General features: G+C 44.1%; 1 protein-coding gene across 1 annotated transcript; it reads right to left on the minus strand.

Moving 5' to 3' along the window:
* Positions 1–464: 464 nt before the first annotated feature.
* LOC119931307 (elongin-A-like) lies at positions 465–35,102 on the minus strand. Its single transcript, XM_038749875.1, has 10 exons — positions 35,050–35,102; positions 14,628–14,740; positions 12,253–12,880; positions 11,099–11,201; positions 9,322–9,480; positions 8,400–8,497; positions 5,254–5,434; positions 4,189–4,297; positions 1,145–1,266; positions 465–869 (listed from the first exon to the last, which is right to left on the minus strand). Exons 1-10 carry the CDS (start codon positions 35,068–35,070, stop codon positions 808–810), a joined length of 1,596 nt encoding a protein of 531 aa, XP_038605803.1. The 5' UTR covers positions 35,071–35,102; the 3' UTR covers positions 465–807.
* Between the last annotated feature and the right edge of the window lie 36,987 nt (positions 35,103–72,089).

The raw sequence follows: 72,089 nt of genomic DNA on the forward strand, positions 1-72,089 counted from the left end.
AATCTCCAAATTCTATGTCCCTCAAGTTCTTCACCTGCCAAAATAGAGACAATGCTGAGCAAGCTCAGGCTGATTGAGACAGTAATAAGTGTGACTGAACTCAGGGCAACAGAGCTGTTTACTGTGGGCCTGGTTCAAACCTGTTCTGTTTGAAAAGCACCAAGTTTATCTTCACTTAAGTAGCAAAAATCATCAGGTCAAACATTCTGAACCTTAAAGCAAAGGAAATCTTTTTCTGGTGTCTTAAAGCAACCAGACTTTCTGGTAAACAAATCAAGAGGAAGTCCTCCTAAACAGATTCTTCACTAAGGAGTCCCCGATTCTGGAGCATTTGAGCTCCAGAAAGTGGAGTTGCTGTCAGTAATGAATGGACTGCTTATAATCATAGGGCTGATAGAGGTGTGTGATTGATTGATTCTGGTGGTGCTGGATGCCTCAGGAAAATAGACCCCATGTTAGGTTAGAGTCATGTTTTAATTTAAAAAGATGAAAATATAGAATGTTTTCAGTTGAAATAATTATTGTTAGTGCCAGGATGATCACATGAAGTACAGAACAATGTCAAAAAGTGTCCTAGAGCTGAGGGGTTATGGAGTCACAATAAATTGAATGGCAGTTCAAGGTAAGATGAGGAAGAACTTGAGAAATGATTAAATCATAATGCAACAAATCTTGATACCTAAGGAGGCTCAACAGAAATAAGGCTTTACACTCATCCTTTTCAATCCCCATGAGAGAAAGTCTAATGGAGTTTTCATGGGGGTACGCAGTTTCTCTGGACTGTCAAAATTCATTTTGGAGAATGCTTCACCGTGGCCCAACCCGGTTCTTGAAAGCCCTCAAGGACTTGGCCATCATTGGTGCCATTTCTGTGGAAGAAGCACAAACAGTTTTCTTGGCTGTCAACTTCTTTCCTCAGCAGAGTATGTGTCAATGTAAATGCTTTCATAAGTTATTCTTTTCCCAACTGAGGGAGAACGTTTGGCCCCCAAACACACAGTTATTGAAATGTCTATACTTAGGCTATGCCAGACCATTCTTTCAGGACAGCCAAAGCCCCAAACTCTACATCTGGGGCGGATGGGAGAGGAGAAGAGGGGTGGGAGGGAGGGGCTGCGGTCAGCCTTGGGCACGTTCTACTTACTTTTCCCAGCTCGTTTGACATCCTGGCAGGAACCACTAGAAAGAGGGCTCGAGCTCGTGGCTGCTACACTACTGCTTGCTGCTCGAGAGTGTTTTCTCTCTCTGCTCTCAGGAGTCCGTTTTCTGAAGAGAGAGGAAAACTTACAAAATATTAGACTTCCAAGTTCCCCTCTCCATTTCAAGAAGGCCCATATTCTGCCCATCGACATTGGAGGAAAAAGAAGGACTGTCATTTTCAACACTGCCCAAGGGGATGAGAGCCCAGCTGTGTCTACCTTTGAGATGGTCCAATAGACAGAATTTGATCCATAGCCATCATCATTGGTTTTTATTGAGCACCTACTGAAGGGAGAGCACTGTACTAAGAACTTGGGAGTGTACAGAGTTGGTAGACATATTCCCTGCCCACAGTGAGGATACAGTTTGGGGGGTGGGGGCAGATATTAATAGAAGTACATAGTTTACAATATAGTCATAATCTGTAGATTATATAATTTATAGACAGACACCAGCCAGCCATGCCTCAATGAAACTCTCTTCTTAGTCCAAAAGTGTGCACCACGGGCTCCGCTTCCTTCATTGGGTGGTTCCGCTGCTATTGCTGCATCTCCAGAGGGTCTTGCTTCCTCTTTCTTTTCCAGAGCCAGTTCTAACCCCAGCCCCTCCCTCTCTGCTAAACACCTGGTGCTGCAGGTTCTATTCTTCGCCACTGAGGGGAAGTCAATTCAGCATTTACAGATCTAAAATCCACAAGCATTTGCTGCACTGTTTTTTTTTCCACCTCTTCTACTGCAATTGGTATATCACATTTTCAAAGCCCATTAGTTTTATTGAATGGTTAATTCTGGCTTCATTTTGTGATAATGATGATGGTGGTATCTGTTAGGCTCTTACTATGTGTGAAGCACATAGTGTAGTGCTGGGGTAGATACAAGGTAATTCATTCATTCAATCATATTTACTGAGTGCTTACTGTGTGCAGAGCACTGTACTAAGCGCTTGGGAAGTACAGTCGGCAACATAAAGAGACGGTCCCTACCCAACAACGGGCTTACAGTCTAGAAGGGGGAGACAGACAACAAAACAAAACATGTGGACAGGTGTCAAGTCATCAGAGAAAAAAAGAATTAAAGCTATAAGCACATCATTAACAAAATAAATAGAACAGTAAATATGTACAAGTAAAATAGTGTAATAAATCTGTACAAATATATATAAGTGCTGTGGAGGGGGAAGGAGGTAGGGTGGGGGAGATGGGGAGGAGGAGAGGAAAAAGGGGGTTCAGTCTGCGAAGACCTCCTGGAGGAGGTGAGCTCTCAGTAGGGCTTTGAAGGGAGGAAGAGAGCGAGCTTTGCGGATGTGCGGGGGCGGGGGAGGGCATTTCAGGCCAGGGGGAGGACGTGGGCTGGGGGTCAATGGCGGGATAGGCGAGAACAAGGCACAGTGAGGATGTTAACAGCAGAGGAGCAGAGGGTGCGGGCTGGGCTGTAGAAGGAGAAAAGGGAGGTGACATAGGAGGGAGCGAGGTGTTGGAGAGCGGTAATCAGGTTGTTCCACATGGGGCTCACAGTCAATCCCCTTTTTACAGATGAGGTAACTGAGGCACAGAGAAGTTAAGTGACTTGCCCAAAGTCACACAGATGATAAGTGGTGGAGCCGGGATTAGAACCTATTACCTCTGACTCTCAAACCCAAGCTCTTTCCACTGAGCCACGCTGCTTCTCTTAAGCCAGTGGATACAGGCAGAGAAACATAACTTCTTAGGCAGTGACAGAATAATTAGCTTCAGCCTTTTGAAGACTAGGCCCAGGAATTTGACTGTTTGAGTTTGAAGATGAAGCAGTTGTTTGATAAAAGGGCCCAAATCATTAGTGCTTAGTATTCTTCAGCAAGATTCACTCAACAGAGTATTGATTGAGCTTCTGTGTGCAGATGAAGTAGTAACATTTGTTGAGTACCCACATGGTGTAATCCACCATACTAGATAAGCAGTGTGCCTGGGTGTCAGAGGACCTGGGTTCTAATCCCTGCTCAGGCACTTGCTTTCTGTGTGCCCTTGGGCAAGTCACTTAACTTTTGTGTTTGTTACCTCTTCTGTAAAACTTGGCATGAATCCCTCTTTCTCTGTGTCCAGCCTGATTACCTTGTATCTACCCCAGCACTTAGAAAAGTGGTTAAAACATAATAGTCATGTAACACAATATTATTATTAGTTGTTTGGGAAGGGCAGATTAACAAAGTGTCACATTCCCTGTAAACAAGGCCCTCACACGAACAGGGGAGACAAGACGACAATTTAAAACTAGACCTAAACACTTGGGAGAGCTCAACAGAATTAGTAGACATGATCCCTGCCCTCAAGTACTTTATTATAATAATAATGATGATGATGGCATTTGTTAAATGCTTACTATGTGCCAAGCACTGTTCTAAGCACTGGGGTAGATACAAGGTAATCAGGTTGTCCCACAGGAGGCTCACAGTCTTAATCCCAATTTTACAGGTGAGGTAACTGAGGCACAAAGAAATCAAGTGACTTGCCCAAAGTCACACAGCTGATCAGTGGTGGAGCTGAGATTAGAACCCATGACCTCTGACTCCCAAGCCCGTGCTCTTTCCACTGAGCCACGCTGTTTATGATCTAGCAGGGGAAACAGACATAAAATAAGTTACAGGTTGGAGGAAGAAACACAGAGAAGAAGTGTGGCCTAGTGGATAGAGCATGGGCCTGGGAATCAGAAGGATCTGGGTTCTAATCCCAGCTCCATCACTTGTCTGTTGTGTGAGTATGGACAAGTCACTTAATTTCCTGGGCCTCAGTTACCTCACCTGTAAAATGGGGATGAAGACTGTGAGCCCAATGTGGGACAGGGACTGTGTCCAACCTGCTTAGCTTGCCACCACCTAGTATAGTGCCTGGCACATAGTAAGCGCTTAAGAAATACGGTTTAAGAAATGGACATAAATGCTACAGATGGGGAGAGGGTGAGTATTCAAGACACTCAGCCAAGCACCAGTTACTACGAGATTCCTCCAAACACTCACTTGTACTTGTTAGAATGAAGTTCCGCTGTGCCATGGAGCTCTTGCTGCCGACGGATATCTCTAGGTGGTTTAGCCGTACTGTGCATGTAGGCCATTTTCACCTGACGCCCTAGCAGGAGCAGAGAAGAGAGTCAGCAGAGAGAGATGGGAATTAGTGTCAGCTACACTGCACATTTCAGGAGAGTGTCACTCTGCATACATGGGGCATATGGTCTCCAACAAGGCAAAGGAAAAGTTCATTTTTCTTAGAAACTCAAAAAACATCAGACCAAGTTTCCTAAAAGACTGAGTAGGTTTTCTTTTTAAGACATACAAGATGCATTGCATAAGATGTTTATAAATTGAGCAGGACCCTCTAGAGTCATTTTAAACTATAAATAAAGTCCCCAGACTGCTTCCTTCATCTCAAAAATGCTTTAAAACCAGGCTTGTCAGACTTCAGGTTTGAGAATACAGGACTCCAACTGTAATCACTTCACCCACTCTCCTACAGAGAAAGGGGGTTTATGTCATTTATATTCAGGTAAATTATCCATTCTCTCCTGACGGATCTTTCCAGGGAAGAAATGAGAAAGAAGCCCACAACTCTGTAAGAACTGTAGCCCTTTTGACACTTCCTATAATTATCTAGATTCTGTCCAGATAGCAATTGCAAGGAAACATGTATCTTGATGGTAATGGGCCAATAAGTGTTTCTATATCTGCCTCACCCCAAAGAATCAGATCAACAGGAAGTCTGTTAGACTGTAAGCTTCTTGAGGGCCAGTCTCAGATTTCTCAATCACTCAGTGGCATTTATTGAGTGTATTCTCTGGGCCAACTACTGTACTAGGCTCTTGGGAGAGAACAGTACAGTAGAGTTGATAGACATTCCCTGCCCACAAGATGTTAACAGTCTGATGAGGGAGACAGACAATAAATTACTGATAGGGGAATGGTACACACAGTAGGCAGAAAACAGTTGATAGCTATTTACCATTGAGTTTGAGCATTACTATAGCACCCATCCACTATAATCGAATTCCAAGTTTGAGGGGATAAAAGTTACCTGAAGGGGTTAGTTACCTCTGGGTTTTTCAGACTGAGCAGAAATAATGTTTTTCGTGAGGGTCTTCAGTTTTTGTTCCCTCTGATCAAAAAGCCTCAAGTACATCTCCCTCCATGATTCATACTCCAAAAGGCTCTCATTTTTAAATTCTCTCTGGCAATGCTTCATCCAGAGATGGTCATCCTCTTCCATGAAGGTCTTAGAACAAAAGGGAGAGACAGACAGCCTTATGTCATCAGGGTGTCTCCATTTAGCTTCACTCTAGCTCTGAGGAGAGGATGCTTCTACTCCACAACCATACCCCAGGCCCTGCAGCTGCTTATTGCTGTGAACCCTTCCCTAGAACCAATCTAGTCTCCAAACGCCAAAAACAAACTACTCACCCATGATTAAATTTAGAAAGTCAGAGATTTAAGTCATTTTCAGCACATATGAATATATGGCACTTAAGGACACAACTTTAAATTACAAATTATTAATGCATATTAATGTCAGTTTCACCCTCCAGACTGTAAATTATATATGGGCTTGGAACATCAGGATGTCTCCATTTAGCTTCACTCTAGCTCTGAGGAGAGGGCTGCTTCTACTCCACAACCATACCCCAGTACCTCCAGCTGCTTATTGCTGTGGACCCTTCCCTAGAACCAATCTAGTCTCCAAACACCAAAAACAAACTATTCACCCACGATTAAGTTGAGAAAGTTGGAGATTTGACTCATTTGCAGCATGTATGTATATATGGCACTTGAGTACACAATTTTAAATTACAAATTATTAATGCATATTAATGTCAGTCTCACCCTCCAGAACTGTAAACTACATATGGGCTTAGAACATCTCTGCTAATTCTGTTGTACTGTACTCTCCCAAGTGCTTAGTACAGTGCTCTGCACATAGTAAGCACCCAAATACCATTAATTGGACTAAAAAAAAGAAAAAAAAAGAATAAAAAGAAAAAGAAACATTCACCAGGCCAGTGGTTTCAAAAAGAAAATCCACAAGTGAGGCCCTTTTTTACCTATAAAGCCAAATGACAACTCTAGATTTTCACCTTTGCACAGAGAATGAGGCTTAGCATCCTCATTTGTTTTTCACTAAATTGATTTAACTGATGAAAAGGAACTTCGATTCATTTTTAGCACTCTTTGATGATGTTGATCTGAAGTCTCATTTTAGCAGTGGGAGGAACTCCAGAGAGGAAGACACATAGAAAAAGTATGTATGGAGGAAAAGAGGAGGCGAGGGGTGTGACTGTTTAGAAAGTTAAGAAGCAGTGGAAAGAGCATGAGCCTGAGAGTCAGAGGACTTTGGTTCTAATACATCTGTTACTTGTCTGCTGTATGACCTTGGGTAAATCACTTAGTTTCTCTGTGCCTCAGTTACCTCAAGTCTAAAATGGGGATTAAGACTGTGTGCCCTGTGTGGGACAGGGTCTGTGTCCAACCTAATTATCTTGTATCTACCCCAGTGATTAGCACAGTGCCTGGCACAATATAAGTGTTTCAATACCATTAAAAAAAAAAAAAAATCATTCAGAGACTTACTTTGTGATCCTTCCCTAAATTGCCCTTAGCTGGCCTCCTATTTCCTCAGAAGGGGAAAATGGAACGAGTCATTGGCAAGGGCGTGGCTAGAGAAGCAGCATGGCTTAGTGGAAAGAGCACGGGTTTGGTAGTCACAGGCTGTGGGTTGTAATCCCAGCTCTGCCACTTATCAGCTGTGTGACTTTGGGCAAGTCACTTCACTTCTCTGTGCCTATTACCTCATCTGAAAAGTGGGGATTAAAAAAACTGTGAGCCTCACGTGGGACAACCTGATTACCCTGTATCTACCCCAGCACTTAGAACAGTGCTTGGCACATAGTAAGAGCTTAACAAATACCATCATTATTAAGGGAAGGGTGAGTGGGCAGAAGCTACTCACTCCACTCCCTCCCAGGGAGGGCAAAGGCACCCAGTACTATCCTGTCATCCTCTCTGCTCTCTCCCAGGAGGCTGGGATGAGAGTAATGATGGAGTCCAAAACAGGGAACGAAGAGAGGCCCTGGATAGAGTCAGTGCTGGGCCCCTTCTGTGTCTCATCATATCTCCACAGTGCCTCAGAGCAGTGCTCTCCTCACAATCACATTCAGTCATCATTATCATCACTTTGTAGAGGGGTCAGGACGAGCAACAAAGCAGAGGAAGTGCTTTTCTACTCTTCCTCACAAGCAAGTGGTTTTCTTTCAGTGGCTGAAGTGGGGAAAAAGGGGAAAAGGACAGCTTTTCAACAGTAGTGTGTTAATGCCACACCCATTCTCAATGATGCTACTCACCAAGGTGCCGTTTTTCACCTTGCAAAATTGCCCCGCTCTTTTTAATTTTTGAAACCCCAAAACAGAGGAGGGGTGATTGCATGGGAAATTAAATGGAGCAACAAGGGGAGCAGGAGAAAGAGAGAAGACAAGAAGAGAGTTCTTGACTGTATGTGCTCTATGAATTATGGCAATCCCTCAGCTCCGCCCACTCTCCAGGGACCCCAACCTTCCTCCAAGAGGCCTTCCCAGACTGAGCCCCCTTTTTCCTCTCCTTCTCCCCATCCCCCCCACCCTACCTCCTTCCCCTCCCCACAGCACTTGTATATATATTTGTAGATTTATTAGTCTATTTATTTTACTTCTACATATTTACTATTCTATTTATTTTGTTAATGATGTGCATTTAGCTTTAATTCTATATTTGTTCTGACGACTTTAACACCTGTCTTCATGTTTTGTTTTGTTGTCTGTCTCCCCCTTCTAGACTGTGAGCCCGCTGTTGGGTAGGGACCGTCTCTGTATGTTGCCAACTTGTACTTCCCAAGTGCTTAGTACAGTGCTCCGCACACAGTAAGCACTCAATAAATGCAATTGAATGCCCCAGAGTTTGAATTTTTCCGTAAGCCTTTATCTGCAGCTTGAGTGCACTCTGAACCTGCTCCCTTTCTTATCCTGACATACACCACTACCACTGCTTACAAAAATAATCTTTTTATTTCCTTCCCATAAAACCTGGTTGAAGGGCTGGGGGGGTTGGGGTGGGTGTGGGTGTAATTATGCAGTTCAACATGGTATTTAAAAATAATAAGTGTGGTGGCAGATCTATCAGCTCTCACACACCTCCAGCATCACTTAAACACTTACCGGATTGCAATCCTCAATATGGATCAGTTGTTTGGGGGTGCAGCGTTCCAGGACAGGCTCAAGAAGCTCAAAGGGTACACCTCCCACTTCACGGAGGGCTACAAAGCAAGAGATGATTTCCAGTCTCCCAAGACAGCCCCTTAAGATCCGTTCGCCAAAAACAAGGACCACCTCTACTTTTTCTCCCTCCATGTGTGTACACATAGCTATAATTCTATTTATTCTGATAGTATTGACACCTGTCTACTTGTTTTGTTGTCACTGTGAGTCCATTGTTGGGTAGGGACCGTCTCTATATGTTGCCGATTTGTACTTCCCAAGCACTTAGTACAGTGCTCTGCACACAGTAAGTGCTCAATAAATATGATTGAATGAATAAATGCAGTGTTTTCTCACCTCTTGACACCATTTGTAAATCAGTTGTGTCTACCTGCCTTGCCTATTAGAATGTAAGCTCCTGAGAAGAGGAGGCATGTCATACTTCTCTCCCAAGCATTTCATAGCAGGTGCTCAATAATAAATGGCACTGATCGAGTGACTCGGGAAAATTTGAAGCAAGCCAGTGAACTGCCTTATCACTTTGTATATTCTAGGTAATCCTGGCTGTTAGCAAACCCAAGTTCATGACTGACAACTTTTCACCTCTCTCCTTTTCCTTCTTGGTTCGTATCACAAGCTTAAGGACCAGTTACCTACTCTTGTTTCCAAACAAATGATCAGAAGCGTAAAGAAGCAGTGAATGCCTTAGGCTGTTAAGTCCAAGTTGACTAAGATCTGTCAAACAGGGTTAGTAATTGCCACTTGTCCAATCCATCTAAGCTGTTTCCTCATCTTACAGTCAGAGAAATCAGCCCCATCCCAGCAGCCAAGGGGAAGCTCAGGCCAGGATGCTCACCACTCACAAGAGTTGTAAAGTACTCACAGTCCAGATTATTTTGAAGCACTCTGATGCACTGAACATATAAGGAAAGCATCTTTGGCAGGTGGGTGGTTTTGGATCCAGAGTACACCTGCATCTTGGAATTCAGCCTCCGACACGCGAAAGGATTCGGATCGCTACAAGGGATGCTGGCTGATGGTGCTGTCGAGGTGAACAGACAGAAAAGAGATCACAGCTGGAGAGCTTTCCAGTGAGGAGGAAGACTCTCCCCAACTAGTGTCCTTAGAGGCTAGAAGCTGCTAAGAATGGTGGCACCAAGAACTGCTTTCATGTACAACTCAGAACAAGCTTTTGCAGGACAGGATTGTTTTAAAAGCCTCTGATGGCCCCAGTGTACATGGCACAGAACTGAACCAGACCCTTCTCATGAAAACAATCCTTCCTGCAGCTGGGCTTTGGCGAGTCCTTAGGGAGACAGATTAAGGACACTTGGAATTTTCACCCAAAGAGGGAAAGTTAAGATCTCTTCCAGGGTGATGCCTGCTCTTTGGCCCCAAAGGAAAGGTCAATAAAGAGGCTCCTTGACACAGAGAGGCTGAGTCAGAGAGGAAAGTCTGAACCCCAAAACGAGTGGCATTTGGGGGCTTACTGTGTGCACAGCTCTATTCTAAGCACTTAGTAGAGTACAATAAAGTGGTCATGATCTCTACCCTTAAAGAGTTTGCGGTATCGAGGGGGAAGGCAGACACGAAAATAGGCCATACCAGGACTTCTTTTCCAGTTGCCTATGTACAAATCTTAGCAACTACTGACAAGTGTGCAAAATGTTGCAGGTAGGGGAAGCGATCAAGAAGAAAAATATCTACATAAGTTTGAGTGGGAGGAGTATCAAAGTCTTGAGGGGTACAAACTCACATTCATAGGTGTTGCAGTAGGGAGGGAGGTTGGGGTGCAGAGATAAGGGATTAGACAAGAAAGGCTTCCTGAAGGAGAGGAGAGTGTAGGAAGACTTTGACGATGGGGAGTGGTGGGCCATATGAGGGCAGGTATGTCTGTCTGCTGATCTTTTTGGATAATCAACAGCAGGCAGGGAGTGTCATCTTGACTGGCTCAGTGGAAAGAGCCCGGGCTTTGGAGTCAGAGGTCATGGGTTCGAATCCCGACTACACCACATGTCTGCTGTGTGGCCTTGGGCAAGTCACTTAACTTCTCAGAGCCTCAGTGACCTCATCTGTAAAATGGGGATGATGACTGTGAGCCCCACGCGGGACAACCTGATCACCTTGTATCCCCCCCCAGCGCTTAGAACAGTGCTTTGCACATAGTAAGTGCTTAACAAATGCCATCATTATTATTATTATTATTAAATATGGTCAATATTATTGAAACTCCAGACACAGGGGAGGCCTAGGATGCATGTTAGAGAGTGTAGGAGGGACAGCACGGAGGCTGGAAGTGTGATTTTTGTCCTAAACCTCATCCAAATGGAAAGAGAGGATCCCTTAATGGGGATCATTACTATGAAATTGTACAGGCTCAAGTCTGTAGTGATTTGGGTCTAAGAGAAGCAGAGTTTGGTCCCCGGAGCAAAAACACAATATTCCTTTATAAAAACATTGCTAGAAATTTGAGAAACTAAGTGAGAGCTTAGTCCTTCACAGCTTTGATCTAAAAGAGACTTTGGCATTAAGAGTTTCCCAAGGGTTTGGGAGACAGTGATCCCCTCCCCGCTACTCAACCCTGCTACAGATCTTGCTTGTTATTCTGGGTCGAAGTGATGACAACTGCCCTAAACCCTTCCTCACCCGGGTTTCCATACCTTTAAATTCCATAACGTAAGGGGGCGAAGGTACTAAGGAAATCTCTGGCAGAAATTTAGGCAGTGGGAGATTAAGGAGCTCTTCAAGTGATGTGGTCTTGGCCTAGGCGAGGTCAAAAAAATTCCGTTATTCAAATGCTGATGCAGCATTCCATCTCTACCCATCAGGCAAAGGGGGTGGCTGCCCAGGGTCATCAGTTTGAAGGGGCTCTTCCCCTCTGAGGTAGGCAGAGCCATTTGTTTCACAGCTCTCCTCAGCCATTCCAAGAGAGGGGGCATTTCACGTCACTCACTGGCCCAGGGAGCTGGTGGATTAGGAAATAGGACTGATTTTGAAGAGCAGAATGACTTATTATAACAGTATTTTCACTTTTTAAGCCATCCCCTCCTGGATCCAAACTCAGCATGGTTTTGGCTCCCCAGTGGGCAGGAGACTTGAGTGACTAATTTCACTGTTTGAACCCCCATCCTTCCATTACTGGCCTGGGGCTACCAGTGCTTGTAAAATAGAGCCTGAGTAGTGAACTTGATTAAAAATGTTTCCACTAGAACCATCCTGCTAAAAGACAGCCTTGTGTCTCAGTTCTCATGGCCTTAATCAAACGCATATTGATCAAATTTCTCTCCAAGTTCTTCTGTGTCTCTCCCAGGTGAATGCAACCTCACTCCCTTTATGTTTACATGTCCTCACCCATCCTCTGTTTTCCTATTAGGGTCCTAGAGTCTGCCTCTTGTGGTTCCTAATGAAACCACCTCAAACTCTCAAACTCCTGAATATCTAAAAAAGGTAAATAAAGGGCAGATTTACCCCCCAGGCACCACACCTTTTTGCCTCACTTTAGGGCACACCATAAGGAGATAAAATTTGGGTTCAATTTCTCTGAAACTGTCTCCGAAACAACCTTTGTGGGTCCCAGCCTACCTCTTGGATGGCTGGAACCTAAGCCCAAGCTCATTTGGAAGAAATGGAGGCATCCCTGGATGTTGGCAGACTTTATAGTGAGTTCAGAGAGGAACTGGATGACTAATGGCCTCCCGGAGGGCAAGCAGGCGAGTTCCTGCCAGGGGTGAGGGGTGGGCTGCGAGTCCCACGGGGGGGACGAGGAAGGGGAGCAGACAGAGTTGGCAAGCCGATTTGCCCGGCAGCGGCTTACCTTTTTTCCTGGCTGATCGGTTTGCTTCTGGGAAGCGATGTCCAGGTCTCTGACAGCAGTAGGAGTCAGTGTCCTTGAGTCTGGCCGGCCTTTCTCAGTGTCCTGAGCCGGAGGAGGCCGCCCCCTTTTACAGCTGGGCCTTCCTTTTCTCTTTCTGGGCACTTGATCATAGTTGAGGTAGGATTCAAAAGACATAGTGGGAGGCTCAAATTGCTCCCCTTCAGGAAACTCGACTCCATTCTCTTCATGGTTTTCGGTGAGCTCAGACTCCGGAGTCTGGGCCAGAGGGCTCCTTTGTCCTGATTTCCAGGAGGGATCTCTGTGGCTGACAGTATGAGCGCAGAGCAGGTCCGGAGCTCTCTCCCTTGTCCCATCTCCTCTCCCTGGGCAGTCCTTCAGCTTTTGGCCACTCCTGGCTTCTTTGACCTTAAGCCCACAGTGAGGTTTAACCACCTCTTTCCTCTTTGGTTTAGACCTTGTCACAGCAGGCCTTTTCTTTGGGGCCTTTGAAGATCTTTTCTTTTCTCTTGGGGCACTTTCAGACTCCTCTCTTAACTGTTTATTCTCCTTAGAAACAGAAAGCTTCTTCTTGCCTCTCCCAGAATCACGCTTTCTTCCTTTGCATTCACTGAAAATCAAACACGATCAGGCTTGTCAGCAACATCGGTCCAAAGGGGTGTCAAGCAAGTCACGTTTTGCGTGGAAACAGAAACAAACCTCTCCTTTGAGAATTTTGGGAAATGGGTCTCATTCATGGATGACCTCCTGGGGTCAACCCCTTTATCTCCTGGCCTTCCAAATCTTTAGGGTGCCGATAGTAATAGGCAGCAAAGTAACTAAAATGCTGTCAGTCTATGTCCCACCAAGGTGAATGCTTGTCCAATGTTCAGAGAACTGTGCTTCAGTTCCACTCACCTCTAATTTCACGCCTTTTATCCTTGCTCCCATCCACATCCAGTGGAAGTTGGGCAACTTTACACAAGAGTAGGATAACTTATGTCCCTCCTATATGGGCCTATCTTGGGCCTCCCTTGGAAGTCAGTCAGGTACCTGCATTCTTTTGAAGCCTCTGAATGGAAGGAGCACTGACCTAGGTGTTGGTCCTTTAATGATAACAATAATCATCATCATAATAATAGGAGTAGTAGTAGTTGTTAAGTGCTTACTATGTGCTAAGCACTATACTAATCCCTGGGGTGGACACAAGCAAATGAGGTTGGATGGTCTCTCTCCCCCGTGGGGCTCACACTTTCAATACTCACTTTACAGATGAGGTAACTGAGGCCCAGAGAAGTGAAGTGACTTGCCCAAGGTCACATCAGACATGTGAAAGAGCCAGGATTAGAACCCATGATCTTCTGACTTCCAGGCCTGTGTTCTATCCATTACACCATGCTGACCATGTGAGCATGGTCTTTTCCTGGTGGAGAGACTCCTGTACCAAGACACATGCTATCCCTGGATTCCTAGCCCATGGCTCTTCTTCACTGAAAGCAGAAGCCCTAGTGGCCCTCAGCAGATTGTATGTGGCCATGGTGGATATTATGGGTGACCAGCCAATTCCCACCTGTAGCTCTTAGCAGTGGGAGCCTCAGGGACAAGTAAGGAGGTGGCAGGGGGAAGTAGAAGCTTAAGTATTCTCCTGCTCTCAGCAAGGTCCTGCATGGAGGGTGAGAGTGAGGCCAATGTGGTACCCCTCCTACTCCATCCCCAACACTGATCTAGGCTTTGCTCCAGCTCAAGAACTTTGAAATCCCCAGCCCTACTGTGCAGGGGGCAGGAGGTGGGGTCCCAATAACTAGGTTTTAATAGGCTTTTACCACATCACACAGGGGATGGTGTTCACTGGGACAAAGACCAAGCTGACCACTTCCTGGGATTTGTCACATGTGATAAATGAAAAGTTAGAAACATTACAACATTAGAGGTATAGCATAGACCTGGGAATCAGAAGGACCTGGATTCTAATCTCAGACCTGGATTCTAATCTCAGCTTCCCCTCTTGTCTGCTGTGTGAACTTGGTTTAAGTCACTTAACTTCTCTTTATCTCAGCTCATTTGTAAAATGGGGATTAAGACAGTGGGCCCCAAGTGGGGCAGAGACTCTGTCCCACTCAAGTACCTTGTATCTACCCCAGCTCTTAGTACAGTGCTTGACACATAGTAAGCACTTAAATACCACAATTATTACAAAGTGCCAAGGTACTAGGCCTCAGCTGTAGATATCTCAAACTCCACACCTTGCTGACCTACTCATCTCCCATCTCTCTTCAACCAGTAAGATTCTCAGCTAAGAGGATCCTCACTCAGCTGTCTTCCTCCACCTTCAATGTTACTGGGGGATTTCATTCAACCAAGAGGAAGCTGACACATACCTGCCATTTTCTGAAGGGAGAAGTTTTTTCCATCGCCTTACCAGGGATTTAGCAACACTTCCAGCAGTATCATGCTTCCTAAAACCATTGACTGTTTTTCCTATTCCAGTTTCCTAGGGAAGATGGTGGGAAGGCAGAAGAGATGAACAAGTCATTACCTGGAGGAATCATCCCAATGCATTTGAGTGTGTGCGAGTACCAGACCAGGCACTTGGCAAAATGATGGAGTCTCCAGTTGGGAATAATGGAAGAGCCTTTGTCCTGGGACTTCAGAGAAACTATGTGGAGGAATCATTTAGGGATCATGGTTTCCACAGCACCACTCATATTCTCTGGACTGTAAACCACTAGGCAGGGAAAGCATCTGCCAACCCTGTTGTAATGTACTCTCCCAAGCACTTAGTACAGTGTTCTGCACACAATAAGCACTCAAATTCCATTGATGACGATGATAGTCTCTGCTGGCTATGTTAACACTGGGAGCAGAGGGTGCAATAAGATATGGCCCCTGCCCTCAGAGAGGTTGCAGTCCATACAGTACAGAAAGAGCTGGAGGAAAAATGAAAAAACATGGGAAGTTACAAGAGTACCAAAAAGTGAAACAAATCTATTTCCTACATTTATTCCTACAGAGGCCTACAAAGATAGCTACCTAAGTGCAGAGGGAAGCTGAGTAGACAAATTAGAGATGAGGCCTCCTAATAGGGCCCTTTCAGTTGACACGGAAGACCAAATCGGGGCCAGGTTTTCCCATGTGTGTTCAGTATGCTGATAGAGCTTAAAGGAGACAGCATAACCTAGTAGAAAGAGCACAGGACTAGGAGTCAGAAAATGTGGGTTCTATTTCCAGCTGCACGATGTGTCCTTAGGAAAGTTACTTACCCCTCTTTGTGCCTCAGTTTCCTCAACTGTGAAATGAGACTAACATTAGTTGCCTCTCCCTACCTTTCGGATTATGAGTCCCATTGGGAAAGTGATTGGGTCTCACCTAATTATCTTACATTTTCTCCAGTGCTGGCTGTAAGCTCATTCATTCATTCATTTGAATTATTGAGCACTTACTGTATGCACAGCACTGTACTAAGTGGTTGGAAAGTACAGTTCAGCAACAGAGACAATCCCTGCCCACAATGGGCTCACAGTCTATAAGGGGGGAGAGAGAGACATCTAAACAAGTAAACAGGTATCAATAGCATCAATATAAGTAAATAGAATTATAGATATATATACAATAAAATAAATAGAATTATAAATATATACACACAAGTGCTGTGGGGAAAGGAGGGGAGTAGAGCAGAGGGATTGAGTTGGAGTGATGGTTAGGGGAGGGGGAGCAGAGAAAAAGGTGGGGGCTTAGTCTGGGAAGGCCTTCTGAAGGAGGTAAGCTTTCAGTAGGTCTTTGAAGAGGGGGGAAATGTGCTAACTTGGCATATTTGAGGAGAGAGGGCATTCATTCATTCAATCATACTTATTGAGCACTTACTGTGTGCAGAGCACTGTACTAAGTGCTTGGGAAGTACACGTTTGCAACATATAGAGACGGTCCCTACCCAACAGCAGGCTCACCGTCTAGAAGGGGGAGACAGACAACAAAACAAAACATATAAACCAAATAAAATAGAATAAATATGTATAAGTAAAATAGAGTAATAAATATGTACAAACATATATACATATATACAGGTGCTGTGGGGAGGGGGACGAGGGGGAGAGGAAGGAGGGGGCTCAGTCTGGGAAGGCGGGGGCTCAGTCTGGGAAGGCCTCCTGGAGGAGGTGAGCTCTCAGTAGGGCTTTGAAAGGAGGAAGAGAGCTAGCTTGGCAGATGTGCAGAGGGAGGGCATTCCAGGCCATGGGGAGGATGTGGGCCAGGGGTCGATGGTGAGACAGGCGAGAACGAGACACAGTGAGGAGATTAGCAGCAGAGGAGTGGAGGGTGTGGGCTGGGCTGTAGAAGGAGAGAAGGGAGGTGAGGTAGGAGGGGGCAAGGTGATGGAGAGCCTTGAATCTGAGGGTGAGGAGTTTTGGCCTGATGCATAGGTTGATTGGTAGCCACTGGAGATTTTTGAGGAGGGGAGTAATATGCCCAGAGTGTTTCTGCACAAAGATGATCTGGGCAGTGGTGTGAAGTATGGATTGAAGTGGGGAGAGACAGGAGGATGGGAGATCAGAGAGGAGGCTGATGCAGTAATCCAGTTGGCACAGGATAAGAGATTGAACGAATAGGGTAGCGGTTTGGATGGAGAGGAAAGGGCGGATCTTGGCGATGTTGCGGAGGTGAGACCGGCAGGATTTGGTGACGGATTGGATGTGAGGGGTGAATGAGAGAGCGGAGTCGAGGATGACACCAAGGTTGCGGGCTTGTGAGACGGAAAGGATGGTAGTGCCTTCAACAGTGATGGGAAAGTCAGGGAGAGGGCAGGGTTGGTTGCCAATTTGTACTTTCCAAGCGCTTAGTACAGTGCTCTGCACATAGTAAGCGCTCAATAAATATGATTGATGATGATGACGATAAGGAGTTCAGTCTTGGACACGCTGAGTTTTAGATGGCAGGCAGACATCCAGATGGAGATGTCCTGAAGGCAGGAGGAGATACAAGCCTGGAGGGAGGGAGAGAGAGCAGGGGCAGAGATGTAGATTTGGGTGTCATCAGCGTAGAGATGATAGTTGAAGCCGTGGGAGTGAATGAGTTCACCGAGTGAGTAGATAGAGAACAGAAGGGGACCGAGAACTGACCCTTGAAGAACCCCTACAGTAAGGGGATGGGAGCAGGAGGAGGAGCCCGCAAAAGAGACTGAGAATGAACGGCCGGAGAGATGAGAGGAGAACCAGGAGAGGACAGAAGCCAAGGTTGGATAGCGTGTTGAGGAGAAGGGGGTGGTCCACAGTGTCAAAGGCAGCTGAGAGGTCGAGGAGGATTAGGATAGAGTAGGAGCCACTGGATTTGGCAAGCAGGAGGTCATTGGTGACCCTTTGAGAGGTCACCTCTGGCATTCCAGGCCAGAGGTAAGACATGGGCCAGGGGTCAATGGTGGGACAGGCAAGAACTAGGCACAGTAAGGAGGTTAGCAGCAGAGGAGCAGAGTGTGTGGGCTGGGTTGTAGAAGGCAAGAAGGGAGGTGAGGTAGGAGGGGGCAAGGTGATGGAGAGCTTGGAATGTGTCTACCAACTCTGTTGTAGTATACTCTCCCACGTGCTTAGTATAGTGCTCTGCACAAAGGAAGTGCTCAATAAAAACCATTGATAGATTGCTTAATACTCAAGGTATCAATCATTCTATCAAGTTATCATCTTTTAAGTGCTATTTATTAATCCCTCCACCCCCAGTCACTCCTCCTGCAGTGGAACTTTTATTTAATTTTGTGACAGCTGCATGCCTGGAACTGAACCTGGCTCTGAGGCACATCTGCCTCCTGGGGCTACCCCCTGACCCGCACATGGCATTTCATGGTGTGGCCGCTGTCAAGGGAGCTGGGCAGGGACAGGACTGGGGCTAGGGAGGGTGGAGGGCCCCTACCCATGCAGGAATAATAGCAATGATAATAATTACAGTACTTGTTAAGTGCTCATTTCATGCAAGTACTGTTCCAAGTGCTGAGGTAGATACAAGTTAATCAGGTTGGACACAGTCCCTGTCTCACTTGGAGCTCACACTCTTAATCCTCATTTTACAGATGAGCCCGACAGAAGCTAAGTGGCTTGCCCAGGGTCACACAAGAGACTTATGGCTAAGCCAGGATTAGAACACAGATCCTTCTAACTCCCAGGCCCATGCTTTATCCACTAAACCACTTTTCTTCTCCCACCCACCATCCTCCCAGCCACCACTGCCCCCTCTTCTGCATCCCAGCTTGTGAGAACCCATGAAGGCTTGGAAGGGGGACAGGGAGTGCTGACTATTGCCACCTCTTCACTCCACAGCTGGACTACCTCCACAGCCTCACAGAACAAATGCTGGGGACACGCCCAGCTCAGGTGGCAGGAGGATGCTGGAAGGTCAGGTGGGGGGGGGCGGGGGTGCTCAGGGAGGTCTGAAGGCTCCACCAGGCCACTACTTCTCCTGGGCCTCGGCCACCTGGAGGGAGAAGGGGCAGACCTGGGCAAGCAGGTGGAGAGTCACTGTGACGGTAGGGATGGGACAGCTTCTCATTGGGTATGGAACACACAGCCCCACTGTGTCTCCCAAGAGCCAACCCCACTCCACGGGGAAGGGGAGTGACTTCAGGGTGGGGCTGTCTATGGAGTTCATCCTTTAGGTCATGTACATAGTGTGGATTTTGGTTGCAGGGGGTGGTGTGGAGGGGAAGAGGTTACGAGGTTAAATGGAAGCAGTCTAGCCTAGTGGAAAGTGCCTGGGCGTCAGAGGATCTGGGTTCTAATCTCGGTTCTGCCACTTGCTTTCTTTGTGACCTTGGGCAAGTCACTTAATTTATCTGGGCTTCAGTTTCCTCTTCTGTAAAATGAGGATACCTGTTCTCCCATCTCAGGCTGAGCCCCATGTGCTTAGAACAGTGCATGGCACATGGTAAGCACTTAAAGAAATGCTATTTTGAAGGAAAAAAAAGGAGATAAGGTTGATTAGAGAGGCTAAAATCGTGACACTTTTCCTTTGGCAAAGCTCCATTAATGCTGAAGCCTTACCTGTCTTTTCTCAGTTGTTTCAACTCTGAGTGCTGACCTGAGGCTTTGGAGAAATCTCTATACCTCCCCAAAGGGTTTCCTGTCCTAACGTGATCAGGCAGCAACCTGCTTTGCAGGATGGGTAGGATGAAAATAGCCATCACTTCTAAAAATACACTGCAGTTCTCTAGAAACATTTATCCATAGGGACACACCAAGACAAACTTCACAGTCTGTTGGAAATGTGAACTCACCTTGGACTCCTGATACTACCATGTACTGTGGGAACAAATATTCCTGCAAATGGGAGAGTTCAAATTCCAATGAACCAGATCAGCTGCATCTCCTCTCTACCTATCCAGTGTTAGGGTGACAAATTTGGGTGCAGATGATACCCAAATCTACATCTCCTCCCCTGACCTCTCTCCCTTTCTCCAGGCTTGCATCTCCTCCTGCCTTCAAGACATCTCTACTTGGATGTCCTCAAAGCACCTCAAACTTAACATGTCCAAAACAGGGCTCCTTATTTTCCCACCCAAACCCTGTCCTCTCACTGACTTTCCTGTTACTGTAGATGACACCACCATCCTCCCCATCTCCCAAGCCAGTAACCTTAGGGTCATCCTTGACTCCTCTCTTTCATTCAACCCACATATTCAATCTTCCACCAAATCCTGTCAGTCCCACCTTCACAATATCACTAAAATCCACCCTTTCCTCCCCATCCAAACTTCTACAATGTTAATCCAATAGCTCATCCTATCCCTTCTAGATTACTGCATCAGCCTCCTTGCTGACCTCCCAACTTCCTGTCTCTCCCTACTCCAGTCCATACTTCACTCCCCTGCTGAGATCATCCTTCTATAAAAACTTTCAGGACGTGTCAGCCCTTGCCTCAAAAGTCTCCAGCAGTTGCCTATCCACCTCCATATCAAACAAAAACTCCTCACCAATGGCTTTAAAGCACTGCACTACCTTGCCCCCTCACTTCTCTCCTTCTACAACCCAGCCTGCATACTCCTCTCCTCTGGTGCTAACCTTCTCACTGTGCCCAGATTTCACCTGTCTTGCCGCTGACCCCTGGCCCATGTCCCGCCTCTGGTCTGGAATGCCCTCCCTCTTCAAATCCACCAGACAATTACTCTTCCCCACTTAAAAACCTTATCGAAGGCACACCTCCTCCAAGAGGCCTTCCCAGATTAAGACCCACTTTTCCTCATCTCCCACTCCCTTCTACATCATCCCAACTTGCTCCCTTTGCTCTTCCCCCCGACCCTTCCCAGCCCCAAAGCACTTATGTATATATCTGTAATTTTATTTATTTGTATTGATGTCTCATCTAGACTGTGACCTCATTGGGGGCAGGGAATGTCACTGTTTATTGTTGTATTGTACTTTCCTAAGCACTTAGTAGGGTGCTTTGTACACAGTAAGCACTTAGTAAATATGCCTGAATGAATGACTGCAACTTAGAATTTCTAGAGAGTGGCAATATCATGAATAAAAGCTAGGGATGATCCAGAAAACACATTAAAAATCCATTTACTCATGCTGGTTTTTCTCCCTATCAGAAGGACTTACATCTACATCACACCCCAAAAAACCCTGTTGCATTTTCAGGCAGTCAGACATATAAGACTCCTAAATCCTCAGTTCCCTGTACCCAAGAATTGATTTGGACACAAGCTCAGTGAAGTCACTATCCACATCCTGAACAGATGCCCAGATCCAATGACCTTAGGTAGGGGAAGGGGGGGGGAAGGAGTTTTTCAACTGGAACTGAGGGAGTCCAGCACTTAGGGCAGTGCTTGGCATGTAATAATAATAATAATAATGTTAAGCACTTACTAGGTGCCAAGCACTGTTCTAAGCACTAGGGTAGATACAAGGTAATTAGGTTGCCCCACATCTTAATCCCCATGTTACAGATGAGGTAACTGAGGCCCAGAGAAGTTAAGTGACTTGCCCAAGGTCACACAGCAGACAAGTGGCAGAGCCGAAATTAGAACCTACAAGCTCTAACTCCCAAGCCCGTGCTCTTTCCACTAAGCCATGATGTTTCTCTATATGTAGTACATGCTTAACAAATACCATAATAAGGGCCATAGGACATCTGTGCTCTAGAGCACTAAACAGCTGCGTGGTGACGGAGTGAAAAGCTGTGGCATAATGGACCAGCCTGTCTCTTCCTGCATCACCTGTGAATGAAGAGTGAGATTAATTCATTGTAAAGGCTCAAATATTTATAATGTGCAGAGCACTGGACTAAGTGCTTGGGAGAGTACAATGAATTGATAGACACGTTATCTGCCTACAGTGAGCAGAGAAGCAGTGTTGCCTAGTGGGTAGAGCTTGGGCCTGGGAGTCTGAAGGACCTGTGTTCTAATCCCAGCTCTGCTACTTGCCTGCTGTGTGACCTTGGGCAAGTCACTTAACTTCTCTGTGCCTCAGTTCCCTCATCTGTAAAATGGGGATTATGACCACAAACCCCATGGACTGTGTCTAACCTGATTAGCTTGTATCTATCCCAGGACTTAGTACAGTGTCTGGCACATAGTAAGCACTCAATAAACACCATTGATTGATAGAAAGTTTTTAACTAATACTAAAAAAAGAAAAAAAAAATCAAGCTTACAAGTCTAGAGGGGGGAGAGTCATATATATAATTTATAGTATGTACTTTATAGATAGGTATGCAAGTGATATGGGGTTGAGGGTGGGATGAATGTCAAATGCTTGAAGGTCACAGGTCCAAGTGCAATTCACTGGGGACAGGAAGGTATTTAACTGGATAATGAAGGAGTTCCAGGGAGTAAAGTGAGAAAGGAAAGAATGGGAGTCATGGCAGGTGGTGAATCAGGGAGGAAGCATTGTTTGAAAAAAGATCGATAACAGCTGTATCTATTGGAGCTTTTGGTATTCATCCTGCATCCTCCAAGAGGATTCTGTATAAGCTATTATTGCCAGCACTTCTCATTCTGCCTAAAATCCTTTCCAGCCATGCACATATGTTCTGCCTGGGGCACTGAGCTTGGTGCTGTTTGAGCCCCTCCTTTTTCGTTCACTACCACGATAAAGTCGCTTCAGGCTCCTTTCTCATCTCATTGTTGCCAACTACCCAGGATCTGCTTCTGCCATGCCCCAATCATGGTCATAAAGATTCTAGATCTTCAAATAAGGGTCCAGTAGAAATATAAATCATTTTTTGTGCCTCCCACCTCAAAAAGAAAAAAAAAAACAGCCTTACTACAATCCAAAGTTAATAGCCCAGATTTTCTTTTCCATCACAAATACTCAGATACAAGGGCAGCTTATGCTTACTGTCCAAATGTGGCTCCTTCCTCATGAGTCTAGAGTACTTTACATTCCTTGTGACCTTTTTCTGGAGTGGATGAGAGAGAAGGGAAAAAAGGAAAAGGGAAAAAAAGAAAAAGAAAGGGAAAAGAAAAGGAAAAAAGGGAAAAAGGAAAAAGAAAAGGAAAAGAAACGGAAAAAAGGAAAAAAGGAAAAAAGAAAAAAAGGAAAAAGAAAGGAAAAGAAGGAAAAAAAGGAAAAGAAAGGTAATAGAAAAGAAAAATAGGAGAAAAAAGAAAAGGAAAAGAAAAGGAAAAAAGGAAAAAGCAAAAAAAAAGCAAAAGAAAAAAAGCAAAAGCAAAAGAAAAAAAGCAAAAGCAAAAGAAAAAAAGCAAAAGCAAAAGAAAAAAAGCAAAAGCAAAAGAAAAAAAGCAAAAGCAAAAGAAAAAAAGCAAAAGCAAAAGAAAAAAAGCAAAAGCAAAAGAAAAAAAGCAAAAGCAAAAGAAAAAAGGAAAAGAAAAAGAAAAAAGGAAAGGAAAAAGGAAAAAAGGAAAAGAAAAAGGAAAAAGGAAAGGAAAAAGAAAAAAAGAAAAGAAAAAGAAAAAAGGAAAAGAAAAAGAAAAAAGGAAAGGAAAAAGGAAAAAAGGAAAAGAAAAAGGAAAAAAGGAAAAGAAAAAGGAAAAAAGGAAAAGAAAAAGAAATAAAGGAAAAGAAAAAGGAAAAAAGGAAAAGAAAAAGGAAAAAAGGAAAAGAAAAAGAAATAAGGAAAAGAAAAAGGAAAAAAGGAAAAGAAAAAGGAAAAAAGGAAAAGAAAAAGGAAAAAAGGAAAAGAAAAAGGAAAAAAGGAAAAGAAAAAGAAAAAAAAGGAAAAGAAAAAGAAAAAAAGGGAAAAGAAGAAAAAAGAAAGGGAAAAGAAAAAGGAGAAAAAGGAGAAAAAAAGGGAAAAGCAAAGGAAAAAAGGAAAAAAGGGAAAAGAAAAGAAAAAAGGGAAAAGGGAAAAGAAAAGGAAAAAAGGAAACAAAGGAAAAAAGGGAAAGAAAAAAGGCAAAGAAATGGAAAAGATAAGGAAAAAAGGAAAAACAGAGGGAAAAAATAAAAGGAAAAAAGGAAAAAGAAAGGGAAAAGAAAAAGGAAAAAAGGGAAAAAGGGAAAAGAAAGGAAAAAAGGGAAAACAGAGGGAAAAAATAAAAGGAAAAAAGGAAAAAGAGAAAAGAAAAAAAGGAAAAAGAAAGGGAAAAGAAAAAGGAAAAAAGGAAAAAGAAAGGGAAAAGAAAAAGAGAAAAGGCGAAAAGCAAAAAGAAAAAAAAGAAAAGAAAAGAAAAAGGAAAAACAGGAAAAGAAAAGAAAAAAAGGAAAAAGAAAGGGAAAAGGAAAAAGGGAAAAGAAAAAAAGGAAAAAGAAATGGAAAAGAAAAGGAAAAAAGGAAAAACAGAGGGAAAAAATAAAAGAAAAAAAGGAAAAAGAAAGGGAAAAAGGAAAAAAGGGAAAAGAAAAAGGAAAAAAAGGAAAAAGAAAGGGAAAAGAAAAAGGGAAAGGGAAAAAGGGAAAAGAAAAAGAAAAAAAGGAAAAAGAAAGGGAAAAGAGAAGAAGGGAAAAGCAAAGGAAAAAAGGAAAAAAAGGGAAAAGCAAAGAAAAAAAGGAAAAAGATAAGGAAAAGTAAAAAGGAAACAGAAAGGAAAAAGAAAAGGGGAAAAGGAAAAAAGGAAAAACAGAGGGAAAAAATAAAAGGAAAAAAAGGAAAAAGAAAGGGAAAAGAAAAAGGAAAAAAGGGGAAAAGGGAAAAGAAAAAGGAAAAAAGGGAAAAGAGAAAGGAAAAAGGAAAAAAGGAAAAAGACAGGGAAAAGAAAGGGAAAAGAAAAAGAAAAAAAGGAAAAAGAAAGGGAGAAGAAAGGGAAAAGAAAAAGGAAAAAAAGGAAAAAGAAAGGGAAAATAAAAGGAAAAGAAAGGAAAAAGAAACGGAAAGAATGGAAAAAGGGGAAAGGAAAAAGAAAGGAAAATCCACACAGAGAGGCCTCCAGATTTGTCTCAGCCTGAGAGTGTCCAGAGCATGCCCATCAGAAACAAAAGCTATATATGTCAATTAATCAATGACTTTTTTCAGCAGGTAATGTGTGCAGAGCACCACATTAAGCACTTGGGAGAATACAATATAACAGAATTGATAGACAGAGATAGAATTCTCTGATCACAGCAAGCTTACAGTCTAAGTGTCAATGAAAAGCTAGCTTCATAGCTTGCAAGGGTAAAATTCCAGGAGTTTCTAATTCTCCCCTGTTGCAAGATTGCAGTCCTTAAAACTACCTTAGGCAAGCATAACTTCTTTGGTATCAGTCCAGGATTTTATATAGCAAGGGCCAGGGCCATTTTCCAAACCCTCCTTTTTCACATGGCCCGATGAGGTTTCAAAGCAACCAGGACACGAGCATCCTAATAATTCAGAAGAGATCAAAGCCGTTGGCTCACAACAGCTCACCTAGACCCAAGGGGTCATTTTTCAGTAAATAAGATGCTGTTGTGACTTTTTGGCTGCTTTCTTGAAGGGAATGGAGTAAGATCCCAAATAAAAAAAATTAAGGCTGCAGTGTCCTAAAGGGAGTCGATCCAACGGGCTGCCACATTTAGATCCAGAAATACAGGCCAACCTAGGGGAACACAAGAGAAAGGCAGCTGGCCAAAGGTCCCAGAGGGCCAAGCCAAGAGTCACTTGGAACATTCAGGAAAACCCGGATGGCTCAGGGAAAGTGCCCTGAAGGTACCTAAAATGCTCATTAGGGCAGGGAACGTGTCTACAAACTGTTATATTGTGCTCTCCCAAGGGCTTAGTAAAGTGCTCTCTGCACATGGTAAGTTCTCAGCAAATACCACTGACTGATTGGGACTGGATTGGAGGAAGAGTGGGAAAAAAGTCACCAAGTGTTCATTCCTGGTGGAGATCAGTGGGGAATTAAAATGAGATATGAGGGTTTTGTTTGGAGACAGCTAGTCAAATAAAAGGAAGAGGGGTGAGGAGCGCAGAGAACCACAAAGCACAGATAATTCACAAAGGATGAATTAAAGGTAGGCAGGCAGGAGAGGGAGGTGGTGATCAGCCCGATCAAGCTCCAAATGGGAAGCAGTTTCCCCACGCCCAGGCTGAGCTCCACCCCAAGCTTGCTGGGGAAGAAGGGTGCACCCTAGGTTGGCCCAGAACCCAACAACTGGGGGAGCAGGAACAGGGTGATAAATTATGGGGCTAATTTAGGTATTCTGAGAAGGACTGGGGGGTTGGTAGAAAAAGCACCAGCCTGGGAGTCACAGAACCTGGGTCCTAATTCCAGCCCTGCTAATTGCCTGCTGTATGCGACCTTGGGCAAGTCACAACTTCTCTGGACCTCAGTTTCCTTAACTGTAAAATGGAGATTCAATTCCTGTTCTCCCTCCCCCTCATATTGTGAGCCCATGTGAGAAAGGGATTGCGTCCAACCTGATTGATTGGTACCTACCTCAGAGCTTAGAACAGTACTTGATACATAAAAAACTGCTTAACAAATATTGTAATTATCAATTATTATTCTGGGGTATGAGAGCTCAGCAAAAGGAAGACCAGGAAAATCAGTTCTGAGTGACACTGGAAAAGGAAGGCAAGAGTAGGACAAAGCACCAGTGAGACTCAGATATTTGTGTGTGGGATGGGAGCAAAAAGGGGAAAAATGCCTGAGGAACAGATAAGACTTTCCAGTATAGCAGAAAAGCTTGGGGTGAGTAGGATGGTTTTATATGCAGGTGTAAGTGGAGTGCAAGAGTCCAGTGAGGCAATCAGTCACAAGAAGAGGTAAAGGAGAGTTTCTAGGTATGCCTTTGTTGCCAATAATTTGTCAGGAAATCCACACAATAATAAACTGGAAGGCATCTTTCTTATATGCCTTGCTATCTACCCATTACTAATAGAGAGATTAGATTAAGCACCTTGATACCCATCCCAGCCCGTCAGTACTTGTGTAAGTCATTATATTTTTAAATATTCTTATTCTTGTATTCTTATATTCTATTTTCCTATTAGGGAATGTGTCTACCAACTTCGTTATGTAGACTTTTCCAAGCATTTAGTACAGCGTTCTGCACAAAGCAAGCAACTCATTAAATACAGTCAGCCCTCCAAGCAAATGAGAAACCTTAATCAGATGCACTGTAGCAATGCCAAGTCTTAGTTTGATGGGTTCTGCACAGTGAGTACTTTATGGTATTTATGTGCTTACTAAGTACCAGGCACTATACTAAGCGCTGGAGTAGATACAAGCTAATCAGGTTGGACACAGTCCATGTCCTACATGGGGCTCATAGTCAATCCCCAGTTTTACAGATGAGGTAATTGAGGCACAGAGAAGTTAGGTGACTTGCCCAAAGTCACACAGCAAACAAGTGGCAGAGCTGGGATCAGAACTCAGGTCCCCTGTTTCCCTGGCCTAGGTTCTTTCAATTAAGCTCTTGAATGCTGTTAACTACCACAAGCTACAGCTCATATGAGAGAAAGAAAAAATATCCAAAAGTGGTGTTGCTGACCGTGAGACAATCCATGAATGAGGGACATTGAATCTCGTGCATAACAACAGTTTAGTAGTATTTTAGTTTAGTAGTATTTGTTAAGCACATATGATATGCCAAGCACTGTGGTAAATACCATCAGATCAGACAGTCCTTATTCCCCATGGGTATCATAGTCTAAGGGACAAGAGAGAACAGGTATGTAATCCCTAGTTTACAGTTGAAGAAATTGAGACACAGAGAAGTAAAGTGAATTGCCCAAGGTGATAGAGTCAGAATTAATACTCAGATCTCCTGACTTTTAATCCTGTGCTTTCTCCACTAGGTCATGCTGTTTACTTATAATTTGTGCATGAAAATGCAAATAGTGCAGGGAATGCACCTACCAACTGAGTTGTACTGTACTCTCCCAGGTGCTTAGTACTGTGCTCTGCACACAGTAAACATGATTGATTGAAACATTTCTTGTCCACTTGGTTCCTAAAATACACAGGAATCACAACGCCTGTGGTTATGAACAGAGAAATGGTATTTAGAGTGTGAGGCAACATTAGTCATGTAACCTATCAAACCAATTCCATGAATAACCACCTCTTCCTAGTCTAAACCATTTACTTAATGAACCCAAGGCATTATGTTGCCTCCAGAAGCTACTCTACTTTCCTTTAAGTAGCTCTTCTGTGGCTTTGTCCACATGTCTTCCTGAACAGTTATCTCTACTGACCATAGTCCACTTGAGGAATCCCTGCATCCTAAGTCTGCTCCCGACACTCTTAGATTATGAGCTCAAAGGACAGGAACTGTGATTAATTCCCACCTGTGCATTTTCTCCCAGAGTTTAGTACAGTGCCTTGCCCACAATAAGCACTTATTACTAATATTACTGTCCTGTCTCTGGACCCCGAGATGGAAACATGTTCTTCTTTGAGGCTCCTGGTGTCTTCTCCTATAGATAGCCTTCCCCTCCTTGCTCTGACCTTCCTTTGTAATCGACTATGGCCCAGTGGATGTCACCTGATAAATGAATGACATCCTGTGTGAATGAGCTTTCCTTTTGGAAGGGGTACGAATCAAGGGTATTTGATTGCCTGTGTGGAGATGATCATATATTTGGGAAAGTACAATGGAGTTATTAAACATGATCCCTTCCTTCAGGGAGCTTACAATCTACAGAGATAGCTTATAGGTAGGAGGAAGATAGGAAAAGGCTATTAGGAAAAGGAAATTACATGAGTTGGCTGTTGATTAATAGTACTTTCCAAATGCTTAGTACAGTGCTCTGCACACAGTAAGCACTCAATATGATTAAATGAATTCATTAATAGGGTATATAAGCTCTTCCGAACATGTCTGTAAAAGATTGAGATAACAAAAATGGCATAGAAGTGCTGAACACATAGCAGGGGATATTAGAAATGAGTTAGCAAAGACCTCCCAGAGGAGACAGTTTCAGGAAAGCTTTAAAAATGAGAGTTGAGGTCTAAGAAGATTTTAAAGGAAAGAAGGGCATGAGCAAGAGGTTGGTAGGAGAGATGAGAATAAGAACAATTGAGTTCATTAAAGTAGCTACAAGTATGAACTAGGATGTGGTGTGAGAAGAGTGAATTAATAGGCAGGAAAGACCTGATTGAGTGCTTTTAAAGCTAATGGTTAGGTGCAGAGAGTAATAGGTAACCATTAACAGTGTTTGAGGAGTGAGGAGATGTGCTCAGAACAGTGTTTTAGAAAAGTGACCCAGTCAGGAGTCAGTCAAAGAGAGGTGCCATAGGAGGAGGTCAGTGTAGAAATGAAGCCAGGATATGACAAGTCCATGGTAGCCAATTAGATGAAGAAGGGGCACACCTGGAAGTGCTGTGGAGGAAGAAGTGACAGGATTTGGCAACAGCTGAATATTTTGGCTTGAAAAGGAAGAGTTAAGGATGATGCCAAGGTCACAGGCTTCAAAGTTGGGGAGGGAAATTGGTGTCGTCAATTGTGATAAGAAAGTTAGGTGGAGGAGTGGATTTTGGAGGGATATCGGTTTGGGATATATTACGCTTGAAGTGCCAACGAGACATCCTGGAGGCTGGAGATGAGGTGAAATAGCAGAGAAAGAGAGAGGTCAGGGCTAGCAAGAGAGTCAATTGTTTCACTGTTGTAACTGAAGCCCTGGAAGCACATGAGCTTTCTGAGAGTGAGTGAAGAGAAGGGGAATCAGAATCAAGCTTACCTACAGTTAAGGATGAGATGCAAAAAAAGAGGAGCTAATAGTAAGAGGCAATGTGGCCTAGTGGAAGGAGCATGGGACGGGGAGTTAACAGGTCTGGTTAGAAGTCCCAGCTCTGCTACTTTCCTTGCCCAAGGTCATATAGCAGGCATTTAATCTGTGCTTCAATTTTCTCACCTATAAAATGTGGATAAAATACTTGTTCTCCCTCCCTCTTGGACTTTAAATCCCATTTAGAACAGGGACTGCACCTGACCATCTCATATTTGATATAAGGTAAATATCCTATCTTTACCTCTATGTTTGATCCAGAGTAGGAAATCACGTCAGAACAGGACAGCCTCTATTGTCCTTGTTCAGAAAGAAAGCTTCCCCAGGGCCATATTAGAATTGCAAGAAAGGTACATCTCACAGGCAAATATGGATTCTCTTTAAGCAAGGCTCACAACTGATCTGTGAACACTGGGAGGCTTCTGGGGCTTGGGGTATAGGAGAGAGGCTGCCCAGCCCCTTAGCACTGCAAGCCCCATTGTCCCCTGGACAGTCCTGGAGGGGCAAGGAAACTCTGGCCTGGATCATTTGTTTTAGGAAAGTTAAGTCCACATTTTCCCACTCCACAAAAGCCTCCAGTGGTTGCTTATCAACTTTAAGGCTCTCAATCAGCTCTCCTCATCCTACCTTACCCCACTGATGTCCTACTATAACCCAACCTGCACATTTCATTCCCCTGACAACCTCACTGTGCCTCGATTCTCTCCATCTTAACATTGACCCCTTGTTCACATTCACCCTCTGGCCTGGAACTCCCTCCCATTACATATACAACAGTCCACATCTCTCTCTATCTTCAAAACCTTAACTAAAAAAAAAAAAAAAAAAAAAAATTTCACACCTTCTCCAAAGCTGCCTTAATTTCTCCCAATCACCCTCCCTAATACATTCCCTGTGCATTTAAATCTGCCCCTTCAACTCTTTGTTAATCATTCCAGCCCCACACCACTTAGGTACATATTCTCATACTCCATTTCCCCTATCTGTAATTTCAGTGTGCATGCCCCTTTGGGTGGCAAGCTCCTTGTGGACAGGGATCATGTCTACCAACTCCATTGTATTGTATTGTCCCAAGTGGTTAGTACAGTGTTCAGCAGCCATATTTATTGAGTGTTTATAGTGTGCAGAGCAAGCAGCGTTGCTCAGTGGAAAGAGCACGGGTTTTGGAGTCAGAAGTCATGGGTTCAAATCCCTTCTCTGCCACTTGTCAGCTGTGTAACTTTGGGCAAGTCACTTAACTTCTCTGGGCCTCATTTACCTAATCTGTACAATGGGGATGAAGACTGTGAGCCCACCGTGGGACAACCTGATCACCTTGTAACCTCCCCAGTGCTTAGAACAGTGTTTTTTTTTTTTGTTTGTTTTAATGGCATTTATTAAGCGCTTACTATGTGCAGTTACAGGTATTTTGCACATAGTAAGTGCTTAATAAATGCCATTATTATTATTCAACTAAGCATATCAGAGAATTCACTAAAACAGAGTTGGTGGACACATTTCCTGCCCACAAGGAGCTCACAGTACAAATGGGGAGATAGACGTTATAAAAAAAAAAAAAAAAGATGAAAGGTGAGAGTGGATTTGGGGAAGCAGGGAATTGAGTGAACAATTGAAGCTGACTGTCAGGAAGAGAAGAAAAGCGGGTACAAATGCCTAATGTTTAGTTCCTGCCTCTACCACATACCTGCTGTGTCACCTTGGGAAAGCTACTTAACTTCTGTAACTCAGTTTTTTTAATTCTGTAAAATAGGGAGTCAATAGGAAGCCCCGAGTGTGACAGCGGCTGTGTCCACCCTGATTGTCTTATATTTACCCCAGTGCTTAGTACAAAAATGCTTAATGAATACCACTATTATTATTATTATTTCTTATTTTAGAATCTTCTGGGCCCTTCCCTCACTGTTGGGCGTGGGGAAGGCAGGGGAAATCCACAGCTCCTTTTGTTAAAGATACCACTAGGCCTTCTCTCAAGTGCTTTGCACAGTGCTCTGCACACAGAAAGCACTCAATAAATATGATTGAATAAATGAATGGCTTCTGGGGCTGCCTGTTGTCAAATGGTTCACAGTTAAGAAATCTGGACCATGGCCTTCAAGGTTCTCCACCAAATGGCACTCCCATCTCTAATTGTTGTCTTCTCCATTAGAGATTCCAAGCACTCAGTTTTCTCAACTCTGGGCTGTTGTGCAAATTATTCTTAGTGGAATGGGCTCTTTCCCTGCCTATATGGCTACCAACTCTGTTATACTGTGCTGTGCACGGTATAATGTAAAGCTTTCACTAGATGCCACTGATTGGTTCCCTATCTACAATTTCCTTGTTCCTCCTGCTTTTCATCAGTCATATGTACTGAACACTTAATGTGTGCAAAGCACTGTTTTAAGCTCATGGGAGAGAACAGTATAAAAGAGTTGGGTAAATATTACGCATCCGTCGCCTCCATTAGATTATAAGGTCCTAGTGGGCAAGGACTTAGTATTTTGCTTCTGTTGTACTTTCCCAAGGACTTGGTATGGTGTATCAGCCTCGTTAAATACTGAATAAATACCATTATTGCTACTACTTTTTTTTTTTTTTTTTTACAGGTATTTGTTAAGTGCTTACTATGTACCAGACATTGTACTAAGCACTAGAGTAGATACAAGCTAATCAGATTGGACACAGTTCATTTCCCACATGTGGCTCACAGTCTTAATCCTTATTTTACAGGTAAGGCAATTCAGGCTCAGAGAAGTTGTGACTTGCCCAAGAACACACAGCAGACAAGTGGCAGAGCAGTGATTAGAACTCAGGTCTTTTGACTCCCAGGGTGTGCCATTTTACTAGGCCATGCTGTTTCTTTCAAAGTCCTAGAAGCCCTCCTTCTTCATAGCACTGTCCCATATTAAGCACCCTCACTCTAGACCTGGCAACTGGAGCTGAGGAACTGATGGCTAAATTCATTTCCAGGCCTTAGGAGATTTTATATTTAATAAGATGGTTATCGTAGGAACACATTGATAATATTATGTACTTATCTTCAAGTTAATACAGCACAATCCCTCATCTTACTCTCAAAGAAATGAATGATGCCATAGAAGATCTTTCCAACATCTCATATCCAACATGTTTCTTTTAATAGTTTTTTTTATACTGAACGCCAATCAGCTTTTTTCTTCCATCACTCATCTTTTTCCCCAACTCCAGTGAGGAAAAGCTTGTGTGGTACAAGCCTGTAACCTTGGCATTATCCTTGACTTCTCTCTCTCTCTCTCTCTCTCTCTTCACCCACATATTCTACCCATCACTAAATCCCGCAGGTTCAACCACAATCACACATTGCTTGCTTTGTTAAAATGGGCTTACATAATTTTTAATTAAAAAAAATGTTAAGGTATCTTGGAATACTCTTAGAAAATTTATTTATTTTCAGAAAATACTTATCTCTTCACAAAGATTTGCCTTGTCTGCCTTTGAACCATTTCCTGCCTTCTCTACTGCATCAGTCTTCTCACTTACCTCCCTGCCTTCTGTCTCTCCCCTGTCTAGTCCATACTTCACTCTGCTGCTTGGATTATAGTTCCCAAAAAGCCATTAAGTCCATATCTCCCCACTCCTCAACAGCCTCCAGTGTTTGACCATCCACCTTTACATTAAACAGAAACTCCTAACCTTCGGTTTTAAGGCAATCAGCTCTCCTTCCTAATTTAGCTCATTGATTTCCTGCTGCACCCCAACGTACACACGCTGCTCCTCTAACACCAGCCTACTCTCTCTTTGTACACTTAGATCTTGTCTATCTCCCTGCTGACCTCTTGCCCACATCTTCCCTTAGGCCTGGAACTCCCTCCCACTTCATATCTAACATACCACCACCCTCCTCATCTTCAAAGGCGTCCTAAAAATCACATCTACAAGAGGCCTTCCCTGACTAAGCCCTCATTTCTCTTCTCTGCCATCCTCCCTGCATGGACAATTCAGTTGGCTGTGTACCTTTTAAGCACTATGATAGTCACCCCAGGCCTATAGCACTTACCTATATTTCCTTATACTGTCCATAAACTGACGCTGTCCTCTCCTGGCTTTCCTCTTATCTCTCTAGCCACTAATTCTCAGTCTCTTCCATGGACTCCTCCTCTGCCTCCCACCCTCAAACTGTGAGGGTCTTTCAAGATTCAGTTCTGGGACCCCCTTCCATTCTCCATCTATACCCACTTCATTGGATAACTCATTTGCTCCCATAGCTTCAACTATCACCTCTATGCAGATGATTCCTAAGTCTACATCTTCTCTCTCCCTCTCTTCAGTCTTGCATTTCCTCCTGCCTTCAAGACATCTCTCCTTGCATGTCCCACCATCACTCAAACTTAACATCTGAAATGAAACTCCTAATCTTCCAACCCAAATCCTCTCCTTCCCATCACTGCCGATGGCACCACTACCCTTCCTGTCGCACAAGTCTGTAACTTTGCCGTTATCCTTGACTTCTCTCTCTCTCTCATTCAACCCACATATTCCCCATCACTAAATCCTCCAGGTTCAAAATTCACAACATCGCTAAAATCTGCCCTTTCCTCTCCATCCAAACTGCTACAATGTTAATCCAGTCACCTATCCTATCCTGCCTGGATTAATGCATCAGCCTCCTATCTCTCCCCACTCCAGTCCATACTTCACTCTGCTGCCCAGATCATTTTTCCACAAAAACATTTCTACACTCCTCAAGATCCTCCAGTGGTTGCCAATCCACCTCTGCAAACAGAAACTCCTTACCGCTGACTGGCTTTAAAGCACTCAATCACTGTGTCCTCTCCTACTCTCCTACTACAAAGCAGCCTGCACACTTTGTTCCTCTAATGCTAATCTTCTCACTTTACCTTGAACTCATCTATCTCACTGCCAACCTCTCACCCACTTTCTGCCTCTGGCCTGAAATGCCCTCTCCCTTCATATCCAACATACAATTACTTCAAAGCCTTATTGAAGGCACATCTTCTCCAAGAGTCCCTAATTAAGCCCTCTTTTCCTTTTCTTCCACTCCCCGTTGGTATCATCCTGACTTCCTCTCTTTATTCATCCCCTTTCCCAGCCACACAGTATTTATGTACATATCTGTAATTTTACTTATATTAAATGTCCGTCTCCCCCTTGAAGCTGTAAGCCCATTGTGGGCAGGGAATGTGCCTGTTATAGTGTATTCTCCCAAGCACTTAGTATAGTCCTTTGCACACAGTAAGCACTCAAATACAATTGACTGAATGACATTACTATTTCCCTATCTGTAATTTATTTTAAATGTTTGTGTCTCACTCTAGATTGTAAGCTCCTTGTGGGCAGGGATCATGTCAACCCTATTGCATTGTACTCTCCTAAGTGCTTAGTACAGTGTTTTGAACACAGTAAGTGCTCAATAAATACCATTGATTGAATTCATTTACACCTGCAGTTAAGGAGGCTATATGTACTCTTAAGCTTTAGAGCCCATAAACATACACCATGTCTACATGTATGTTTTTTCTCCTTCCCCATTAGATTCCAAGCTCCATTTGGATCAGAGACTGTGTCTGATTCTTTCTTACCCTAGAAAAACTAAAATTGTGCGACCATCACATTCTGAGTTTTACAAAGCTTCCTTGAACAGTCAGTGATTTCAGATAAAGGTGTGTGAAAAAGCCAGTTGTATTCCCTTGATGCAGAGCAGTGAACAACTGGGAGAATGATCCAAGAAACTCATTCATCAGTTAGAAAACTTACCACTAAGACATCCAGGGACATTTCCAAAACCTCTAGTCTCTTCAGTGCTTTTAAGATCTGGGGAAAAAAAAAAGTTCAACAATGATTTTTTTTTCCCCTTGCGTTTATTCCTTCTCAAGTACTCTCTGTTTTTGTAGGCACATGCCCTAGAGGAAGTGTTGCCTAGATGAAAATATATGGGTCTAGAATCCAGAGGACTAATCTCAAGCAAGTCACAACTTCTCTGTTCTTTTGCTTGCTCAATCTTATTTCATTGTTCTTCAAAATCCAAAGTCACCATTGGTGGTGGAATTCCCCTGTGAATGAAGGTGTGGCTGAAAAGACCAATAATGGATGAAGAGAAACAGTTTTGTCTAATGGAAAGAGCACAGACCTGGGAGCCAGAGGACCAAGGTTCTGGTCCCAGCTCTGCCACTTGTCTGCTGTGTGAACAACAAGTCACTTAGCTTCTCTGTGCCTCAGTTTCCTCATCTGTAATATGGGGTATTAAATTCTACTCCATCCCACCTAGACTGAGAGTCCCATGTGAGACAGGGACTGTGTCCAACTAAAAACCTTGTGTAATAAGAGTTCCAAGCAGGATCCACAAGGAGACTACCTCTTTAATTGTAAGACAGGGATAATACTCTGCCAGACCTCAATGCACCATATTTTCCAAGCCCTTCTAAACTTCTACACCTTCCAAGTCTTCTCTAATACTCTGAATTCTACCTACCCCAAATCCACCTCTCACTAGTGCATAGTCAACGATTAAGTCTGATATTTCAAAACTTACAGATTTCATTCTACTTTCTATCGTTACTTGCACATTGCTTTTGGCACAAAGATTCCCCTCCTCCACCCACATCTCTTTTTTCATTAATTCATTCATTCAATCACATTTATTAAGGGCTTAATGTGTGCAAAGCACTGTACTAAGTGCTTGGGAGATTACAATAAACAATAGACACATCCCCTGCCAACAACGAGCTTACAGTCTAAACAGGGAGACAAATATTAATGTAAGGCATTAGAGCATGGGCCTGGAAATCAAGAAGTAATGGGTTCTAAACCCATCTCCTCCACTTGTCTACTGTGTGGCCTTAGGCAAGTCACTTCATTCTCTGTGCCTCAGCTACCTCGTCTGTAAAATGAGGAATAAGACTGTGAGCCCTAAATGGGACAGGGACTGCGTCCAACTCTATTTGCTAGTATACACCCCAGTGCTTAGTACAGAGTCTGGCACACAGTAAGAATTTAACAAATACCACTATTATTATAAGTAAATAAATTACAGAAATGTACATAGGTGCTCTGGGGCTGGGTTAGGGGGTGAAAGTAGGGTGTTACTATGTGCCAGGCTATTAAGTGCTAGGGTACATATAAGCTAAGCAGGTTGAACACAGTCCATGCCCCACATTCATTAATTCATTCAATCATATTTATTGAGCACTTACTGTGTGCAGAGCACTGTGCTAAGCGCTTGGGAAGTACAAGTTGGCAACATATAGAGATGGTCCCTACCCAACAGTGGGCTTACACTCTAGAAGGGGGAGACAGAGAACAAAACATATTAACAAAATAAATAGAATAAATATGTACAAATACAATAAATAGAGTAATACGTACAAACATATGCACATATATACAGGTGCTGTGGGGAGGGGGAGGAGATGGAGATCACAGTCTTAATTCTCATTTTGCAGATGAGGCAGAGAAGTGACTTGCCCAAGATCACACAACAGACAAGTAGCAGAGGCCTTGACTCCCAGGGCTGTGCTCTTCACTGGGCTGTGCTGCTTCTCACAACCAGTTAGATTGCGAATTCTGAGGAATAATGATTGTGGTATGTGTTAAACATCTATTATGGCTGCACACTGTACCAAGTGCTAGGGAAGATAGAATGCAATCAGATTGGACCTAGTTCCTGTCCTAAACAGGGCTCACAATCTAAGGGAGAGGGAGAATGGGCATTTAACCCCTATTTTACAGATGAGGAAACTGAGGCACAAAGCAATTAAGTGACTTGCCCAAGGTCTCATAGCAGGCAAGAGGAAGAGAAGAGATTCAAACTAGGCCCTCTGACCTCCAGTCCTGTGATCTTTCCACTCAGTTCCCTGTGTGGAATAGGAACTATGTCTGATATTATTATTTTGTATCCTTCCCTGTGGGTAGCCCACAGCTAAAGTTTCGTACCATTACTGGGTTATCATAAAGACCTTTTGCTTTTTTCCACCTAACAGTAGGGATCCCAGGGAATAGAAGTCATTCTTGGGCAGAAAAAAAAAAAAAGGAAAAAGACAGACTTACAGGGTCTATTCATTCTTTCAATAATATACACTGAGTTCCTACAGTGTGCAAAGCACTGGGGAAAAACACAAGTCAAGAATTAGACTCCATCCCTGGCCTCATGATTTAAGAATAAGGTAGTGGAGAGGGCTGGGGGTGGACACACAGAATAGAGATATTTGAGACAAGGGCAGTGATGAATGAAGTAAGAGGAAAAGAGCTTTGCTGCTAGAGGACAGAACCCAAGGCTGCTCATTGCTGAGGTAAGGCTTTTCAGAGATGCAGTGTGGCCTAATGGAAAACACACAGGTCTGGGAGTAAGAGGACCTGGGTTCTAATACCAGCTCTGCCACATCCCTCTGTGTGACCTTGAAAAGTCACTTTATTTCATTTAACTCTCATCTGTAAAACGGGGATTTAATAGCTGTTCCCTCCTCCTACTTAGATTGTGAGCCCTGTTTGGGACAGGGGCTGTGTCTGACCTGATTATCTTATATCTTCCCCAACACTTAGAACAGTGCTTGACACACAGTAGGTGCTTAAATACCACAATAATTATTAAAACAATCAAAACAATGCCCTAGAAGATGGAAAGGGAAGGTATGTGGAAACAGTAAGTCAAATTAGATTAGAATTAGATAAAGCATTTGCTGATCAAGAGAAAAAATAAATCAGTACACCCTTGAGATCGAAGTGTCAGTCATGCAGACTTCAAGCCCCCACAATTTGGCTTTAAGATCACAATCTCTTTCCTCTGAAGTCTTCTGCTTCCCCTGCCTTCAGGACATCTTTACTTGGATACCCCAACGATTCCTCAAAATTAAAATGTCCAAAACAGAACTCTTCAGCACCCCACTTAAACTCTATCTTCCTCCTGACTTTTCCATTGCTGTAGACAACACCACTACACTCCCTGTTTCACAAGTGCATAACCTTGGCTTTATCCTCAGCTCATCAAAACTCTCCAGCATCTTGCCCCCTCCTACCTCACCTCCCTTCTCTCCTTCTACAGCCCAGTCTGCACTCTCCTCTCCTCTGCCGCTAACCTCCTCACTGTGCCTCATTCTCACTGTCCCGTCGTCGACCCCGTCCCATGTCCTACCTCTAGCCTGGAATGCCCTCCCTCCTCACATCTGCCAAACTAGCACACTTCCTCCTTTCAAAGCCCTACTGAAAGTTCACCTCGTCCAGGAGGCCTTCCCAGACTGAGCCCCCCTTTTCCTCTGCTCCGCCTCCCCTCCCCATTGCCCCAATTCTCTCCCTCTGCTCTACCCCACTCCCTGTCCCGTACTACTTGCATATATGTACATATTTATTAATGATGTGCATATCTACAATTCTATTTATTTATATTGATGCCTGTCTACTTGTTTTGTTGTCTTTCTCCCTGCTTCTAGAATGTTAGCCCACTGTTGGGTAGGGATTGTCTGTGTTGCTGAGTTGTACTTTACAAGTGCTTAGTACATGCTCTGTACACAATAAGCACTCAATAAATATGCTTGAATGAATGAAACAACACATATTCAATCTGTCACCAAATCCTGTTGGTTCAATCTTCACAAGATTGCTAAAGTCCATCCTTTCTTCTCCATCTAAACTGCTACCATGTTAAATCCAAGCACTTATCCTATGCCACCTTGATTACTCTCTCAGCCTCCTTGCTTACCTCCCTGCCTCTCCCCACTCCAGTGCATATTTCCCTTTGCTGCCTAGATCATTTTTCTGCAAGTGTTCAGCCCATGTTTTCCCACTCCTCAAGGAACCCCAAGTGCTTGCCAATCCACCTCCATAACAAACAAAAACTCCTTATAATTGGCTAGAAAGCACCCATTCATATTGCCCCATCTCACCTCTGAACTCCTTGTCTTCCCTCCCCAACCCTGCCCTCTCCCTGACTTTCCCATCACTGTTGATGACACTACCATCCTTCCTGTCTCACAAGCCCGCAAACTTGGTGTCATCCTCGACTCCGCTCTCTCATTCACCCCTCACATCCAAGCCGTTACCAAAACCTGCCGGCCTCAGCTCCGCAACATTGCCAAGATCCGCCCTTTCCTCTCCATCCAAACTGCTACCCCGCTCGTTCAAGCTCTCATCCTATCCCGTCTGGACTACTGCATCAGCTTAGTCTCTGATCTCCCATCCTCGTGTCTCTCCCCACTTCAATCCATACTTCATGCCGCTGCCCGGACTGTCTTTGTCCAGAAATGCTCTGGGCATGTTACTCCCCTCCTCAAAAATTTCCAGTGGCTACCAATCAATCTGCGCATCAGGCAGAAACTCCTCACCCTCAGCTTCAAGGCTCTCCATCACCTCGCCCCCTCCTACCTCACCTCCCTTCTCTCCTTCTACAGCCCAGCCCGCCCCCCCCCCCCCCCCCCACTCCTTTGCCGCTAATCTCCTCACTGTGCCTCGTTCTCGCCTGTCCCGCTGTTGACCCCCGGCCCACGTCATCCCCCTGCCCTGGAATGCCCTCCCTCCCCACATCCGCCAAGCTCGCTCTCTTCCTCCCTTCAAGGCCCTACTGAGAGCTCACCTCCTCAAGGAGACCTTCCCAGACTGAGCCCCTCCTTCCTCTCCCCCTCGTCCCCCTCTCCATCCCCACCGTCTTAACTCCTTCCCTTCCCCACAGTACCTGTATATGTTTGTACATATTTCTCTATTTATTTTACTTGTACATATCTATTCTATTTATTTTATTTTGTTAATGTTTTGTTTTGTTGTCTGTCTCCCCCTTCTAGACTGTGAGCCCACTGTTGGGTAGGGACTGTCTCTATATGTTGCCAACTTGTACTTCCTAAGCGCTTAGTACAGTGCTCTGCACACAGTAAGCGCTCAATAAATACAATTGATTGATTGATTTCCTACTATGACCCAGCTCACAAACTTTTCTCTTCTCATGTCAACCTACTCATTGTACCTCGAGCTCATCTATTTCCCTGCCGACCTCTTGCCAAGGTCCTGCCTATGGCTTGTAATGCCATCCCTCTTCCTACCCGACAGATGAATGCTCCCTCCACCTTTAAAGCCTTACTGAAAGCATATCTCCTCCAAGAGGCCTTTCCCCACCAAGCCCTTATTTCCTCTTATCCCACTCCTTCATTGTTACTCTTGCACTTGAATTTGTACCCTTTTTTCACCCCTCCCTAAATCCCACATCACTTGCATACATATCTGCTATTCATTTATACTGTCTACCTCTCCTTCTAAACTCTAAGTTCCCATCTAGGCTCTAAGCTCATAGTGGGCAGGAAACTTGTCTATCAACTCTGTTGTATTCTACTCAAGTGCTTAATACAACACTCCGCACACAGTAAGTGCTCAGTAAATACAACTGATTGATTGTAGGCAGGGGCTTACTTGAAAGATATTCTTTCAAAGCATGCAGGTACCTGGAAGACACGATGGTAATCATAATAAAATAGAATTTGTTAAGAGCTTACTATAAGTACTGGGGTAGATAGGAGATAAGTTGGAAATGGGTCCTGTCTCACATGTGGGGCTCAATCCAAGTAGGAAGAAGAACAGGCAAATCCCCATTTCACAGATGAGAATCTGAGGCAAAGAGAAATCAAGTGGCTTGCCCAAGGTCACAATAGCAGGCAAGTGGCAGAGCTGGGATTAGAACCCAGGTGTTCTGACTGTCATATGCTATTTTCATTAGGCCTCGTGGCTTACTTCACCTCAGACTCAAGTTTACTCTGATGTGTTTTTGCTTGCCTGTTTCCACATGGAAACAGGTGCACGCAAGTACATTCTGACATCCACCTTCCCAACCAAATCATGTCCAAGATCAGATTGAAATAGAACACATCCAGCTACACAGTCGCTGTGCTCATTTCAAGTGGGGAAAATTGCACTGCCCTACAAGCAGAATGGGCACCTTTCACTTCCCAATCAATCATTATTGTATCAGCCTCCTTGCTGACCTCCCTGCCTCCTGTCTCACCCAACTCCAGTCCATACTTCACTTAGCTGCCCAGATCATTTTTTCTACAAAAACATTCTGTCCATGTTTCCCCACTCCTCAAGAGGTTCGCCATCCATAGACTCCTTACCATTGGCTTTAAAGCACTCCATCACCTTGTCCCTTCCTACCTCACCTTGCTACTCTCTGACTACAACCCAACCCACACACTTTGCTCTTCTAATGCCAAACTACTCACTGTACCTCCATCTCATCTATCTTGCTGCTGACCTCTCACCTACATCCTGCCCCTGGCCTGGAATGCTCTCTCTCTTCATATTCAAAGGCCAATTACTCTCCTCTCCTTTAAGCCTTATTGAAGGCACATCTCCTCCAAGATGCCTTCCCTGATTAAGCCCTCCTGTCCTCTTTTCCTACTCCCTTTTGCATCACTCTGATTTGTTCTGTTTATTAACTGCCCCCCAGCCCCTACTCAGCACCACAGTACTTATATCCATATTAGTAATTTGTATTACTGTCTTTCTCCCCCTCAAGATTTTAAGCCTGTTGAAGGCAGGGAATGTGTTTTATTTTGTTATACTCTCCCAATAGTACAGTGCTCTACACACAGTAAGAGCTCAATTAAACAATTGACTGGGAGAGCATGGCATAACATTCGGTAGAAATGTTCCCGGGCCACAAACGACTTACAGTTTAGAGGGGGATATGGACATTAATATAAATAAATTAGATATGTACACAAGTGTTATGAGCCTGAGGGAGGGGTGAATAAAGGGTACAAATCCAAGTGCAAAGATAATGCAGAAAGGAATGGGAGAAGAGGAAGTGATAACTTAGTTGAGGAAGGCCTCTTGGAGGAGATGTGTTTCTAATAAGGAGATGGGGGATGTAAAATTCAAGAATTAATAAAATCAATGATATTTATTGGGGATTCACTGTGTGCAAAATAATAATATTGGTATTTGTTAAGCGCGTTCTATGTTCCAAGCACTGTTCTAAGCGCTGGTGGGGGGGATACAGGTAATCAAGGTTGTCCCACGAGGGGCTCATATTCTTAATCCCTATTTTACAGATGAGGGAACTAAGGCACAGAGAAGTTAAGTGACTTGCCCAAAGTCACACAGCTGACAAGTGGTGGAGGTGGGATTAGAACCCATGACCTCTGACTCCCAAGCCCGGGCTCTTGCCACTGAGCCTCGCTGGTTCTCAAAACACTAAGCACTTGGGAAAGTGCAGTACAACAGAATTGGTAGACATATTCCCTACCCACAGTAAGCATAGAGTCTAGAGGGATGAATCTGTGGTATTCGAGTACTTAATGTGTAAGGTTCCCTATCAGGTTTACACCTGAAGCGTTTCCAGTACTCCACCAGTCTCGACTATGGGAGGGAGAGTCAGCAGAGGCATAACCATTCCATTCCTAGCTTGGGCAGTGGTTAGCGAGTGGCAGGCAATCTGCTACAAGTCAAAACTCACCTATGCTGGACAGCAGTGGCATGGGACAGAGTCGAGGGTGGAGACTCAAATTTACTGCACCGAAGGAGGCAATGGTAAACCACTTCCATATTTTTAACTAAGAAACTCTCTGGATACACTACTAAAACAATTGCACAGGGAGGCGGGGCGTTCTGGGAGACATGTGTCTATGGTGTTGTTATGGGTTGGAGGTGACTCCACAGCATAAAACACTGTGCAAGGAGCTGTATTAGGAGCTTCAAACATAATGGAATCAAAAGACTCTGCCCCATATGAGTTTAGACTGTAGAGCACTTAATAAAAGCACTAGTTAAGTGCTTACTATATGCCAAGCACTGGGATAGATATAAGTTAATCTGGTTGGACACAGTCCCTGTCCCACATAGGGTTCACACTTGTTATCCCCATTCTACAGATGAGGTAACTGAGGCTCAGAAAAGTTAAGTGACTTGCCCAAAGTCTCATAGCAGACATGTGGCAAAACTGGGAGAAGAACCCAGGTCCTTCTGACTCTTAGGTCCAAGCTCTATCCACTATGCCACGCTGCTTCCCAGTATTTTACAAGCAACAAGAACAGAACATCCCTTGAGACTGTAAGCTTGTTCTGAGCAGGGAATGTGTCTACCAACTGTCATATTGAATGCTCCCAAGTGCCTCATACAGTGCTTTGCACAACGTGAGAACTCAAATTCCATTGATTGCTTGATTCCTGAAAGAGCTGAATTTAGAAAGCTCAAGGTTAAGGACTGCATGAGATATATGGACATGACCTGTTCAATTTAGGGTTAAGAAAGAGGAGAGCTAAGTTTATTTTAAAACTGATAATAGTTCAATTTTTAACCTTACTATGGCTATTATATGTCATCAATAAGCCCTTCACAGATCAAATCAGGAGTCCTAGCTAGTCCTATGGATGTTTTGAACGATAAAAATTAGTCTTTAGATCATTCTTTTAAGGTTAGAGGACTTTTCCTGTTTGGAACCACAAGCTATAGCCAAAGGAAAGAGAACACAGGCAAGAGGCTGGATAGAGAATAATTTACAATTTTGTGAGAAGACCAGGGATTTAAGTGCCTTTGATGGCAAAGCCATGGCTTAAGCATTAGGCAAGTCTCATTATATATCCTCATTTTTACTTGGTAAGTACCAGCTTGGTCACATCACCTTCTTCTGGGCTTCCTTCACTTTCACCCCCTAAAATGGGGTTTACCCCATTTCACCCCCTAGGTAGCCTGCCTATTGAACAGAAGCTTTGCTAATCCAAGGCATCCTTCCCAACAGTATCTCTAGAGGAGATCCTCTCGAAAACACCTGCACATCTGACCCCCTTCCTTCAGACTTTATCAAACTCTCACCCTCTCCCTTCTTCCCTCCCTAAAGCCATCTTCAACCCTTCATTTTCCAATGGCTTCTTCCCCACTGCTTTCAAACATATCCATGTCTCCCCTATCCTCAAAACAAACAAAGAAAAAACCTTGACCCCCCCCCGGCTCCCTCAAGTTATCATTCCATCTCCCTCCTACCATTCCTCTCCAAACTCCTTGAGCAAGTTGCCTACACTTGCCGTCTCAGATTCCTCACCTCAAATTCTCTCCTTAACTCCCTCCACTCCACAGAAACCTCCTCACCTCAAATTCTCTCCTTAACTCCCTCCACTCCACAGAAACCACCCTCTCAAAGACCACCAATGATCTCCTTCTTGCCAAATCCAACGACCTCTACTCCATCCTAATCCTCCTCAACCTCAGCTGCTTTTGACACTGTCTACCACCCCCAATAGTTGGAAACGTTATCCAACCTTGGCTCCACTGACTCTTTCCTCTCCTGTTTCTCCTCTAATTTCTCTGGCTGTGCCTTTGTGGACACCTCCTCTGCCTCCCACCCCCTAACTTTGGGTATCGCTCAAGGTTCAGTTCTGTGTCACCTTCTATTTTCCATCTACACCCACTCCTCTAGAGAACTAGGCTTCAACTATCACCTCTATGAGAATGATATCCAAATCTACCTCTCCAGCCCTGACCTCTCTCCCTCTCCGCAGTCCAGCCTCTCCTCCTGTTTCAAGACAGCTCTACTTGGATGTCCTCCCAGCCCCTCAAACTTAATATGTCCAAACAGAGCTCCTTATCTTTCCACCCAAACCCTGTCCTCCCGCTGACCATCCTATCATTGTAGACAGCACCATTATCCTTCCCACCTCACAAGCCCATGACCTTAGCATTATCCTTGACTCCTCTCTCTCATTCAACCCAGATATTCAGTCTATCACTAAATCCTGTCAATCCCAACTGCACAACATCACTGAAGTTCCCCCTTCATCACTAAAGTTCACCCTTTCCTCTCCATCCAAACTGCTACCATGTTAATACAATCACTCATCCTATCCATCCTGGATTACTGCATCAGCCACCTTGCTGACCTCCCAGCCACCTCTCTGTACTCCAGTCCATACTTCTCTCTGCTGCCCGGATCATTTTTTCTACAAAAACCTGCAGGACATGTCACATCATTCTTCAAAGAACTCCATTGTTTGCTCATCCACCTCAGCATCAAACAAAAACTCCTCACCTTTGGCTTTAAAAGAACTCCATTACCTTGCCCCCTCCTTAATCACATCACTTCTCTCCTTCTATAATCCAGCCCACACACTTTGCTCCTCTGGCACTAACCTTCTCTTGTGCCTCCATCTCGCCTATCTCACCACTGATTGCTAGCCCACATCCTGCTTCTGGCTTTGAATGCCCTCCCTCCTCAAATCTTCCAGACAATTACTCTCCCCTGCTTCAGAGCCTTATTGAAGGCACATTTCCTCCCAGAGGCCTTTCCAGACTAAGCCCAACTTTTCCTCATCTCCAATTCCTTTCTATATCTCCCTGATTTACTCCTTTTGCTTGCCCCCACCACCCCAGACCCACAGCACTTATATACATAACTGTCATTTTATTTATTTTTATTGAAGTCTGTGTCCCCACGTCTAGTCTGAAACCTCATTGTGGTCAGGGACTGGGACTGTTTATTGTTGTATTATACTCTCCCCAGGGCTTAGTACAGTGTTCAGCACACAGTAAGTATTCAATAAATACAATTGCATGAATGAATGACAAAAAGCACCCAATATCTTGGCATGTCAACATTAGCCCCAAGTCAGCCCACCCAGCATAAATGAACCACTTACAAGTTAAATTAATGGCTAGTTGATGTTAAACATGGTAGAATAACTCTGCTCCAGATGGCAACAGGCAAAACCCTGAAATGCATGTTTTGGCATAGCCTTGATCTCCCATACTTCACGAGCCTGCCAAATTGCTAGTTCAAAACAACTTCAGGACCCTGAATCTTCAATAATACTCAGCCAGTCAAGTTAGGTTAAGACAGAGTTCTCACTCTGTTTCCAATTTCAAACCAGGAGGTAGCCAAGTTCTACATTCAGATCTTTGATAGAAGGGCAAACATCAGACAAAAATAACACAGCTTCGCTTTACTATCTAAGTACAATGTTAGTGCTGGGGCTGGCTGCTTAACCATGACACTCAAAATGAGGTAATTGAATGATCCCCATTTAAAATACAATGTAGACCAAAAAATACAAAACAGATTTTTCCTGATTCTGATTCTTTGGCCAATTAAATGTCACCGGTGTTTTTTGGTCTATTTATTTGGACAGAACGGGTTGACCCAGGAATTAACAGATTTATGCCAAAGGTTTACAGTGTTTTATACCCTTGCTTCTATCAATGTCTGCACACACACACACACACACACACACACACACAAGCCTTAGTCCAGGTCATTATAACTTTACAAAGTCTCATTCCAAGGATTAATAGAACTACTTTTTGGAAAGAAGCCTGGATTTAGCAACTTGGAACTGTGACTAATTCTAAGAAGAATCACAGATAAATAAATTTAGGATTTTTTAAAATCCATAAATTGAGATTTTTCTTTTACTTGGGATAAAAATGTGAACATTTCAGGTTCATTTTTTCACAAGTCTTGCATTCCCTTATGGCAATACAAAAGTGAAGGGCTCCTCTAGTTATGGGAAGCAGTGTGGCCTTGTGGAAAGGAGCACAGGCCTGGGAATCAAGGGATTTAGGTTCTAATCTCAGCTCTACCACTTGTACGCTGTGTGACTTTGAGCAAGTTACTTACCTTTATTGTACATAGGTTTCCTCATCTGCAAAAATATGGGGATTCAATACCTGTGCTCCCTCTTACTTAGACCGTGAGCCCCATGTGGGACCTGATTATCTTGTATCTCTCCCAGTGCTTAGTGCAGTGTTTGGCACTTAGAGAGCGTTTAAATGTTTTTATCATCATTACCAGGTATGTACAACAATACAGTCCTGTTGCTGGTTCTGCACAATGAGTACAGGTCTGGTTTTTAGGAAAATTGAGACTCTAGTCCTGACTTGAAGCCACAGTTATGCATGGCTTGAAGGAGTGTGGCCAATTATAAAAAGCACCAGACTGGGATTTAGGAGACCCAGGTTCTAGTCCAAGCCTGTGGGTGAACACTGGGCAAGTCACTTAACCGCTATAGGCCTCTGTTTCCTCTTTTTTTATAATAATGATGACATTTTTTAAGCACTTACTATGTGCAAAGCATGTAGATACAAGGTAACCATTTTGGACACAGTCCATGTCTCATGTAGGGCTCACAGTCTTAATCTCCTTTTTACACATGAGATAACTGAGGCACAGAGAAGTGAAGTGACTTGCCCAGGGTTACACAGACAGGGGCAGAACTGGGATTAGAACCAGGGCCTTCTGAGTCCTGGGCCCATGCTCTACCCATTAGACCACACGGCTTCTCAACTTCCTCATCTGCAAAATGGGTAATATGATACATGTTCTCCCTCCCTTTCATTCATTCAATCATATTTATTATGATTAGATTTAGACTCACTCAGACTCAGCCCTGTGTGGGACTGAGACTTTGATTTAATTACCCTACCTCTCAGCACTTGAATTTGTCACATAGTAGGAGTTTCAATACACTTATTACTATTATGGCCTTGGTCCTCCCATCTTCTGGGACACAGACAACTTCTCTCTGACCCGCATTATCTGGGCACTCCAGACCTGCCCTGCTGGACAGTGGTGGGAGAAGCTGAAGCAGTGTTAGCAGCAGTTGGCCTCTGACCCCAAAGCAGGGTTGGAAGAGATTAAAGTGGAAGCAGCATTAGAAAGGCTGTGATTGTTATGAGTACTGCATTCCAGACTGTCCTGTCTGAGCAGCAAGAAGTCTGACGTTGGCTCCCTCAGCTGCAATGTTATGGGGTTCTTATAATTAGTTAATTAATGATGGCATTTATTAAGCGCTTACTATCTACAAAGCACTATTCTAAGCACTGGGGAGGTTACAAGGTGCACAAGTTGTCCCACAGGGGGGCTCATAGTCTTAATCCCCATTTTCCTGATGAGGTAACTGAGGCACAGGGAAGTTAAGTGACTTGCCCAAAGTTACACAGTTTACAATTGGTGGAGTCGGGATTTGAACCCATGACCTCTGACTTCAAAGCCCGTGCTCTTTCCACTGAGCCATGCTGCTTAAATTGTTGGTCATTGCCCTTTGAAGACACAAGAACAAAATAACATTTCCTAGTGTCAGTAGCCAATCTTACTGCCGACCTCTTTTGACAAACCCCTGAAGGCCAGGGAAAAAGTTTTATTCATCCTTTATTATATTTTTCCCAGCACTATGTGCACAGTGGGAGCTCAAAATACAACTGAATGAATGACTCAGAAAATAGGGAAATATCTGCCCGGGCTAGGCCAGGGGTGAAGGCTTCTAGCTGAAGGACTATCCAGGATTTATGCTAGGTGATCAGGCTCGGCAGAAATCCTGAAAAATAGCTGGCTAACTTGGCCAGTGAAAACTGCAGTGGCTACCAAGACAATTAACTACTGGTGCATGGAGCGAATAGAGTGCTGTGCTCTGCTGGGGTCACTCCGGTTGTAAATGGGTCCCTTATGCAAAAACCTCTAGTACTTCGATTTATGGCACCCCCGATTCCCTCCTAATCCCATTAAGCTGGGGGTCAGAGAACTGGGTTCTCAGACCTGATCTAACACTTACTGACTGTAGGACCTCGGGCAAGTCACAACTTCCTTGGGTCTACTTCTTCACCTGAAAAATGTAGGTTAAATATTTGCCTTCCCAACTTCTTAGCCATGTGGGCCCTATGTGGTCTAGGGACAGTGTCAGATCTGATTATTTTGTATCTACCCTAGAACTTAGAACAGTACTTGGCACATAGTAATTAACGACTACCACAATTATTTTTATTACTCCCTTGCTGCACTCCTTGATACATAATGGTATATAATGATACGTAATACAGAAACATAAATGGCAGGGATGAGAGAGAGGGCACTGCACAAACTCCTTTCTTTGAAGCCTCAGATCAAAGCTCATTCATCATTCAACTGGCAATTCCATTACGCATGGTAGATCTACCACTAAAGAAAGCTGGGTTTATTTTAGGCAATTGAATTCCAACCCCAGTTCCAAAACTAAAGATGTCCAAATCTCTGTTCTGAGGACGGTACATTGGTATGAGGAGAAGGTGAACTCAAGAGGTAAGCTGAAATCAGCCAGCTGACAGTTATCAAAAGAAATTCCAGATTCTTTATAGATTGGGAAGTAAGAAAATCACCTCCTACACACACACACCCCAACAACCCTGTGTTGATATTGAATAGTGGCCAAGCCCTCCATACATCAAACTACAAGGTATATGTCCAGACTGTAGGCTCCTTGTGGGCAAGGAACAATGTCTACCAACTCTGCAATACTGTACCCTCCCAAGTGCTTAGTGCAATGCTCTATACACAGTAAGTGCTCAAATACCATTGATTGATTGATTCTGTTTATAACAGTGGAGATGCTGACAATGTCATTCAAATGTACTGTTGATTCAAATTAACTGTGATGGAATTGGGCGAGTTGATAAAGTGAATAAGTGCATTCTGACAGTGTAAGCTCATTGTGGACGGTGAATGGGACTGTTTATTGCTGTATTGCACCATCCCAAGCATTTAGTTCAGTGCTCTGCACACAGCAATTGCTCAGTAAATATGATTGAACGAATGAAAAATAAAGGTTTTTTTAATTTAGTTTTTCCACATTTTATCATACTTTAAAAAATTATTTGAAGGTAGAATCTGTGTTAAATCAGGTAAGACACTAAAAATCCACTCTCTAATTACAAGTGAGTTATAGTATTTCAGCAGTTAAATACACATTCATCTATTTCCAGACAAAATTTAGATGTCCACACATCTCCCACACTCCTAGTATAGTGCTCTGTGCTCAAAAAATTCCACTGTGATTGATTTCTATTTTTCCCAATGAATACCTACCTGCTCGTATCAACAGGTACACACTCCCCTTCTGTGAAGATGCAGGGAAGCAAGTAACACAATGCTGGAGGCTTATCATGGAAAACCCAACTACATCCTTGTTGATAGAGAGTGAAAAATTAACCCAATGTTCCCTGACTCCATCATCTCATTACCAACCTTCCAAAACTTCAAATCCAACCATTCTCTTTCTTCTAAATCTCTCCCTAAGGTTTGGCTTCATCATGGATAATTGTGTAAATAAAGGATTACAGAATAAAATCAACCTCAAAAATTTAACAAATCATGGAACATACTCCAACAGGTGATCTTATGAAACTACATTAAAGGACCAGGGAGCAGGTTGGCATTTGGGTGACTCCTACTATGCTAATTAGGTTAGTTGGTTATAACAGCAACACACAGTGGCTTCATTTATCAGTCAATTGATGTATTTATTGAATACTTACTAAATGCAGAGCACTGTACTAAGCACTGGGGGGGAGTAAATAACAGAGTTGGTAGACATGGTCCCAGCTCACGAGGAGATTAGTGTCAACTATTTGAACACTTCAAGCTTATTTTTTTCTCCTGAAATAATTTGATATGTGAATAATTTCCATAGTAGACACTTAGCCTTAGTGTCTTTAAAAAAAAAAAATCCAGAACTCATTGAGCATATTCAGTAGCCTCTCTGAGAACATTTAAAGTTAATCTTGGTTTGGACAGCCCTTCTGGGTAAAATGCATGGTTTCATATCCATAAAATTAATTGCTCACATCCTCCCTCTGGCCTGAAACTCCCTCCCCCTGTATATAGGACAGACCACCACTCACCCCACCTTCAAAGCCTTATTAGAATTGCATTTCCTCCAAGGACCTTCCTTGACTAAGCCCTCATTCATTTATTCAATCATATTTATTGAGCACTTACTGTGTGCAGAGCACTGTACTAAGTGCTTGGAGACTATAATTCAGCAACAGATAGAGACAATCCCTACCCAACAATGGGCTCACAGTCTAGAAGGGGGGGGAGACAGACAACAAAACAAAAACAAGTAAACAGGCATCTCCCTCATCTCCCCACTTGCTCTCCCTTTGGTATCACCCTAGGACTTGGTTCTGAATCAATCAATCAATGGTATTTGAGTACTAACTGTGTGCAGAGCACTGTACTAAGTGCTTGGAAGAGAACAATACAACAGAATTGGTAGACATAATAATAATAATAATAATAATAATGGCATTTATTAAGCACTTATTATGTGCAAGGCACTGTTCCAAGTGCTGAGCACTGTTCTTTGCCCACAAGGAGTTTACAGTCTAGAAGGGCATACAGGCACTATAATAAACTATGTGTATATATATAAATGTTGTGGGGCTGAGTGTGGAGTGAATACCAAGTGCTAAAAGGGTACAGATCCAAGTGTAAGGGCAATACAAAAGGGAGAGGGAGTAGGAGAAAAGAGGGTTTAATTGGAGAAGGTCTCTTGGAGGAGATGTGATTTTAATAAGACTTCGAAAGTCCTTCCTCTCCCCCTCCCCTGCCTCCTTCCCCTCCCCACAGTCCCTGTATATATGTTTGTACAGATTTATTACTGTATTTATTTTACTTGTACATATTTACTATTCTATTTATTTGTTAGTATATTTTATTTTGTTGTCTGTCTCCCCCTTCCAGGCTGTGAGCCCGTTGTTGGGTAGGGTCCGTCTCTATATGTTGCTACATTGTACTTCCTAAGCGCTTAGTACAGTGCTTGACACACAGTAAGCACTCAATAAATATGATTGAATGAATAGGGAGTATGATGGTCTGTCATAAGGAAGGAGAAGGGAGTTCCATTCCAGAGGGAGAACATGGGAAAAGAGACGGTCAGAGAAGCAGCATGTCTCAGTGGAAAGAGCACAGGCTTTGGAGTCAGAGGTCATGGATTCAAATCCCAGCTCTGCCAAATGTCAAAAGTGTGACAGGGCAAGTCACTTTACTTCTCTGTGCCTCAGTTACTGCATCTGTAAAATGGGGATTAAGACTGAGAGCCCCCTGTGGGACAACCTGATCACCTTGTAACCTCACCAGCACTTAGAACAGTTCTTTGCACATAGTGAGTACTTAATAAATGCCATAATTATTATTATAGATGAGATAAAGGTAGTGAGTAGGTGGCATTAGAGGATTGAAGAGAGTGGACTGGGTTGTAGTAGAAAATATGCCAGTCAAGATAGGAGGGTTAAGGTGACTGAGTGCTTTTAGGTTCATGGTAAGGAGATTATTTGAGGTGGAAGAGGATGGGCAATCATTGGAAGTTCTCAAGGAGGGCTGAAACATGGACTGAATTTTTTTTTAGTACAACAGGGCAGTGGAGTTAAGTATGGACTACAGTGGGGAGAGATAGGAAGCAGCGAGGTCAGCAAGGAGGCTAAAGCAGTAGTTATGATATAAGTGCTTGGATCAGTGTGGCAGCAGTTTAGGTGGAGAGGATTTTAGTAATACTCTGAAGGTAGAAATGAAATTCAATTTGTGGATTGAATGGAAGAGATGAGTCAAGGATAATGCTAAGTTTCATTCATTCAATCTTATTTATTGAGTGCTTACTGTGTGCAGAGCACTGTACTAAGCGCTTGGGAAGTACAAGTTAGCAACATATAGAGACAGTCCCTACCCAACAACAGGCTCAAGGTCCCCTCGTGCAATGGAGGATCACTCTCCCCACCTTCAAAACCTTATTAAAAGCACATCTCCTCCAAGAGGCCTTCCTTGACCAAGCCATCACTTCCTCTTTTCCCACTCCCTCCTGTGTCACCCTTACACTTGATTTGCACTGTTTATTCATCCCTGCCACAGCCCTACAGCACTTATGCACATATCCATAATTTATTTATATTAGTGTCTGTCTCCCCATCTAGACCAAACTCATTGTGAGCAGGGAATATGACTACCAACTTTGTTATAATTATTGTACTCTCCCAAATGCTTAGTGCAGTGCTGTGAACATAGTAAGTACTCAATAAATATGATTGATTGATAACCTTACAGAGGGCAGTTTCTGAGGGGTTAGATAAGGGGTGGGAGCCAGATTGGAGGGGATCAAGGTGAGAACTGAAGGAGAAAAAGTGGAGGCAGTGGGTATAGACATCTTTCTCACAGAGGTTGGAGCAATGGTAAGAGGGAAATGGGGCGAAAACTAGAAGTAGCCATGGGGTCAAGGTAAGTTTATTTTATTTTTTATTTTCCAAGAATAAGGGACACATGAGCATGTTTGAAAGAATGCACCCTTTAAGCACTTGATATTCACCCACCACCCTCCTCTTAGCCACAGCACTTCAGTATCTGTATTTTCTTAAAGTTAGTGTCTGTCTTCTCATCTAAACTGTAAACTCCTTGTGTCAACTCTGGAGAAAGTGTACTCTCCACAACACTTAGTACAGTGCTCTGCACACAGCAATCACTCAAAATACTATTGATTGATTGAATTAGAAAGTCTCTCAGTGATTCCTGAAAATTTAACCACAAAGCATGACAAACATTCAGGTCAGATTTCACAACAAGTTCTATATTAGATTTTGCAGTCAGACCAGAATGAAGGGATAGAAAGCACCACCTAGAAAATATTTCCAAATCACAGCCTGTTTCCAAATTAAAAAAATCAAATTTTGTCATAAGTGACTTGGAAGAACCACATCAGTTTCCACAGCAGAGAGTCCTTGAATCCTTTTATTGGAAAAGCCTCCTCCTAAGCTCTAGAAAGTCTGGTATGACTGAGCCGGCAGTGAGATCGGTAGCTATGTAAGGGAATGCAACAAGCTGGGAGCTCCGTTTACACTTCTATAATTGGGCAATATGCATGCCAATGGCTAGTGTGGCAGAAAAAAAAAAAAATGGCTGAGCTCATGGCTCAATGCCGCAGAGCCTAAAGGATAAGAGCAGCAACATAGTCAACTGCTTCTCACTTAGCCAAATCACAGGGAAAGGAAAGTAAGTTTTTGTTTTTTTAAAGTTATTAGCGTAGAAATTCAGTCAGACAAGTGCTAAAAATTGGGGATTAATGACAGAAGCTAATAAAACCAGTTACTCCCAGCCACAATTCCCAAATCCATTACACGAGAGGACACTTGCATGAATTAGGGCCTAAGAAACCTGAAAGGAAGTTTGAGATCTTGAGCCTTTAATGTTAGTTTTTTGGCTTTTTATTCCATTGCAGTTTACAGAGAACAGAAGCAGAGATCTTGTCTTACTTTAAGCTCTGATAATATATTAATCCAACTCTTTTCGTAACAGACATTCATTAGGCACTCACAAAGTATGGAGGACAGCACTCAGCTAAGATTCAGGCCCTGGTGGGTAAGGGGCTCACAATTCCTGTTGAGTAGGAAAGACCCAAAGGAGAATAATCATAAGAAAGGTGAATATTTAATAAAACTAAGAATAGCAGCAGTAAAATTATGCCAGAGTTGAGCAGGAGGCTGCAGCAACTCAAGTAGAGCTCATGCTGGATGAGATCTGCCTTCCCCCTTCCCTGCCCCCCCACATCTATGGGAGCCCTCCTAGCATACCTCAGGGCACTGTTATGGAGGAACAATTGCTAGTTTCTCATTGCTTTCATTCATACATTCATTCAATCATATTTACTGAGTGCTTACTGTGTGCAGAGCAATGTACTAAGTGCTTGGAAAGTACAATTTGGCAACAGATAGAGACAATCCCTACCCAACAACGGGCTTCTGGAAGGGACTTCCGAGTCTTGGTCAGGCAAGGAAAGGCCCACCTCCGAGGAAGCTGACCTGTGTGTCTCAGGAAGGACTGGAAATACTTATGGATCAACACCAGACATGGCGACTAGTCAGACGGTGGTTCTGGTGGACCTGGAACAGTGTTACCCGGAGGGTCCCTTTGGTCAAAACTAAGCCCATTGGTACAGCTGCAGGCCTGACTTTTCTTCATTGGAAGCAAAACCAAAGTCACATCAACCCTCCTTGGTGACGCTGACTGGCCAGTAAGCTCCTCCTCTTGACCGGCAATGCCTTTTTTATGGTATTTGTTAAAGTGCTTACTATTTTCTGGCCACTGTTCCAAGTGCTGGGGTAGATACAAGTTAATCAGGTTGGACACAGTCCATGTCCACCTGGGGCTCACAGTCTTAATCCCCATATTACAGGTAATGTATCAGGCACAGAGACGTTAAGTGATTTGCCCATGATAAACACAGCCAACAAGTGGCAGAGCAGGGATTTGAACCCAGGTCCTCTGACTTCCAGGCCTACGCTCTTTCCACTAGGCTATGTTGTTCTCAGGGTAGGTGACTTTCCAACTCTGCTGTTTTGTACTCTCCCAAGTTCTTAATACTTACTGCACACAGTAAGCACTCAATAAACACCATTGATTCATTAGGTAAGCTTGCCCTCTCACTCCCTCCGTGGCTACTCACTGAACTTTGAACTTCTTTTTCCTCTGCTCTCCTGGTCAGATTTTAAATTTCTCCCCTTCCCTTCCCTCACCCCAACCCCCCTTTTTAAAATATGATATTTGTTAGGTGCTTACTATGTGGGAGGCACTGTCTTTTAAGTGCTGGGGTAGGTACAAGGTAATCAGGTTGAACACGGTCTCTGTCCCATGTGGGGCTTACAGTTTAAATCCCCACTTTACAGATGAAGTAACTGAGGCACAGAGAAGTGAAGTGACTTACCCAAGGTCACACAGCTGACAAGTGGCAGAGTCAGGATTAGAACCTGGTATTAGAACCCAGGTCTTCTGACTCCCAGGACCATGCTCTACTCACTAGGCCCTGTTGTTTCACAACTCCCATGAACCCCAAATCTATCCTTCCTTCCATCTTGACCTCTCCATCCCAGCAGCCCCTCTCCTTCCCAAACTGGCTCCACTGTTTAAATTTTCTCTTTTCTATAACATGGCCCTCTGGCTTCTTCCCTGCAGGGACCAGACCAGTCTAGGCCAGAATAAAATGGGGCAAGGAGAGGGCCATGACCATTCTTAGTACAGTGCCTGTCACATAGTAAGCACTTAACAAATACCATCATCATTATTATTCTCTCCCAGGTTTCATTATCCATAGCCAGTCTCCACAGTCCTAGGGGCCACTGCTGGAGAAGCAATCAGCCTGGCAGAGAACCAAGAAAAAAAAAGTCCTCAAAGCAGAGCTGGGTGAGAGAAGGGAGGGGGAAAAAACCACACAGGAACCGGGGGAAAATGAGGACACAATTTTAAAAGCGACAATGACGGGGGCTGAGACAGGGGGCTAAGTTCAAAGAGGGGCAGGTTATCTGATCACCAGAGACATCAGGGAGGGTCGCATGACCTTTTTTTTCTTCCAACTATTTCTGATGAAGGAAACAGTCACCCTGACTTGCAATTTCCCCACTTCAGGGCCTGACCACACACCACCTCTGGGTTGGCGTCAGCTTGAAGGAAACCGAGGTCTACACCATGGAGGGCTGCCTATGGACAGAAGTTTGATCTTGTGTAGGGTGAGAGTCAGTCACCACGGTAGCTCCCTGGGCCTATAAACAGTGAAGTCTGTACATTCTGTTCCTGCTGAAGTGTGGTCAAAACTCACTTTCAGTAATATCAGATGCATTAACTTGAGACCAGGATTTTCCTCCTCCTCCAAGGAATTTATACAGGACTTTTAACAGTTTTCCCAGGAGCAAATTGAAAGTTTGTTGCTCCTCCAGAAATGCCTACCACTCCCTCACCTCACCCCAAAGAGGCCTGCATTTTCCAATTCACCTTGGCCATTTAAACTCTATCCTCTTTGGGAAGCAAGGGAGCAAAGAGGGGTGTGGAGAAGGTAAGGAGCAGAAGTACAAACTAAAGGAGTAAACCAGGGCTACTGGAAGGCTCAGTCTCCTGAACCCTGGAAGGAATAATTTTTCTTTTTTCAAGCACTTACTCTGTGCCAAGGATAGTACTAAGTGGTGGAGTAAATACAAGATAATCAGGTCAGACACAGACCATGCCCTTCATAGGGGGCTTACAGTTTAAATAAGAGGGAGGACAGGTACTAAATCGTCATTTTAAAGACGAGGAAACAGAGGCACAGAGAAGTTCCATGACTTGTCCAAGGTCACACAGCAAGCATGTGTCAGAGACATGATTAGAACTCAGGTCCTCTTATTCTTAGGCCTGTGCTCTAACATTAAGCCACTCAAATGCCTTGGTGACACAAAAGAGAGGAAAAATAGGGTGTGGAAGTGTGAGATGAGTCAGGGAAGACTTCCTGAAGGAGATGGGATTTCAGTAGAGCCTAACTTGCTTTTCACATTCAAGTCTTCCTTAGAGGAAAAAAATTCACCTTAAGAAACTTGTAACTCCATGGAACGGAAGACCTCTTGAAACTATCTTTACCAATTTTGGTAAAGATTTTCACTCTTTGTAACTTGAAATTGGCTTTGTGCTGGAACTCAGCTGAAAATTTCCATCAATACGCAGTCGCAAAAGTAAATGTGTTCTCAGTTATTTATGAAATGAAGCTAAAGTTAAGAGACACAGATAAAGATTCACCCCTCACATCCAAGCCGTCACCAAAACCTGCCAGTTTCACCTCTGCAACATTGCCAAAATCCGCCCTTTCCTCTCCATCCAAACCGCTACCCTGCTCGTTCAAGCTCTCATCCTATCCTGTCTGGATTACTGTATCAGCCTCCTCTCCGATCTCCCATCCTCCTGTCTCTTCCTTCTTCAATCCATACTTCACGCTGCTGCCCGGATTGTCTTTGTCCAGAAATGCTCTGGGCATGTTACTCCCCTCCTCAAAAATCTCCAGTGGTTACCAATCAACCTACGCATGAGGCAGAAACTCCTCACTTTCAGCTTTAAGGCTCTCCATCACCTTGCCCCCTCCCACCCCATCTCCCTTCTCTCCTTCTACAGCCCAGCCCACACCCTCTGCTCCTCTGCCGCTAACCTCCTCACTGTGCCTCCCTCTCGCCTGTCCCACTGTCGACCCACGGCCCACGTCATCCCCCTGGCCTGGAATGCCCTCCCTTTGCACATCCGCCAAGCTCGCTCTCTTCCTCCCTTCAAGGCCCTACTGAGAGCTCACCTACTCCAGGAGACCTTTCCAGACACCCCTTCCTTTCTCTCCCCCTCCTCCCCCTCTCCATGCCCCCCGCCTCACCTCCTTCCCCTCCCCTCAGCACCTGTATATATGTATATATGTTTGTGTGTATTTATTACTCTATTTTATTTGTACATATTTATTCTATTTATTTTGTTAAAACGTTTTGTTTTTTTCTCTGTCTCCCCCTTCTAGACTGTGAGCCCACTGTTGGGTAGGGACTGTCTCTTTATGTTGCCAACTTGTACTTCCCATGCGCTTAGTACAGTGCTCTGCACATTGTAAGCGCTCAATAAATACGATCGAATGAATGAATGAATAAACGCGGGCCTGGGAGTCAGAAGGACCTGGGTTCTAAGCCCAGCTCTGCAGCTTGTCTTCATTCATTCAATCGTATTTATTGAGCGCTTACTGTGTGCAGAGCACTGTACTAAGCACTTGGGAAGTATAAGTTGGCAACATATAGAGACAGACCCTACCCAACAGTGGGCTCACAGTCTAGAAAGGGGAGACAAACAAAATATATAAACCAAATAAAATAGAATAAATATGTACAAATAAAATAGAGTGATAAATACGTACAAACATATATACATATATACAGGTGCTGTGGGGAGGGGAAGGAGGTAAGGTGGGGGGGGAGGGGGAGGAGGGGGAGAGGAAGGAGGGGGCTCAGTCTGAGAAGGACTCCTGGAGGAGGTGAGCTCTCAGTAGGGCTTTGAAGGGAGGAAGAGAACAATGTGAGCATGGTCATGTGTGACCATGAGTAAGTCATTTAACTTCTCTATACCTCATCTGTAAAATGGAGATTAAGACCGTTAGCCCCAAGTGGGACAGGGATACAAGCCAATCAGGGACGTGGGACTGTGTCTAACCTGATTAGCTTGCATCTGCCTTAGCACTTAGAACAGTGTTTGACACATAGTAAGCACTTAAATATCATCATAGTCAAAATCTTCTCCCATTACTTCTCATTTTGGCTGACCAAGAGCTGTGACTATAGTGTAATATAGTGTATACACACACACACACACACACCCAACCAATGACATCAGCTGGAACACAACCAATCACAGAGGTGAAACCCAACAAGAAAGAGGATACTAGGAAAGTAGAGGAAAAAAAACCAAACCCTTCAGCACTCAGTCTATCAACCAAGAAGAAAAGCCAGCAGGGATGTCATCTTGGGTACTTGCTGGGAGCCAATGTTGGGTACTTATTTATAATAATAATGGCAGGGTAAACCCCAGAGGAAGACTCTGAAGCCGATGTTTCCACAAGAGAGATATTAAGGAAATAATAATGATAATGGACTGGAAAGAGGAGGCTTTAACCCTTGGAGTTTCAGGAGTAATGATTGCACTAATCATATTTATTGAACACTTTTTAAAAAAATGTTATTTGTTAAGTGCTTACTATATGCCAGGCACTGTATTAGCCATTGGGGTAGATACAAGATAATCAGGTTGGACACAGTCCATGTACTACATGGGACCCATAGCCTTAACCCCCATTTTCATTCATTCATTTGTATTTCTTGAGCATTTACTGTGTGCAATGCACTGTACTAAGCGCTTGGGAGAGTGCAATATAACCATAAACAGACATTCCCAGCCTACATTTTACAGATGAGGTATCAGGCTCAGAGAAGTGAAGTGACTTGCCCCAGATCACATGGCAGTCAAGTGGCAAAGTGAGGATTAGAACTCAGGTCCTCTGATTCCCAGACCTTTGCTCTTTCCACTAGGTCATACCGCTTCTCTCTTCTCCCTGGGTGGAATCTGCTCATAGACTGGCTATCCCAAGTGGAAGGGGAATCTGGGCACTCCTCCCTCCACACCTCAGCAGCCACCCGTAGAGGGTCGGATTGGCTGGCTTAAGTTCAGCTTTTTTCTATGCCTATTAGGATTCTCCTAATTTGTGCCCCTCTGAGCCAAAGGAATGCTAAAGGGGAGGTAATGTGGACCTTCTCCCAAACCCTGCCCTCTCCCTGACTTTCCCATCACTGTACATGGCACTACCATCCTGCCCGTCTTACAAGCCTGCAACCTTGGTGTTATCCTCGACTCCGCTCTCTTGTTCACCCCACACATCCAGTCTGTCACCAAAACCTGCCGGTCTCACCTCCAGAACATTGCCAAGATCCACCCTTTCCTCTTCATCCAAACCGCTATCTTGCTGGTTCAATCTCTCATCCTATCCCGACTGGATTACTGCATTTGCCTCCTCTCTGATCTCCCATCCTCCTGTCTCTCCCCAGTTCAGTCTATACTTCACTCAGCTGCCCGGATTATCTCTGTGTAGAAACACTCTGGGCATGTTACTCCCCTCCACAAAAATCTCCAGTGGTTGCTTGTCAACCTACAAATTAAGCAAAAACTCCTCGCTCTCATCTTCAAGGCTCTCCATCACCTCGCCCCCTCCTACCTCACCTCCCTTCTCTCCTTCTACAGCCTAGTCTGCACCCTCCACCGCTAACCTCCTCACTGTATCTCGTTCTCACCTGTCCCGCTGTTGGCCCCTGGCCCACATCCTTCCCCTGGCCTGGAATGCCCTCCCTCCACACATCTGCCAAGCCAGCTCTCTTCCTCCCTTCAAAGCCCTACTGAGAGCTCACCTCCTCCAGGAGGCCTTCCCAGACTGAGCCCCCTTTTTCCTCTCCTTGTCCCTATCCCCCCGCCCTAACTCCTTCCCCTCCCCACAGCACTTGTATATATTTGTACAGAATTATTACTCTCTTTTACTTGTACATATTCACTATTCTATTTTGTTAATGATGTGCATATAGCTTTTATTCTATTTGTTCTGATGATTTTGATGCCTGTCTGCATGTTTTGTTGTCTGTCTCCCCCTTCTAGACTGTGAGCCCGTTATTGGGTAGGGACCGTCTCTATATGTTGTTGACTTGTACTTCCCAAGTGCTTAGTACAGTGCTCTGCACACAGTAAGTGCTCAATATGATTGAATGAATGAACAGTAGGTGCCATTCCAGCTTAGTTCGTGGAAATCTTCATGAAAATCCCAGCTGTAGCACTCTATCTCACCACATCAGGAAATGCTGCCAACGTTCCAAAAAGCTCACCAGCGGTGACCCTTTTTCCAAATAATTTCTGTGGCACAGCAAAGGGATTCCTTCAACTTGTATATCAACATACACACACACACACACACACACAATTTAGATCTAGAAAATACAAAAGCACCCCCACTCCAACTTGTCTTTCTCTTAAGCACCCCCACTCCAACTTAAAAGTCTTTCTCTTTCTCCTTCCTACCTGCCTGGACCCAACTTTTGTTCCTAGTCAAACTGAGTGGAACTCTGCTGAAAACAAAACAGTTTTAAGAGCTAAAGGTGGGTGGGAAAGAGAAGGAGGGAGGCAGCATAGCATAGAGCACAGACCTGGGAGTAGGAAGGACCGGGGTCCTAATACTGGCTCTGTCACTTGTTTGCTGTGTGACCTTGGGCACGTCACTTTATTTCCCTGACCTCAGTTGCCTTATCTGTAAAATGGGGATTAAGATTGTGAGACCCATGTGGGACAGGAACTGTGTCCAACTTAGTTATCTTGTACCTACCCCAGTCCTTAGTAGAATGCCTGGTAAGTAGTAAAGGCTTAACAAATACCATTTTTTAAAAAAGGGAATTTTAGGGATAGGATGTACAAATGCAATTTCTTGACATAGGTAAAAGGGATGGAAAAGTGGGAGGAGAAGGAAAGACCAATGAGTAGAATCTAAAGATAGCGGTAAGGTTGAAAGAGACATGTATAATACACTATGTTGGAAGACAGGGTGGCAAAACCCAGGTAAGTGGCATTTTTAGTAACGCAAGAGGCCACAGAAAAGACAAAGAAGAGACATTTAGTGGCTTGGATAGGAGAACCACATCCCATTCTTCCCCCCACCACGCCCCCCACTCCCCCATCCCACTGAGCTGGGGTCCCCAAAGCTTGGGAAGACAGAAGGATAGAAAAAGAGGTGTATTAGAAAGAAATGGAAGCAGTAAGGAATGCCACACAATGAGTACAGACAAATGATAGCATTTGTTGAACTCTGGATCAACTCTGGAAATTAAACCACTGCAGTATAGTCTCTTTGGCTAAAAGGCTTTCTATTGTTGGCAAAATCTGCTTGTTAAGTATAAAAAGAAGTCAATCTTCAAACATTGTCAGCTTCAGGCCAAGTTTATCATTAAAGTGGGCCTCATCCCATTTTGTAACGGGACCATCGGGTTTACATTTGGCCTGTAGACTTTCTGGTAAACGTATGGTATGAGGCATCCCTAAGTCGCATTTTGATTTTCTGAGGCCAGTCTCCCTGAACCTCAGTGCTGGTGTTCTGGGCCAGGAAGTGCTCTCAGTGTATAAGAGGAACTGGGAAGGAAACGGAGCATCTAGAGCAAGGTAGGACTCAGGAGCCCACCCGGTGACACACTCTAAGTCCAGGCAGACTCAGCTGGACTGCCACAGAGTGTCCTGTTAGAGGCCATTATGCTACACTGCATGCCTATGTTATCTCACGTATTTCTGGTCCTCCGGGATTGATGAGGGCTGGCCGTCAGTGACCACCTTACCCATCAAGTGTCAAGACACTTTAAATAGACTTTCAAGCACTAGGGTAGATACAAGATACTCAGGTGGGACAGAGTCCCTGTCTCTCATGGGACTCACAATTTTAATCACCATTTTGCAGATGAGGTAACTGTTAATTGTGTTATCAAGCACTTACTATGTGCCAGGCACTAGATAATGCTGGGGAGGAAACAAGCAAATCAGGCTGGACATAGTCCCTCAGTCCTGCGTGAGGCTCAGGTGAGGTAGCTGAGGCAAAGAGAAGTGAAGTGACTTGCCCAAGGCCACACAGCAAATAAGTGGCAGAGGCAGGATTAGAACCCATGACTTTCTGACTCCCAGGTCCATGCTGTAGCCACTATGCCATTGACTTGCCCAAGGTCACAGCAGGCCAGCAGCAGAGCTGGGATTAGAACCTAGGTCTTCCTCTACTAAGCCACACTGCTGCTTGCCAGGCCATTCTGTTTCTCACCATCCTCTGTCTTGGTCACCAGTCCCCCACGCCATAGCCACACATGGCCAAGGATGATTTAAACCGACATGATGAGCTTATGTAGCTTTCAGGATGTAAGGAAATAAGGTCATTTTAGAAGCGATCTAGCCCTGATTCTTCTACCACTTACTTGCTGTGTGGCCTGGGGCACTTACTCTCTGGGTATCTCTAATTCCTCATCCATAAATTGGGGTTAAAAGGCTTATTCTACATCTCTTAGAAGGTGAGCCCCACACAGGGCAGGGCTTATATAATAATAATAATAATAATAAATGATGATGGCATTTGTTAAGCGCTTACTATGTGCAAAGCACTGTTCTAAGCACTGGGGGGGATACAAGGTGATGAGGTTGCCCCACATGGGTCTCACAGTCTTAATCCCCACTTTACAGATGAAGTAACTGAGGCTCAGAGAATTTAAGTGACTTGCCCAAGGTCACACAGCAGACATATGGCAGAGCTGGGATTCGAACCCATGAACTCTGACTCCAAAGCCCGTGCTCTTTCCACTGAGCCACACTGCTTCTCTATCCAATCTGATCCAATCCCTCCACCACCCCCACTCCACACATATCAATTAATCATATTTATTAAGTGCTTATGGTGTGCAGAGCACTTGGGAGAATACAGTATAACAGAGTCTGTAGACATGTTCCTTGCCCACAGTGAGTTTACAGTCTAGAATGGTATTTTAAAAAGCCCAAAACACAAAAAACAAAAAAACCCCTCCCATCCCTCTCACCCTCTATGTGAAAGTGGGGCAGGGGAGCATCCTCAAGGCTCAATTTTGGATCCCCTTCTATTCTCCAGCTACACCCAGTCCCCTAGAGAACTCATCAGCTTTTTGTGTTTAATTCCCAAATCTACCTTTCCAGCCCTATCTCTCTCCTTCTCTGCAGTTTCACTTTCCTCCTGCCTTCAGAACATCTCTACTTGTATAATAATAATAATAATAATAATAGTATTTGTTAAGTGCTTACTATGTGCAGAGCACTGTTCTAAGTGCTGGGAGGATACAAGGTGATCAGGTTGTCCCACGTGGGGCTCAAAGTCTTAATCCCCATTTTACAGATGAGGGAACTGAGGCCCAGAGAAGTTAAGTGACTTGCCCAAAGTCACACAGCTGACAATTGGTGGAGGTGGGATTTGAACCCCTGACCTCTGACTCCAAAGCCCGTGCTCTTTCCACTGAGCCACGCTGCTTCTCCTGTATGTACCACCAACACCTCAAACTTAACTTGGACAAAACATATTTCTCTTCCTTCCCAAACCCTGTCCTCCCCCAACACCACCATTGTCTCTGACCCATAAACTGTAACTTTATTATTATTCTTGACTCATTTTTCTTATTCAACCCACATATTCAATCTATCACCAATCCTGCTGGATCTACCTTCACAACATCTCTAGAATTCACCCTTTCATCTCCAAACTGCTGCTCTGCTGATTCAAACAATCAGGAATTGATTACCTCGTCAGCTTTGTTGCTGACCTCTCCGTGAACTGTCTCTCCCGTCTCCAAGCCATACTTCACTCTGATGGTCAGATCATTTCCTAAAAATGTTCAGTCCACATCTGTTCACTTCAAGAATCCCCAGTGTTTGCCCATCCACTTCCGCAATAAATCGAAACTCCTTAATCTAAGGCACTCGATACTGCTACCTTACCTCACTAATCTACTACAGCCCAGTCTCCACAATGTGGTTCTCTAATCCCAACCTACTCAATGTACCTCAAATTGCATCTATCCCAAACACTTGTCCACATCCACCTTCTGGCATGGAACTTCCTCCCCCTTCATATTTGATTAATCACCACTAGCCCCCCCTTCAATATCACCCAAGACCACATCTCCTCCAAAAAGTTTCTTCCCACTAAGCCTTAAATTTCCCCTCCTGCTCTCCCTTCTGCGCAGCCTATGCAATTGGATCTGTATCCCTTAAGCTCCTGATACTCATCCACCTGCTGCAGGACTTATGCACATACCTGTATAATTTAGCTTAATGTCTTTCTCCCACTCCAGACTGTAAACTCCTTGTGGGAAGGGATTGGGTCTATCTACTCTATTGAACTGCACTCTCCAAAGTGCTTAGTACAGTGCTTTGTACACAGTAAATTCCCAATAAATGCCACTGATTGCTTTACTATCTTGTGTCAACTGAGGACAACAACACTATCCTGTGTCTCACAAACCAATAACTTTAGCATTGTCATTCCATTAAGCCATAAGACCCTCCTCCTCTGAGACCCCTTTAACCCATCTTTGTCCCTCTCTGAGGAGTCCCCTCCTTTTTGCTTTGAAAGCAAAGTTTGAGCAATCTTGGTCATACTTCTCCAGCTCTTCTCTTCTCCTGATCCTTGCAAGTTTAAACCCTACCCAATAGCAGTGTAGCCTAATAGAAAGGGCACGGGCCTAGGAGTCAGGAGGACCTGGGTTGTAATCACAGCTGCCATATGTCTGCTGTGTGACCTTGGGCAAATCTCTTAACTTCTCTGTGCTTCAGTTACCTCATCTGTAAAATAGAGATTAAGACTGAGCCCCATGTGGGACATGGACTCTGTCCAACCTGATTATCTTGTATTCACCCCCATGTTTAGTATTCATTCAATTGTATTTATTGAGCACTTACTGTGTGCAGAGCACTGTAGTAAGTGCTTGGAAAGTACAATTCAGCAGCAAAGAAAGACAATCCCTGGCCACAATGGGCTTACAGTGCCTGGCACATAGCAAGCACTGAACAAATACCATTAAAAAAAGAATAGGCTCTCCTGTTCATACTGACAACCAAGGGGCCAAATTCTTAGACCTAATGAATTTTATTAACCATTTTCTGAGCTGCAGATAACACTCTGGGTCAGGAAATATCTGGTTTCCTCAAAAAGTGCTTGCATAGGCAGGTGTGAGAACAGTTCCTAACTTGAGTCAGGGAATCTTTCACAGAGGCCACACAGTTGTGAAATGACTTTACCAATGCAGATGAAGTAGAGTCCAAATTAACCAGTCTTTTGAGTTTTTCCAGTAAACTAGGCTGTCCTTTGCAACTTGTTAGATATGTAATAATGTTTTCCAAGTTATTCCCATAATTTTTAAAAATCCATGTTTTGTATTATTACTACCTCTGGGTTTAGAACAAAGAGGTCTCAGCACTTGCTACAAGTTTAACAGCCAATTTTAAATTGAACACTTATTTCTAATCAACTAGATAACCAATTGATTGGATTTATTGAGTGCTTACTGTGTGCAGAGCACAGTACTAAGTGCTTGGGCAAGTACAACAGAGTTGGTAGACACATTCCCTGCTCACAACGAACTTTCAGTGCAAAGTGGGAAGCAGACATTAATATAAACAAATAAGTTACAGATATATACAGAAGTGCTGTGGGGCTGGGTAGAAGGGGAATGAATACAGGTAGCAAATCACTGTGATACAGAAAGGAGTGGGAGAAGAGGAAAGGAGGTCTTAGTCATGGAAAGCCTCTGAAGGTGCCTTCAATAAGGTTTTGAATGTGGGGGGAGTAACTGTCTGTGGCACATCTGTGAAAAGAACCACTTTTCTTCTCCCCTTCTAACAGCCCTGCTGTTGGTCCGGAAAAAGATGCTCTGGCAATCCAGAAGACCTGGGTCCTAACCCTAGTTCTTCCTGCAACTGGTAACATAGGCAAAGATTGCACATTTGCAGTGGTACAACAGTTGAGCTTTTTGAAAAGCTCCTCAAAAATCTCCAGTGGCTACTAATCAATCAATCATATTTATTGAGCACTTACTATGTGCAGAGCACTGTATTAAGCTCTTGGGAAGTACAAATTGGCAACACATAGAGACAGTCCCTACCAAACAGTGGGCTCACAGTCTAAAAGGGGGAGACAGAGAACAGAACCAAACATACCAACAAAACAAAATAAATAGGATAGAAATGTACAAGTAAAATAAATAAATAAATAAATAGAGTAATAAATATGTACAACCATATATACATATATACAGGTGCTGTGGGGAAGGGAAGGAGGCAAGATGGGGGGATGGAGAGGGGGACGAGGGGGAGAGGAGGGAAGGGGCTCAGTCTGGGAAGGCCCCCTGGAGGAGGTGACCCATGCATCAAGCAGAAACTCCTCACCCTCGGCTTCAAGGCTCTCCATCACCTCGCCCCCCACCACCCAACCTCCCTTCTCTCCTTCTACAGCCCAGCCCACACCCTCCGCTCCTCTGCCGCTATTCTCCTCACTGTGCCTCATTCTCACCTGTCCCACCATCGACCCCCAGCCCACGTCCTCCCCCTGGCCTGGAATGCCCTCCCTCCCCACATCCACCAAGCTAGCTCTCTTCCTCCCTTCAAGGCCCTTCTGAGAGCTCACCTCCTCCAGGAGGCCTTCCCAGACTGAGCCCCCTCCTTCTTCTCCCCCTCTTCACCTCCTTTCCTTCCCCACAGCACCTGTGTATATGTATATATGTTTGTACATATTTATTACTCTATTTATTTTACTTGTACATATCTATTCTATTTATTTTATTTTGTTAATATGTTTGGTTTTGTTCTCTGTCTCCCCCTTCTAGACTGTGAGCCCACTGTTGGGTAGGGACCGTCTCTATATGTTGCCAACTTGTACTTCCCAAACGCTTAGGACAGTGCTCTGCACACATTAAGCGCTCAATAAATATGATTGATTCCCAACTTGTACTTCCGAAGCACCTAGTACAGTGCTCTGCACACAGTAAATGCTCAATAAATACCATTGAATGAATGAATGAAAACTATGGTCACCTTGGGTCAATTAGCCAATTTACCTGCAACTCTTCAGAGTGATTGGTCCCAGGCCCTTTCTCAAACCTACCAGCAGTCAGGGAGTGGGACTAGCAAGGAGGAGGCAGGGAGACAGCATCTCTAGCATGGCCTAGTGGAAAGAACTCTGGCCTGTGTGGCAGTGGACCTGGACTCCAATTCCAACTCTGCTACTTGCCTGCTAGGTGATGTTGGGCAAGTTACCTTTTTTTTTAAAAAAAAAGATTTTTTTAAAGCACTTTCTATGTGCCAGATACTCTACTAAACACTGGGGTAGATACAGGCTAATGAGATTGGACACAGTCCCTGTCCCACATGATGCTCACAGTCTCAATCCCCATTTTACAGATGAGGTAACTGAGGCCCAGAGAAGTGAAGTGACTTGCACAAGGCCACACAGCAGACAAGTGGCTGTGTCAGGATTAGAACCCATGACCTTCTGGCTCCCAGGCCCATGCTCTATCCACTACACTTTGCTGTTTCCCATTACAAGACCAAGGCTGTCTTGAACTTTCACATGCCTCACAGCGTGTTGCACCCCTGCTTCTCTGTTTGCTTATTTCACTCTATGTCTCAGCAGGAACATGCCTGGAAGGTATGAAAGAGTGCAAGGAGAGACATGCAAGCCACTAGCACTATAATTAATTCCTTTGTGCACATTCTTGGTCCCAAAGACAGAGACTGACCTGTCATTCATGACAGAAGATTCCATCTATCCCCTGGAACTCAGATGAGCAAGAACTACTAGAAACCCAAAGAGTACAGGTTCACTGGGGTTGTTCAGTAACCCAGAAAAGTTTCAAGGCACAAAGAAGCAGTGTTTGCACGATGCAGAGGCAAACCCGGGGATTACAGGAATGTGTAACACCCCTTCAGTTTACTCAATTCCACCTGACAACACCTCTGCTCCCATAGAGCCTGGACAGCCAGTTTTGGGAACATACAAACCCCGCCAGGCTGCAGCATCATCAAGACAGGTGCTTCAAAACCCAGCTGGGAAGCAGGTACCTTTTTAGTATCGTGGGCCACGTTGAGGCGTGCCTTCAACTGCAGAACCCTGTGGGTGACACTCCCTGCATCAGCCATCTCCACAGAGGCAGCCTGTGGAGCCTCAACCAACTCAGGCACAGCTTCCCCCGCTCCGCACCTCCAGCGCTCTGACCTCTCCCAAAGCTGTGCCCACCTCACAGTGGTGCCTTTAATAACCCAGCCCTTCCCTCTCTTAACAAGCTGCACTTGGCCCAAGGCAAACCTGGCAGACCCACCCCCAGTTTTTAAAATGGGAGTCCCCCATGGGGCAGAGATGGGGTCTGTTCTGATAACCTTACAGTCTTGGTGATCTACCCCGCAGCACTTTGGTACATAGTGAGTGCTTCATAATTACCATGTCTATGAATAAATTATTATTAAGAAGCAGCAAGGCTCAGTGGAAAGAGCACGGGCTTAGGACTCAGAGGTCGTGGGTTCTAATCCTGACTCTGCCACGTTTCAGCTGTGTGACTTTGGGCAAGTCACTTAACTGCTCTGGGCCTCGGTTCCCTCATCTGTAAAATGGGGATCAAGACTGTGAGCCCCAAGTGGGACAGCTTAATAACCTTGTCTCTATCCCAGCACTTAGAACAGTGCTTGGCACATAGTAAGTGCTTAACAAATACCAACATTATTATTAAGGAAACAACAGATTCTACCAATTTATTCTGTTGTACTCTCCGTAGAAGCAGCGTGGCTTAGGGGATAGAGCATAGGCCTGGGAGTCAGAAAGACCTGGGTTCTAATTCTGGCTCTGCCACAATCTGCTGTGTGACCTTAGGCAAGACACTTCACTTCTCTGTGTCTCAGTTACTTCAGTTACCTGTAAAATGGAGATTTAGAGTGTGAGCCCCTTGTGGGACAGGGACTGTGTCCTACCTGATAAACTTGTACTATTAACAAGTACCATTATTACTATTATCCCAAGCACTTAATAAAGGGCTCTTCATAGAATACTGTACTAAGCTATTGGGAGGGTAATAATAATAATAATAATAATAATAGCATTTATTAAGCACTTACTATGTGCAAAGCGCTGTTCTAAGTGCTGGGGAGGTTACAAGGTGATCAGGTTGTCCCACGAGGGGCTCACAGTCTTAATCCCCATTTTACAGATGAGGTAACTGAGGCACAGAGAAGTTAAGTGACTTGCCCAAAGTCACCCAGCTAAGTGGCAGGCCGGGATTTGAACCCATGGCCTCTGACTCCAAAGCCCGTGGTCTTTCCACTGAGCCATGCTGGTACAGTAAAATAGGATTGGTAGATGTGATACCTGTCCTCAAGGAGTTTACCATCTAGTCAGGTAGACAAACATTAAAATAAATTGCAGATAGAGAAGGCATCAGAGTATGAGGGTATGTAGCAGCGAAGCAGGATGGTCTAGTGAAATGATCATGGGCCTGGGTGTCAGAGAATCTGCTGTCTAATCCTGGTTTTGCCACTTGTCTGCTGTGTGACCTTGAGAAAATCACTTAGCTTCTCTGAGCCTTAGTTCCCTCAGCTGCAAAATGGGGATTCAATTCGTGGTCTTCCTCTTACTTAAGACCTGAATAGGGCTTGACACATGGTGAGCCCTTACCAAATATCACAATTAATATACATAAGTGTTAGGGAAATAGGGATGATGTGAGGATCAAAGTAACTAAGTAAGACATAGTGGATAGAGCAAGGGCTTGGAAGTCAGAGGTCATGGGTTCTAATCCAGGCCCCGCCACTTATCTGCTGTGTGGCCTTGGGCAAGTCACTTTACTTCTCTGTGCCTCAATTACGTCATCTGTAAAATGGGGATTGAGACTGTGAGCTCCACTTGGGACAGAGACTGTCCCAAGATTTGCTTGAATCCATTTCAGTGCTTAGTAAAGTGCCTGGCACATAGTAAGTGCTTAACGAATACTATTATTAATATTATTGTTATCATTATTACTATTATTATCACCTAAGGGGTACAAACCCAAGTGTCAAGGTGATGCAGAAGGTGGGATGAATAGGGTGGAGAAAGGAAAGGTTAGTCAGGGAAGTCTTCTTGGAGGCGATATGATTTTAGGAGGACTTTGAAAATGAGGAGAGTGGTGGTCTATTAGATATCAAAGAGTAGGGAGTTCCAGGAGGAGGATAATAATAATAATAATAATGGTATTTATTAAGTGCTTACTATGTGCAAGCACTGTTCTAAGTGCTGGGCACTGTTCTAAGGATGTGAGCAAGGGGTCAATGGTGAGAAAGCTGAGATTTAGGTACAGTGAGTAGGTTGGCATTACAAGTCCAAAGTGTGTGGGCTGGGTTGTAGTGGAAGAGGAGTGGGGTTAGATTGGAGGAAGAAAGCTATTTGAATGCCTTAAAGCCTATGATAAGACATTTCTGCTTGATATGGAGCTCTATGGGCAACCACTGGAGGATCTCCCTCCTGGGAGATGAGTGTAGAACAGTTTTTGAAAAAAATGATCCAGGCAACAGAGTGAAGTATTCAGGTGGCAAGGAGGTAGAGTGTGAGTTAGGGTAAGGGTAGAGGAGGGGCCTCCAGTAAGAGGACTATCCCCTTCCTTTCCTACTTCTGGTTCCTGGGGAAAGGGTGGGGCAGCAGAGGAGTAGTAGCAGTAACAGAACCATTTATTGAACACCCACTCGGTGCTTAATAAGTGCTTGGGCCCTTGGGGCTTGGGAAGTACAGAATAACCAAATGACACATTCCCTGTCCATGAGAAGCTTACATTTTAATGGGGGAGAAAAACATAAAAATCTTTAGAAATAAAGCGGTAAAAAATCAACCAATTAAAACTGTGCCCCAATCTAACTATCTTTTCCACCAACCCCTTGTCCACATCCTCCCTCTCTCATTCATTCATTCATTCATTCATTCATTCATTCATTCAATCGTATTTATTGAGTGCTTACTGTTTGCAGAGCACTGTACTAAGTGCTTGGGAAGTACAAGTCGGCAACATATAGAGATGGTCCCTACCCAACAATGGGCTCACAGTCTAGAAGGGGGAGACAAACAACAAAACAAAACATGTAGACAGGTGTCAAAACTGTCAGAATTATAGCTATATGCACGTCATTAATAAAATAGAATAGTAAATAT

This window comes from Tachyglossus aculeatus, chromosome 1 (genome assembly GCF_015852505.1).
Source record: "Tachyglossus aculeatus isolate mTacAcu1 chromosome 1, mTacAcu1.pri, whole genome shotgun sequence".
Classification (NCBI taxonomy): Eukaryota; Metazoa; Chordata; class Mammalia; order Monotremata; family Tachyglossidae; genus Tachyglossus; species Tachyglossus aculeatus.

Excerpts from the sequence above, each read along its gene's own strand:
- LOC119931307 (XM_038749875.1), bottom strand. The coding sequence starts at position 35,070 with ATGTCCCTGGATGTCTTAGTG. Across the intron at positions 4,298-5,253 it reads TCAGTCTGAAAAACCCAGAG|GGCGTCAGGTGAAAATGGCC; the intron begins GTAACTAACCCC and ends TGCTCCTGCTAG. Across the intron at positions 870-1,144 it reads TGTCAAACGAGCTGGGAAAA|AAATGGCACCAATGATGGCC; the intron begins GTAAGTAGAACG and ends CTTCTTCCACAG.